The sequence below is a fragment of the Plectrocnemia conspersa genome, unplaced genomic scaffold (genome assembly GCF_051122295.1).
Source record: "Plectrocnemia conspersa isolate PC_06_02 unplaced genomic scaffold, ASM5112229v1 ptg000009l, whole genome shotgun sequence".
Classification (NCBI taxonomy): domain Eukaryota; kingdom Metazoa; phylum Arthropoda; class Insecta; order Trichoptera; family Polycentropodidae; genus Plectrocnemia; species Plectrocnemia conspersa.
Genome location: NW_028277173.1, coordinates 20,120,169 through 20,181,040, shown reverse-complemented (window position 1 = coordinate 20,181,040; position 60,872 = coordinate 20,120,169). Strand labels below are relative to the sequence as shown.

General features: G+C 25.1%; 4 protein-coding genes across 4 annotated transcripts; all 4 read right to left on the bottom strand.

Moving 5' to 3' along the window:
* Window positions 1-3,790: 3,790 nt before the first annotated feature.
* Window positions 3,791-4,950, bottom strand: Osi18 (DUF1676 domain-containing protein Osi18). Its single transcript, XM_088192294.1, has 3 exons — window positions 4,372-4,950; window positions 4,167-4,313; window positions 3,791-4,094 (listed from the first exon to the last, which is right to left on the bottom strand). Exons 1-3 carry the CDS (start codon window positions 4,796-4,798, stop codon window positions 3,910-3,912), a joined length of 759 nt encoding a protein of 252 aa, XP_088048420.1. The 5' UTR covers window positions 4,799-4,950; the 3' UTR covers window positions 3,791-3,909.
* Window positions 4,951-8,269: 3,319 nt separating this feature from the next.
* On the bottom strand, window positions 8,270-33,156 carry Osi17 (DUF1676 domain-containing protein Osi17). Its single transcript, XM_088191547.1, has 10 exons — window positions 33,020-33,156; window positions 25,759-26,614; window positions 24,455-24,682; window positions 22,752-23,014; window positions 22,517-22,677; window positions 18,339-18,518; window positions 17,289-17,364; window positions 15,225-15,323; window positions 11,530-11,732; window positions 8,270-9,326 (listed from the first exon to the last, which is right to left on the bottom strand). Exons 2-10 carry the CDS (start codon window positions 26,513-26,515, stop codon window positions 9,182-9,184), a joined length of 2,112 nt encoding a protein of 703 aa, XP_088047673.1. The 5' UTR covers window positions 26,516-26,614; window positions 33,020-33,156; the 3' UTR covers window positions 8,270-9,181.
* Window positions 33,157-49,952: 16,796 nt separating this feature from the next.
* LOC148232184 (uncharacterized) lies at window positions 49,953-51,179 on the bottom strand. The gene is made up of 2 exons (XM_088193503.1): window positions 50,491-51,179; window positions 49,953-50,417 (listed from the first exon to the last, which is right to left on the bottom strand). Exons 1-2 carry the CDS (start codon window positions 51,062-51,064, stop codon window positions 50,179-50,181), a joined length of 813 nt encoding a protein of 270 aa, XP_088049629.1. The 5' UTR covers window positions 51,065-51,179; the 3' UTR covers window positions 49,953-50,178.
* A 4,073-nt stretch (window positions 51,180-55,252) lies between these two features.
* On the bottom strand, window positions 55,253-56,997 carry LOC148232183 (uncharacterized). Its single transcript, XM_088193502.1, has 2 exons — window positions 56,362-56,997; window positions 55,253-56,015 (listed from the first exon to the last, which is right to left on the bottom strand). The coding sequence occupies exons 1-2, from the start codon at window positions 56,900-56,902 to the stop codon at window positions 55,744-55,746; spliced, it is 813 nt and encodes a 270-aa protein (XP_088049628.1). The 5' UTR covers window positions 56,903-56,997; the 3' UTR covers window positions 55,253-55,743.
* Between the last annotated feature and the right edge of the window lie 3,875 nt (window positions 56,998-60,872).

Here is a 60,872-nt window from a genome sequence, read left to right as displayed (position 1 = left end):
TGTGGGTATAAACAAATCTTCCTCATCCTAAAAATAGCAATATATATAAAATTATATATTCGTATTCATATATGTATATATAATTTAACTACTATTTTTTAAAACAAATATATTAAATGAAAAATATGTTTAATTGCTATAATTGTACAAAATTCATTATTGTTACTTTTTTTCATGTAATGTTAGGTTTTGAATTAAAACACGTATGTTAATTTTATTTTTTATAAAAATACTTTATTAAATTTATAAGAAACTTACCATTATTTTAATAAATTGTATTCTATAGCTATAAATAAAATTACTGTAATATATTTTATAACAAATATGAAAATAAATAATATTAATTTGTAAAATTTTATATAGAGATGCAAATAAACTTCATGTGAAATTTTTGTATAATATTTTTTTAAAAATGTATGTTTATTTATGTTTATGAAGGTATTATTAAATAAATAAATAAATATGTAAAGAGACCTAACGACAAAGTTATTTTAAAAACCTTGTTTTCCAAAGCAATCAAATTTATACTTGATACAAAAAAACACCAGCGTTTAATATTTTTAGTAGTGTTTATAAACTCTTGCATTTCATCTAAATATAATATTAAAAAAATTTAAAAATACATATAACGATAATATATATTTCAACGATTCAACTTATTATAAATATTAATAATAGGTACAGTAAAATTATTAATAGGTACAAAATAAAAATAAATGTTGCGTTACTGAAAAAATTAAACCAAGAAACCATACAAATATTATTTGCATAGATATTTATTAATTTGATTAGCGTTTGATAAGTTTATATTATATGCATCTAAAATTGAATAAATTAATTTGTAATGCTTTTTTTCATTATTTAATGTTTTTACATTATTGTTTAATATTTACATTTTAAAATTGAGGCTTTATATTGTGTCTTAATGAAACCTTATGTAAAGTTAGTTAGTATTTTTTTTTTTGTAAAACCTTAAAAATCCTTCAAGAATCATATTATAAAAAAATTTTCTTATCTATTATATATACAAAGGATATTCAAAAAGGGACGTTGGCTAAGTACTAAGTAGATTTAGCAATCCGTTTCTTCAGCGCCGAAATATAAATTACTGTTTTTTTTATAAAAATCACGTTATAAACAGGCTTAATATGACAAAATATGACGTTAAAAATAATATTTATGATTAAAGAAATATATAATATTCATGATTAGGCGAGAAGCCATTCGTTGTTACTGATAATCTCATTAAAAAAAATTCATATTCTTATGCGTTAAACGACATGAACTTCATAAAAAATGTCAAAAAACATCAAAGTAGAACAGTACCTACAATTTTTTTCCGAAATATTGGGTTTCTGGATAATATGCGCGCATTGGGTGTCAAATAAGAGAGCAGTTGTGAGGCATTTATGACGTTGGTATCAAAATCTTGTTTATATGATCATAAAATATATTTGTAGTATTCTAAAAAATATTTTTTTAGGTGTTTTAACTGTGTTATAATTCAATAAAAAAATAAAAAAATATTTTATGAATATTTTTTTTTAATAGGCATCATCTTTCATAAGCAATGCATTTCAATATTTAAAAAAAAAATAATATAGTAACTTTGTTAAAGACGTTATAACTCAATAGAAAAATTAGAAAAATCTGGATCCCTCATAAATAGCTCCCATATTTTTTAATAAATTATTTTCCACCTAATTTATTTTTTGCATAATATTAGTTATAACTTAGATTAGATCATATGTGTAATATTAATCAAAATGTGTTCCTTACCATGTTCTAGTAAAAGGTCTTATCTTATTTTAAAAAGTGGCAAGGTATGATTAGCTTATTCATTTTTCAATTGGGCCATTAGGTGACATGATATTTAAAATTCAATTCGTTATTCTAATGAAAGGAATTTGCAGTTCGAAACGAGCCCAGGACAGCGGATAGCGGAACTCGCAGCTCCTTTTACGGAACTTGTCCGTGTGCCCCTTTTCCTCCATGTTGGAGGATAGCTTTTCATTTCAGCGGCTGTATCCGCTTCGCCACTTTTCCTCGGCAGCCACTTCCGTTTGATGTGATGATCAGCTGGTCGATGAAATCTGTTCCTGCGATCACGTACGAGCTTAGTCGAAAGTTGAACGTTGTGCAATGTTTTTCATAAAAAATGTATGTGACTCAAATAATAATAAAAGGTTATTTATGAAGAGTTTATTGATTATATTATATACTACTAGTAATTGTGTAAAGCAGAAGTCATTATTTAGATTACGAATTTTTTTAAAAGTAACTACTGCTTTTTTTAATTCAAAAGTCAATAGCTGTACAGTTTTTTTTTTATATTAGTTAATTATTATCAGAGATTATTTTTTAATAAGTTCATTATTTTTATTATTTAAGAAGTAGTTCAGTTGACATTTTGATTATTATATAAAAGAAAACGGGTACCCTTGTTTTTTTTTACCATATATTTTAATTCATAATCAATGGTCAAGTCTAATTTAGCTCATTTACATTTTCAGTGTAAAATTACTTATTAATGGTACTTTGCCTTCACCATTATAATACATATACTTCAAAAATAATTATTATAATACTTATTATTATGAACATTTCATTATTATTGAAGACCTATATTTCCTAAACAAATCCTACACTTTTGTGAACGTTTAGGAACTCTACAAGTATACCTAATTTTATGTACGAAGTACAATAACAGTTTTTCTTCCTTCCTGTATTTTAAATAATGGAACTTTATTAGTTAACTAAGGCCATCAAATGTGTAGATAAATAAATGTATATTTGGCGATTAATAGAGTAATATAGGAAATTATTTATTAGGTGAAAAAATAATTTAAAAATTGTTATATGGTAAAAATGAGTAAAATTTAGTAGATTATTTATTTTAAATATTTATATTTCTTGTATATAAATGATAATCAATAAACGATAGATCAAGGTATCATGTTACTTGTATATACTAAAAAAAACTGTGGAACTATTTTTGTTATAATTATGAGAATGAATTAATTTTCATATAAAAATATAAAACTTAATACATAATAATATTATCAAATTATTTATTTAGTTATTAAAATTTAATAATATCTTCTTGCATATTATTGAACATTGAATACGTTTTTATTAAGAAGCATTTAAGTGATTTTGTAAAAAAGTATATACTATTTAAAAATCTATGAGAAATAATCAGAAACACATTTTTTCACAATCTAAAATTTTAGCAATACTTTTTTTACTAGTAGCTTATTTTCAAATAGTAAAATTAAATAAAGCTTAGATCAATATACAGAAAAAAATATAAGATACACACTACAAATTTTTACTTTTAAATTTTTTATCACGTTTCATATACATATGTATGTTTAAAATTAAAATATAGAGAGAGCTGCGTCTTCTGAATTAAATTATTTCAGATTCATTATAAATGTAATGCATAAAGCTAAGTCTTAGATTCTAAGACTTCACCTGAAGAAAGTGTTAAATGAGAATTCTTAAAAAAAGCTTTTACATTATACCATGAATATTAATTAATTAAAAAAAGGGACTTATGACATATAGAACAATTTTATAAAATATCATAATATGCAGTACTTTACGAGAATTTTTGTATTATTTAAAAATGTATTACATTGTAATTACAATTTACTTTAATTATATAATAAATGTAATGTAGTACAGTAATACAGTTCCATGTATTGATATACTAAGTATTCATTTTAAATACTGTGTATATCTATTTTGATACATTTATTATTAAATAAAATATAATAATAAATTATTTTGCAGTTCATAGTCTTTTATTTTCTACAAATAGTTTACAATAAATAATAATATTAACCAGTTCAATAAATATTTCAGTTACATAATCTTATTTCAAACGCTCTAATTTTATACAATTTATGAATAATAATTGTATGCCATTTCTTGAGGTCCGTCGAAAGATCTGTGGTGGTACGGTCCATGATGTTCACCCCATCCGGGTGGTGGCAGATGTTCAATATGAGCATCATGATGCTGTGGCACATGGATTACTTCGTAGTTGACAATCTTTGGTTTGGTAAACTTGAAGATCACTATAGCAGCTGTAAATGTAATAATAAATTTATTAGGTCTATATTATTACATAACAGTATTATTAATATAGGCATACTGACCAGACAGGACTATTGAAATCAAACCAAGGGTGAGAGCTTTCCATGTTTTCAAAGCAATCAATGCTAAAGCAATTGGTACTAAAACTGAAGCTTTGAATTTCAAGCCGAGCAAGAAGGGAATCATTACCTTCTTGACAATTCCACGTCCTGTAAAATAAAATATGATTAATGCTGTGTTTTAATTTATATTCAATGATAAGTGTACCTTCAACGGCAGTTTCTTCCGATAGAGGCACGTCGATCGATTCTGACAGTCCTTGAAGAAGGGATCTCGGAATGTATTCACCAGCAGATCCGGTGGATAGTTCTTCAGGTACTTTGATCTTTAAAGTATGAGTTGCCAAGAATCCGTCAATGTTATCAAACATTTGAAGCTTGTCATCTTTGCCATTTCTCGATGCACTAGGTTCGTAGTTTCCAGTTTTGACGACGCTCATATCGTCAGTGATTCTGATCTCGTCTTGGTCAGCCACCCTGTTTATCCATGATAGAGCTTTGGGCTTGATGCAAGATGTGGAATATTGACTCAAACATCCTTTGTATATGTCAAAGGCTAAATGAGCCGCAGAATCTTCGTAAGCACTGACCGATACTAAAGCCAAGGCGAAGGCGCAAAGGATAAACCTAGCCATTGTGAATTACTCTACTCCTTGATGCGTGCTAATGAATCAGTGATCGGTAGCCAAATGTACTGCGGTTAAGGTCAGGGCTTGGTTTTTATATGACCGTTTAACACACGTCACTCTCACATGCCACGATTGGACCTAGCGAATGTGGTGGAGGTGTTTTGGTTTAGTCAAAGTTGGAGTATATGCGAGTTGATGCGAGACGCACAAAGGGGAAAACTGGGTTAGCTCAAAGCGCGATCGGAATAATAGTTGGGCTGAGCGGATAAGGATCGTGTGTAGAGAAACCATTAGGTTATAACAAACATATTTTTAAAAAATTCACTTGAAATATATTTATCTAAATAAATAAATCAGGGCTTCTTAGACGCAGTAAAAAATAATTATAATCAATATTATGTTTATATGTATTTAACGTATACAGATATCCTTATTGTTACAAAAATTTACTCATCTAAGATAATGTAATTGAATACCAGTTTTTTTAATATTTAGTTCAAAGGATACAACGCCGTTACAATGGGCATAACAGCTGCTTGAAAATATGTAACCGTTACGATGTTTCGTGAACTATGTTTAACTTTCATTTAACGTTTTTATAACATTATTTTTAAATTTTATAACTATCCATTTAAAAAAAAATAGATATATAAAAACAGTTTTAAAATTATAGCCGTTTTAATTGAAATGGTGATATTAAGATTAAACTGCCATTTTTTATATATAATTGCTTTATAAATATTAAATAAAAATATGTTTAATATTAATTTATATATCGTGATCTCACAGTTTACTATGAGAATCTTAAAATAAAAAATAATACAAACCAGACCAGCTCCAAGTAGCCGACATTAAATATATCAATGTATAATGCCAGCGTATTAAGGAGCTGAATGGCGACAGCCATCGGCGAGTCGGCTAGTGTGGACGTTGTGGCTTTAACGGGTATCAGAAGAGAACGCGATCGTGATTATCGAAGACTTTCTGGAATCCACAACTGGTATTCCTCGAGAATAGTTGGATTATCAACAGCACCCTGTCCGGTGTAAAGTAACACCATTAATACTATTTTTTTTTAATTACAAGTCAATCAAATCAAAGCGATGAAAAAAATATGTAATACACCTTTTTATAATTATAATAAAACAATACATAATAACCTTCAAATACCAATAATTAAAGAACGCTGTCATTTTCATACGAGAAAATATTATAAAAATATCTCGCTAAATCACACTAACCCATTAATTTTGTTACATTAAACATTAAATTTAAATTACCACAAAATGCTAAAGCATATTTTTTAAGAGTCTAAAGACAACTTACTAATAATTCTAGATCTCCAATGAAATAAAATGTGCTCAAATTATCACTAAATTTATTGTTTTTTTCTTGATTTTTTTTGCTTAATTTGTAGGTTTTTTAATTTTTTCCTTTAAATTACAAACACAAACGTTTGGTTTTAAATTTTTATTTTTTATTAAATTTAGCTAAAAGCTATTTGTAAACATGAAAATATTGATCAAGTAACATGTATATTATAAATAATTAGTATTTCTGCAAAATTATTTATATTATTGAAATAAACAGCACCCTTTAGTAGTTATACATAAGAAATACGTAGCGCACAACTTGATCACTTATATTTTAGTTTCTTAAATAAAGATGCTTCGAATCATGAGCAGATAATATTAAAATATCAATACATAAATATACCTCAAAACTGTTTATGTACTTTCTCGATTAAGAGGATTAAGAAGGAGTATTTGATTACTTCAGTATTCGTAATTATAAATCTTAATTAAATAATGCTACGAACTCAAGTATCACAGAGAACACATATTAATGACTAAAAATATTTATCAACTCAGATGTAATAATAGTCAACTTGGATAAACCAAAGATTTATGTTATATGAAATTAAAAAGATCTCAAGTGCAATTACTGAGTGTAACATTTTATAAAAAAATAATAAAAAATATGAAATACAATATGACAAAAATTTCGAGTATGCAGCCATTTTGTAAAAATAATTAAGGTGTATATTTTTCAATTAAAACAATGAAAATTCCCGGGATTTTACGAATTTTTTTCAATCCCGACTTTCAGGATTGAAAAAATCCTCGAAAACAGCACTCATTAATTGGCACTTAGCCCGTTATTTTTTATTTTTTTTAACATAAATTGTAAAAGTATTATATATTATAGTTTTTTCTCAATAATTATATCCACAAACGTTTGATTCTATGATTTTTTTTTTTTTTAATATTGTATATTTAAAATAAATGTTTTATGAAAAATAATTGTACCAAATTACTTTATTTATAAACTTCCTATTAGAGCCCCTGTCAGAAACTTCATCTAAAATCACATATTCTCTTATAGTAATGAAATAAACGAGACTTATGCTAAACTTTCATCGAAAGAAGCTATGTATTTACCATCGAAAAGCAAGAAAAACAGTTCCTTTGACTGTCGCGTCGATCAGGACAGCTAAACGTTTATCTGAATTCCAAGAGTTTAACCCGATCTTCAAGCTGACTTAGAGACTATGTGACGCAGTATGATTAAAATGCACGGCTAATAATAAAACTGTATAATAATAAAATTATAATAAAATAAAATTATAATTAAGTATATTATATATAAATATAAAAAATGTTATAAAATCATTCAACTAATTATAATTTCTTATATGTATGTTTGTTTGTAATTTTATAAACTTTTGTACGTAATGATTCAGCAATTGTAAAAAAGTGTACTTACTATTTTATTTAAAGTTCTATTATGTTTTATATAAAACGATTTCACTAGTATCTTTAATATACGGGATTTAATTATTTTATATAAAAATATAAAACTACAAAGAAAATGGTAATCTAATTTTTTTCAATAACTAGATCATTACATACAAAAGTGTACAAAATTACAAACATACATATATGAAATTAAAATTAGTTATTATTATATGTAATTCCACATATAAAGATTACTGTTCTTATTTAGTTGTTATTTTTCTACGGTAACATTCTTCATATCAACTTCACTTTCTACTTCTTGTAGAGAATTTAAATTAGATCCTGGACGTGAACATTGTTAACTCGTGTTGGAATTGTCAATATGTGATGTTTAGGAAAGCTACGAGAGTAGTATATGTTTTTAAGCCAAATAAATTATTTTTAAAATTGTAATTAAAAAACATATTTACTTTATTATTGTCATCAATATATATTGAATCACTTTTTTATGTGTGTACAATATTAAACAATTATTTTTATATTATATATGACTTAGAGACATCTATGAAAGTAACAATAAAAAATTAATTCGAGGTGTAAAGATCAGCTAAATTATATTTGCATTAATACTAGTATTCCGTAATTAAAAAAATATCAGCATCTATCATTCATCTATACCATTTTATAGTATTTTGTAGAATATTTTTTTTTTGGAAATATTTTTTAAATTAAATATTAATTATGTACTTTAAATTTTATTTAAATAATATTATACAACAATATTTTTACAAAATATAAATACAAAATTAAAACAATTTTTTGACGAAAACACCGACATTTATAATTATAAATAAGAGTATTAGAAGTATACGGTAAACTGGCATTTGATTAAAAGTTGAACTATACAAAGATAAATATATTTATAATAGTGCGTGAAGAGAGCATATATTCAATAAAATAACAACTTTATACAAAATTAGATTTATTGACATGCTTAAAAATAAATAAAATATTTACAAGATCCCCATATCGCACACAAAAATAGCCCATTGAAAAATTAATATAAATAAATAATATTTAAATAAATACAATAATTTTAATTCAGTCTAACAATATCTATGTATAAGAATAATTAATCGATATGTGCAATAAATAAATAAATAAAGTAAACAATTAAAAAGTTAAACTTAACATCGTATCATTAGAACTAATCACAAACCCTCAGTGAATTTTACAAACTGACTATTTGACAACTAAATATTAGTAATAAATAAGTTAATAAATAATAAAAATGTAAATATAGTGCTTGGCACGCCACTATAAAATTATTATAATATAAAAATTTGGTATATTTAACTGAAAAATTAATATAATTATAAATATATATACAACAAGTAATACTAATTTTTAATTTTCTAAAAGATATGTTAATATAATGATGTTTTAAAAATATTTTACGTAAAAAGAGATTTGAAACTTGGATAGAGTTTAATTTGTGTCTCTTTATAGACACATTGCTATTAATTTAAACAAATTTTGATGAGATTTTGATTCAGTTAGCAATTAAAAAACAGAACGTTTTTTTAGCAGTCGCAAGTTGAAATGTTCATTTAATTTTAAATACTTAAGAGAGTCTAAAATAAATTATACATTAGGATTCGGTATTAATGGCACAATTTTGATAAATCTGCAGACAATCGCTCTTGTCTTGTCCGTCTCTTGCTGCTTGGACATATTTAAAGAATCTAATTGCTGCTGTACTTCCTGGTGGCGGTTTCTGCAATTCATCTGCATCTCTGAAAAAAAAATTTGAATTAGAAAGTTTTTTATTGAATAATCTTAAATATATATAAATAATGATTAATGGTGACAATGTCTTTATGATATGTATTGTGTTGTATAATATATATTATTTATGTGTGAACGCGTGGATGTGAATGAAGTGAGGTAAACAAACAGAGGCAGAGAAAACTAACGCCGTTAATGGAATTCACCCTACTGACCGATATTTTACCATTAATATATTGAAGCGCAGCTTAGCTAATGAAATTTTAGAGAAGAATTTACGTGTCATTTGTGGTACCTTAGATTTTATGTGTCATAAAGTTATTCTGGTCACAACGCGGCAGTAAAACATTGCGGTAAAGTACAATATTTGCTTAGAAGTAATATGGCAGCTAATTGTATGTTTAATTATACTTAGACATAGTAATATATTTTTATGAAGTGTTAATTAACATTTGGTTCTATTTAAAGACACATTTAAATTATATTAAAATGAAAAGAATTGTATAATACTAAGTTACTTTGTTTTAAGCGATAGTAATTTAATTGTGATATTTGTTAAAAATAAGCAATTGCTTAGTTATCTATTATAGTAGTAATAAAACCTAATAAAAAAAAAGTGTATTAAAAATCGGTTGAATATATATTATTAAAATATTTTTGTCAGAGATATAAAATTATATTTATTATACTTAAATGTAAAGTTAATTTTTTTATAACGTAAGCTAAAATTCTGAATTTTTAAAGTATTAAAGTTAATTATAAATATGAGTAATTAAAATCTAATCTTCAAAGTAAAGAAATGCTAAATATTGTGGTGAACAGACGACCTTCTTAAAAAATTTATCCTTCTTTGTCGTCCTTTTGTCTGGACTCCTTACTAATAAGTATCATTATAAGTAATAAATAAAAAAAAAATTTTAAGAACATTATATATAATCTTATATATTTTTTTTAATGACTGTTATTGTACAGTGATATATATTATATGTAATGTTGTATTATTTTAATATTGTACAAGGTGCAGATTTAGGTTAAAGAATCAGTTATGGATTTTCTAATCGTATAAACCCATTTGAACTATAAGCTTTTTAAGTATTGGAAACTTGTTATATATTACCGGCGTTTAATATTCGTTCAAATAGAAAATTAGTTTCAAAAATATTATTACCTTTAAAGTTACTAGGAAAGTAAGTAGAAAAACATATTTTCAGAGAGTATTTTTAAAAAAGTAATAATATTGATTATATATATTTTTCTTTTATAATATTTTTATACTAATATTTACATAATATAAAAAAAGACCTGCACTATATAATAGCTCTGAGCTATTATATAGTACAGTTTTATAACCATAATATTGTGACATAAAATAAAACATATATTATTTATATAATCAAGAATATTTAAAAATGTAGGTTACTTTATAAAAATAAAAATAGGGATAATATCAGTTAAATATTGAATAGTTGATAGTATTTACTGATTTAAATTTAAAAACAACTTCGATGTTAAAAAAAATAGAACTACAATAATAGTTAATATAATTTAAACACAAAAAATATGTATTAAATAAATATCAAAAAGTGAAATACTATTTTTCCTGATTATTATTTATTTTTATTCAAAAATTATTAGTAACTTTTATTAAATGCGTTAACTGTTAATATGTTAATAGATTGTGCCAGAGTATTTATTGCAAATTCGTAATTAATTTCACATTCCGTTATGTTATATAAACAAATATGTTTTTGTCAATCTACTGTATAACTAATGAAACAAATTATCATTCCACGTAAACAAATCAATTACATTTAGATAAAAATCAACATGAAATTCATGGTGATCATTTCTAAATAGGAATTTCCACTTGAATCAACATATTTGTAGCGAAAGAAATATCAATAAATCGCAATGAAATATCTAAAACGCACATCATGTTACATACCGTTAAAGTTTACTTTCTATTGTGTTTTTAAATTGCAATCAAAATTTACACATTTGTTTCTTTAACAATGTTAAAATAAATTCTAATTCTAATTAAAGTAATCCTCAAAAAAGTATTTCGTGTGCAAAAATTTGCAAACACATTAACCTTTTTCGCTTCACAGACAAAGCGAATGAAGAAATTGCACTTAATAAATCTTCAATTCTTTAACAGTCAATTGTTGTTTTTGTCCGATGGTCTAAATAGACAAATTAAATTTAGCTCACCTGCTCAATTCGTTGGACAGTAAATTACTATGTGGCGAATACATCGATGGATTCTTGTACATCGAGCATACTAATCTCTCACGGCATGGTTCATCTTGAACTCCAAGTCCGGCGAATATCTGATCGATCCTCTGAAGAATCGGCGTATAGAATGGATCGTATACTGGATTTACCTCCTGGTTTCCTATACCGGTTTTGCTTACCTAAAAAAAATTATCATTAGTATAAAATTAAAAAAGTTCTATTCAATATTTTTTGCACTGTACTGTTATTCACGTGTGTACTGTTAAGTTATGTTGTAACTTCTTCAAGATTATTTAACATTATTCTTATCAGCATTTGGTCAGTTATTTAACCGTTTATGCAACTTTCACACACAGATCGTGTGAAAACAATTTAAGAACAATGGGCACTCTGTTCTATGCTTTTGTGTAGGTGTAATATGAAGTTTGGAAGAGATTTCATTCATAATATTTTGAATAGTGTAATAAAGAAATTATTTTTCTTGTCTTTATAATAAATTTTCTCAACAAGAAGTTTTTTATAATAATCTCTCCAACAATTAAACAGTTTTAAAGTAAAATTTCAAGAAAAAGTAATGGGAATTTATTTTCAAAAAAAATTTGATATCGTAGGTAATTAAAGACATTTTTTAAAAGTAAATTTTACTACTTTTTAAGTAAAAAATTATGTTATAATATTATCAAGTAAATAAAAAAAACATTTAACACTATAATATCAAATTAAATAAAAAAAAAATTTTTTTTTAATATTATTTTAAATGTCTAGCAAAATATGTCTTTTTGTTATACAGTTTTTTTAAAGCGTGTATTTTATTATTAGGTTTATTTATTTGTTTAGTGCTGCTTATTTTGTTAAGTATGTAAAGAGGTGTATGTATTTAAACAATGTATTTGTATAACCACTGTTATACGACAGCGTTTTTACTTAAAAATTAAATCGTATTCATATATGCTTAGTCTTTTTTTTATATTTGTAGAAATTATTGTTGTATTGATATATAAAACTTAATAAATAATTATTTTTGTAACATTTTAACTTTAAAAAATATATTTTACTAAGACGACTTTTTTATTATATTAAAATTGTAGTGATATATACATTTTTTCAATTATTATTATTAAATTGATTGTCATTACAACTGAACCTAATAGATACATAATATTAAAAATAATATTTTGGTTTGATATTTAATGTTCTACATAAATTAATTACACAGAATTTTTTATAAATAAAAATTTATTTGTCCATATCAATATTTGACCTGAATACGCTTCTCTTATAACACATATTTTTTTATTAGATTTTCAGGCATTTATACACGCAATTGCGGCAACAAAAAAAACTTTGAACCAATTTGACATACACAATGCTTGGTAGTAGTAGCATTTACAGTTTGTGTAATTATTTTATTGAACGTGATGTTTCAATTGTACCCTTTAAACGATTACCATGTCGTTGTATATACACATTTTTATAACTATGCCGACAATAATATGGATTATGAGAGCATTTTGACATTAATAAGTTTACAACGAATATCGTGGCCTGTGTGTCCCCAGGGCCGCAATTACCGCGTTTAATGTATGCAAGTTGATCTCAATGAATGTGGGTAATTTCTCCTCGGCCAGCATCCAACGAATAATTTTAATGCACTGTTTACCGCAAGACGTAACACAGTAGTGTGCCTTTTTTATAATATTATACGTACGTTCAATTATACATAAATATTTTTTCATAATTTTTATTCAAGATCCATTGCCAATTATGACACGAATACCGAGAGAGAGAGTATAAGCACGATCGATCTCTTAATGGTAACATAATATATTATTGAAAAGTTACTGACGAATGGAAATCGTAAGCGATCTATGATAATATGCAAATTGAGTCGTTACGTTTACTTAAAGGTAACTCTTTCTTATGCACATTTTAATTTATAAGAAAAATATGTCTTCGAGGGAAATCATAGACGAAACTTTTGTTGAATTATACGTAAATGCAAATACATACATTACATTTAAATGGTTAATATGTAGGTTATGCTGATCTCATTATTCAAAGAATAAAAAATAGGAATGTTAAAAAAATGCGATTTCTATTTGCAATGAAAATATTTGAAAAATATGTGATTCATACAAACTCATAGAAATCTAGATAAAATAGAAAACCGTTATGATTCTCAATCTAAATAATTTCAAATGACATTAAATAACGACGGTTAATAACTCTGATAGCAAAATCAATATTAAGTTAAATAAAGATTACGCGTTACCTTTTTCTAAATGTAACAAAAACGGATAGCAGAAAAAAAGCATATACAGCAAAACTTATTTTTTATAGCTAAATGTTGATTTAAAACTTGAATATAAAATTATTAATGATAGTTTAACTACAATAGGTTTGAAAATCATAATTTTTATTTAAAATAATTTAAAATCTCATTTTGTGAATTGTTAAATTGTTTTGCAATATTTTAAAGAAAATTTTACTTTATTGCTTAATGTAAAATATAAATATACTTATATTAAATTAAACAAATAACTTTTATATCATTTAATTCCAAATATCACTATTCATGTTATTTTGCTCTATATGTTCTTATACGTAATTTAAGATCAAAATTATTAATATTATTTGCTACTTTAAAATAAAATCTAGTTTTCTCATATATAAAAATATAATAATTATTTTAAGGTTTTAAGAAAAATTTAGAATCTCATAAAAAAAAAGTTGCAATACAATAAAAAGCATTTTTTATTTTATTAAATGATAATAGCAACTTTAAAATATGCATAAAAGTTACTGTTCAAAAACATTCTAAAAATCAGTAAATAAGAGCTTAAACTCATATTGTTGCTATTATACCAGTGTTTTTATGTTTTTTATATAATTTCATAAGATTTTTTATTTTTTTTAAATTTATTAGCACCTATAAAAGTGTTATCAATACCAATTAGAAATATTGCTTTTTTAAAAAAACAATTAATAATAATCTGCAAAATGTCTAAAATTAAATATAATTTTGTTCACCATTATTTACCTTAGAAATAAATATTCTTTGTAAATTGATCATTAACCTCAATTACAGAGAAAGATATTTTTTCAATATCATTACCGTAAATTTTTAAAAACGGTTTATATTATAATATAAATATAATAATTTAATTGAAAATGTTATTTAAAAAAACAGGGTTTATATAAATATATTGTGCTTTTAGGAATTTAAGAAAAAGTTTTGATTTCTTTAAGGCACGTGTTACGGATTAAAGTGTTTTTACTTTTAAAAATCATCAATAATGACATATGTCACGAACCTAATAAATATTATATGTTTTATGAATATTAATTATTATACTAATTTGTGTTTTATTGTAATAAGTAATATTATGACGTTTTTTAAAACATATTTACGCTTTTTAAAAAATTGCACGAAACGTCATCTGTGAATGCATCCAAGTATTAAATTTACAGCTTTGAAAGTAAAATGAAATACACAGAGAGATCCAATTTCTAGAATTGTTATCATGCTGAATCGTTTCAAAACACGAACACGTCTTCTCAGTGTCGATGTTGACGAACTTTCACGATAATTTGCAAACAGCCATAAGAATTACATTTTACTTGAAATTGCAATAATATTTAAAATATGCAAATGACAATAAAAAACTCACTTGGTTCAGTTGCTGTTGAATTGCCGCTTTTTGTCCTTCTTGCTGCCGAAGTAACTGCTGAGCCAGTTTCAACTCTTGCTGTCTTTGGACTGCTTTTAGCTGAAATCGTACAATAAAAAAAATATAATAAGCATGATCATTAATTCCAACTCAGATTCGACCCTCGTGTGAGAGTTATTAATTATAAATTTGGCCCATTCGATATTTATAAATGATTTCAGTGCAAAAAACAGTGAATTTTCGATGGCAAACAGAGCACAGAGAGCACGCCATCGATCTCCCCTTCAACGTCTGAGTGTTAAAATGGTAATTTTATGCTCGTTCACGGTGAGAGAATCAACCGTTTTACTTTTTATTAAACTCACAACTTCGTCGAAATATTCTGTGCTTACAACTTTTCCGCACTTTAGTGCGTTGTCCGGCTCAAAGGTGGAAGCTAAATTTTAAGTGGGTTAGCCTAGAACATTTCCTTATAGTTTTGTAGTGACAGAACCGATGAGAGGTTAGCCGTGCTACTTTACGTATTTTCGAATAAATGACTTAAAACAATGTGCATAAACTATAAAATATTTTTTATTAGTTGAAGGAAGCGTACATATGTATTGTATGGGAAATGACATAAATAACCTACAAATATATATAAATATATATTCTATATATTTGTAGGTTAACGATTATATTATACGAAGTAGCGAATAATAGTAATAAAAATACGGAACGTAAACTTTTATAGCGTACATGTTAAACTGTTTTAAATACCCACTTTTTTATAAATGTATTTACGATTCACTAAATTTATGCTATCGAAGCAAAACTATGGTGAGAAATTTGCAAACACCGTAGTAATACAGCGTTAGTAGTATCGTGTTAATACTATTAATACTATTTCTGATTCTTGTCTTTTTATTACAGAAAAATATTTTTATCAACGTACATTTCATTTTATAAGATCGTAATATTTGAACAATTTTATGATAATTTTAACTTTATTATTATAACATACGCCTCAAAAAAGTTTGAGCCATTAAATTACATTTATCAGTTTTTTTATTTTTGTTGTTAGAAACTTAAGCATACATATATATTAAACTAAAATAAAAAGATATATGTAATTATTAAAAAACTGTAATAAATATATAATAAAACTGTAAGTAGAATAATTATTAAAAAGTAAAATATAATGATATACATTTCTAAGAATATCTAGTGTCGAAATGAATCAGAAAAGGGATAATTTTGAGATACAATAATCTTACTTGTTTTGAATCTCCGTTAAAAATTAAATTATGTTAGTAAAATGAGAGCATTAGGCTCATATAAAATGTGCCACTCTTATTTTTATTATCAATATTTCATTGAAAGAAAATATTATATATATATTATAATCATTTTTTTTTATTTCATATAATGCTATATTATAGTTTATTAACCTAATTTAGATTCGTTTTTATGCTGATAATTACTTCCTTTGTGTAGGTTCTTATATTGTTAATTCTTTAAATACTGTAAAAGCGGTGTATATTTTACTATTATAGTGAGTGCCATCACATGTCGGGCGAAGCCTACATTTAGAATCCGGTTTTGTATTCCCTCTGCCTACGATATATATATATAAAAAACAAAAGTATACGCGTGTATGGTATACCACAAAACCAGTGAGTCTTTTATTGAAATTTTCACAAAACAAGCAACGCGCGTCTTTAAAAAAATAAATCATTTAACGGTTCCGCGCGTTAAGTATAAGTGAAACTCAACCAAAGTACGCACCGCGGGTTTAGAATACAATGGTTTATTATTTTTTCAACGGAGATAAATTACAGATGCGGATGCGGGATGCAAATTTGCCTCTTCTTGTGTGCCTTATTATGCATGTACGTACATAAGCTTGAGATCGTTATCGAAAATACAATATTATAAAAAAACAATCACGTGGGTCATGACGTGTTATGATGTGAACAATCTTGAATTATGTGAAATAGGTTGCGTTTTTAATTTAATTGCAAAAAAATATTATGCTGTGACATGAGATCTATTGTCTCATCAAAATGCATTGATAATATTTACCATAGCTTCTTTCTCGTAAATGATGTCGTTCGGGTGCTTCTGATATGGCGGGCCTTGTGGTGCTGTCGGTTTTGCTCTAAAAAATAAATCTGATGTGAGTATTTTGCTACCAAATAAATTGTATACAATATAGTCATCTATTTTTGTGTTAAATAAAAATAATATTTATTTTATTGTATTTAAAAGTATTAATAAAAAACTGCATAATCACTATATTACAAAAAAAAACAATAAATTTAGATTAGTATATAATAGTATAATGTATGATGGTATTTTTAAAGTAGACCTTACTTATATTTACGTATTAAAAAAATATTACTTTAGTGTTTCTATATGAAACTGTAATTTAATAATCAGCAGTTTTGGTTAGAATGTTGTATTATATAATTTAGCACGCTTTGAATTATATATTTGCAGTTGACATGTATTTTACTTGTTAGTTCTACATCTTCAAGCCGTTTTCGAGTAATGCTAATATTTGCTCATTTGAAAGAGCATATGAAACTAAGTCAAGTAGATATTATAACTCATTTTTGACAAAAATGTAAGATTATTCGTTTGTGCTTGTATGTGTTTGAATTAAATAAATTATAAAATGTTTTCACTTCTAAAAATTAAATCAATCAAGTAGATTATTCCCGCATAATTATTATGATTATTTACGCATTTGCATTTAAAATATACTAATAATTTATATAAAATAATTTTTCTGAAATAATCTTAAATTGAAAAATTTTGACTGGTATTGTAAAATTTACCTCAATAATCTTATTATTGAGGTATTCTATAAAAAAACAGTCTAATTTTTGTTTCAAAAATATTTTTTTATCCTTGTAAAATAAAATTAAATAACCACTAATAAATAATTCATTCCGTAATATATAAAAAAGTTGGTCTTAATTTTAAGAATACTTATTTAACGTGTTGATTAAATTTCACTCTTAAATACACACGCTTAAATGAAAATCAAATAATCCAGTCGATCGCGTGAAAGCATCGACCCACTTTGGACTTAAAATTAAAATCTCTTCACAAAATATCATAAAATACCTTATGTCAACATTATTTGCGGTCGCTCTCACATATCTGTTGTCGTCGTATGCACTGTAAGCTTTGGTGTATGCTGTATTGGGAGATTGAGTTCCTAGACCCCACGAGTTTATGACGTTCGCATCTTCGACTTTTGGGTTAAAAGCCACAGAATTTCTATGAATATCGGCGCTCAAGTACCTGTCGAATAGAATTTATAATGGTTATTATTGCGACCTCGTTTAGGCATACCACACGCGTGTATTTTATACCAAAATATATTTTATGTTATAATATATTCGAGCTACATTTTCTATCGTAGATAGCCTGAATCAAGATCTATGGCTTTGATTTTTTTTAGTTACTGTTAAAAACATGTTTAAGATCGCATTGGGTGTGACTCTTATTGAAATAGTTTTGTCTATAAAATTGTACTATCATTGTGACATTTGAATGGCAATGAAATGCCATGGTTATCAATCTCCTTTTTTTAAACTCAAAAGACGTCATCACATGAAAAAAATTAATAAACGATGGCAAGTTATTTTACTGACAATGTTATTTTAGTTTAAGATATTTTCACGCTGAATTTAAATTTTTATAGGTTTTATTTGCAGTCAAAAAATTATAATTGGAACTTAAAATATATATATAAATAAAAAAATTGAAGCTTTGTAAAAATCGTGCATTTATAATTGTGTTTAGTATTTTTTTGTACTACAGTATTTAAATTACATTACTAAATAAAGTATTATAGATAAACAGATAAGGTATTTAATAATCGTATTTTTTAGTTTGTTATACGATTCCTAAGAATAATTTTTCCCCGACTGGGGTAGTATAATTAATTGCCGAAAATATTCCAAATCGTTACAAAACTGTTTGTAACTGTTTGCAACGCTTTGTCCTCAACTTGAATATTCATAAAGATGTAAAAGTGGATATTTTACGCGACCACTTCGATAAACTATACATTGATTAACATAAGAAATTTAAAATCAATCTAATTCAGTAATCATTATTTTTTTTTATAAAAACTATAAGCAAATAAACCATAAATAACATAAAATACGTTTAAAAAAATTGCTAGTTAATGATTAAAACGCGTTTTTTTTGTCCCTAAAAAAATAAAAAAGAGAATAATTAAATAAATTAAATAGTTACCCAGGTTAATTAATTATGCCAAGGAACTGAGAAATAATATATTAGACACTATATAAAAATATTTTTAAACATATAAAATAAAAAAGTGTTAAAGAAAGTATTCTTTAAACTAAAACTTATTTTACTTAAAAATATTAGTAAATTTAATATTACTACGAAAAAAAGTAAAATATAATAGACGTAGGATGATAAATAAATTAAAGTAATTTATTCCTAAAAAATATATAATAGTAATAAATATTTTGTAAAATACATATATTTCATGAAAATTTACCTTATTTTAAAAATGTACTTTTTTCACTTTATTATGATTTTTAATTACTACATAAAAGAGTTAAAATAAAAAAAATCATAATAAAATTCTTACATATTTTTAGAATTATTTAAGCACATTTAATAAAAAAAATATAATTATCATTACATCTAATCTGAAAAATATGTAACTTGTAAATAAATATGATTTATATATTATAATTCTTAAATCAGATATAAATCTAGACAAATATAATTAGCCTGTTACAAACCATATTCATTAGCTATTTTTTCGATTGCTTTATATTTTCTATTTATTAAAATTAAAAGTCCAGTAGAGTTTTATTATCCAATATCTATTAAATTATTTTTATTCAATTTATATGCATATTTATGATTAAAAATATATTTATTTATTGACTAAATATGTAATCTGATATTTATTCTAGACGTCCAATATATATATATTTATAAATGAGAATCATTTGATTTTTTTGATACTTTTTATGTACCGATTGTTCAAACATTACAGATTTAATCTGAAATACAGGTTATCATAATATTTTTTTTTACAAAAATATGTTAAACAATTCAACAATGTTTAAGAACAACATAAACCAAAAAAAATATTTACTAAGAATAATAGTTTTAATATTATCTCACTATCTAAGAATATTTACTTATGTTTGGTATATTACTTTGTCGTTGATGGTCTTGTGGATAGAATATAAAATGCCAGGACACGATTGTCATCCGCCTGAGATAAATTGCCGAGACAGTGTAATTACATATATGTAGGCTGATAACGGAATAACTGCTCCGATCTTACGTTCGCCATATGTTTGAATCTCGTCCGATCTCTTTTTTTCAAGTCATCGAGACGATGTCTTTAAGTTAACTCACAAGTTTGGTTAACATACAAAATTTTGTGTGTGACTAAATAAATCAATTTGCGATCGTCGGCCGATTTTATCTACGCTCGGCTTACTCCTAATGCCATTGTGACAACGTTCACGGTTAATGACTGAGGTTAGATTGTGATTGTACGTTTAACTAACAGTCGTATGTTATACAAGTGGTAACGTTAGGTGATGTAAATTATACAATGGTGTGTCGCTCGATACACTCGATTATTATTTGTTATGTGCACTGAATTATCAGATCTATAGCGCTACATGATAATGGAATTTTAATAAAAATATATTAAAATTAAATACAGCTTATGAATTTTTGTAGTACAATTTAAACAATAAGATTTTCTAATAAATACATACATTACAAAATGAAACACTACACTAATCAATTGATAAACGATAGGTGTTTATTTAAAATAGCATGTTTTATTATATGTAATTAGTATATTTTTATTATAATTTTCTAATGTTCTTTTTCAACAGTATACATTTTAAAAAATCATAAGTAAACTTAAGACGCATATATTGCTAGAGCACAAATATATTATATTTTTACCCTTGTTATAATGTGTTATAATCGTCCATAACAATAAAAAACCTAAATATTTTGTAAGAAAGTAGAAGAAATTATTTATAAGTTTATTTAGTGATTATAAACAGAATATTAGCTTCATATAAAGATTATAAAACTATGCTTAAATTTAATATTTTCGTTCTACCTTAATTCTTATATCAGAAAAAGGTTGTTACTAGTAAGTGAAATATTGTTTTACAGTATATGTTAATAAATTTAGCTATGATTCAATAAATATACTATGAGAGTTATAGGTAATATATTTAATAAATTAATATTTGTAGTTTTAGTATGCAAAATAGTAACGCCATAAACAATTTCACCTTAAAAACAAATTTAAATTTCTCATTGATAATTATTATAGCTATAAAATTACCTGTACTCTGATCATAAAACAGTTGTAAAAGAGACTTAAGAATAATTTAGTAAATAGTAGACTTAAGAATAACTTATTTATATTATATTATAATAAACTACAGTTATTGGGTATTATTTATTTATATTTTAACGCAAAAAAATGAGTTACTGACCCAAAGAATACAGATCTTAAAAATACATTTATCTATTTATAAAAACCTGCATTTCACAGACAGACACGTTTGTGTTCTATTGTTTGAACAATTTATTAGTTTTTATGTTATTATAAGATGTTCAATTTAAAATCAGTCACAAAATGGTTCATTTTTTTATAAACTAAGTAATTTTATCAAAATATATTACTTGAAAATTTAGTAAAATGGCAAATGGCATAATATTCAGTTTAATATAATTCGACACAAAAAACACTAGATATTATTAAAATTTTGTATTTTTTATGTATTTGATATCTTTCTATAATTTTTTTTTATTAGACTTCAGAAAAAAAAATTTTGACAGTAATACAAGTAGATTAATATATTTAAAAGTCCTAACAATATCATAGTAATACTTTAATTAGCAAAAAAAAATTTTTATGTTTTATGAATGAACTGTAAATTTTCTCATAAAAAAAGATTTACTTATAAATATGTATGTATTAACGTGTAGCTTATTTTTTTAAAAGAATCATCCGAGCATAAATGCTTAGCAAGAAAACACACGTCTCGTTGTTATGGCTCGTGTCTTTTGTTGCATAGAGTGTATTTGTGGTGGAAATACGATCATAATCGAGAAAAATGTTCAAAGTCATCTGGCGTGTCAAGAACATCGTCATTCATTGTCCACGCTAATGGACCATTAACTTTGCTATGGAAGACGATGATCTTCAATGGACACATGATGCACATACATATAGTTAAAAATAAAATTTGACTCACTCAGGTCCGAGTCCGGGTCCAGAAAATTCCCATGATGACGGCTCGTGTTGGTACTGAGCTGGTGGATAACCTCCGTGAACTTCCACACTACCTACGTGTCCTGGAGATGATGGTGGTCCGTGACTACTGGGATAACCTCCGTGACTATGGTGACCACCGAACTGTCAAACAATGTCTAATTAGAATAATATTTTTTTTTTAATAATATAATATCATTAAAATTGTAGGTACTCACGGATGGAGGATGGTGAATGTGCGAAATGTGATGGTGATGTTGGTGGAATTTGGTATGGTGGTAATTGTCGTGATACCAAGAGCACAATTTGAATATTTGACCGAGTGCTGGGAACACGAATAGCACTAATTTTAGGAATAGTTTCTTCGCGTTGTGCACGCCAAGTAGAAGCGGCAGTATGATGAACAATTTCAGTTTCACTAATTTGACGATCAATACTATGGCGATGATGGCCAAAAGAATTTTGTTTTTGATGTATTTCTCTGTAGAAAAAATAAAATAAAATGTCAGTAAGTTAAAGCGTATTTTTATGTATCATAATAATATATTGTAGAAAAAGTCTGACAATAAAATTAAAATTAAGTAATCCTACATTTTGATTAATAAAAACAATTAAATATTATTAATAAAATATATTATTTGTGGACTTATTAAATACAAGTATAGCATTAAAATCATAAGTAGACATTCAAAATGTTTCATAAAGAATCAAAAAATAATATAGCGATTGAATTACTAAGGAGAAAAAAATATAGTAAAATTAAAATTTGTATAGTTGTGAAAATCTAGCAAAAATCTTTTTTTAAAAACATGAGTTTATTGCTTGATTTTAAGACTATACAAAAATATTTAAGAGATGAACATTAATTTATTTTATAATGTACAATTTTAGCTAAATAGAATACAGCAGCATTGCATTAAAATTTTGAACTAAATTTTTCTTAATAATAAGTACATTTTAAAATAAATGGGTAGAAAATATAAAAAAATTAAAGCTAGTTTCTTAAAAGAAATAAACAATATGTTTTATTTTATTAACAGATGTAAGATTTTAAGCATACAATAAAATTATATAACACAAATTTTATATCTGCTTTTGTTATATTAATGGTCTATTTTTGACAAAAAATGGATATGGTTTATCCTAAATGTAAATATACTTAACGCTAAGAATAATTTATTTGTATGTAAATTTATGAACTATTGTTTCTTAGAAACTCAAAACATAATAAATCAGATTGAATAATGACAGTTTCAAAGTGTTTTCTTTCGTGTAACGTTTAAAATCTTAAATCTGGGTCAAATACACTATAGAAATAAATACAGACAAATGTAGTTCAAATGTGCATATAAATTATATTAAAATTTGACAATGCCATTTTAAATAATATAAAATCCGTGCACGTAATAAGAGTGGAATAAACTCGACTGGTTTAAAAAAACGTGCTATCACGCTTTGCTAGTAAAAAATAGCGTGCTTACGAGCATCAACTAAATGATAGTTATTTATGTTGAAATAGTTAAATCTTTATCGAGTGCTTAATAAATATCTTTAATTTTTACATGTATAAAAATTATATTTAAATATCAAATAAAAATATTTAATATTCTATGTAACGATTGGGTTTGATTAATTTCGCTCGTCGATGTCTCTTACAGTTAGATCTCAATGCGTGAAATCGCAACCTATGATTATCGCGTTTTTGGAACGAATTACGTTTAAAATCACATATTTTATAAATAAATGTAATTTATATTTTGCACGTACTCATATTACGAGTTTTATTAAAAGTCCTGTTAACCTAGTGACCGATATTTTGGAATTCGGATTGATTATATTCATATTTTCAATATGTAAATTTATACGGTGACTTCAATTCAAGTATTCTGACGCACATATGCGTCAAATAAACTATACTTACTAAACTTCTTGAAGAAGATCCTTCCTTCTCCGTTAGTGTTTTCAACCTCACTACGAGGAGCAAGGTCCATGTGAAGTAAGACTCCGGTGCCTTCGAAAGCTCTTGGAGAGACTTTAAGAACAGCACCGTTGAACATCATTTCGGGTAGTTGCAACTCCATATCATGAGACATTGCAAAACCTATGCTCTTATCGTACAATGCGCCGCTGATCTCTTCGATAGGCGATTCTAAGATAAAATTAAAATTAGTATACATTAAAATTTTACACTCAACTGTATTGTTATATATTCTTGTATTGTTAATATATATTATCAATGGTTGTTATATATTAAAATTGATAAATGATTAAGATCTATGTGTGATTGTACGTTAATATCCTGGATTAAATAAAACAGTCTCATAAAAATCACAGATTCAAGCCAAATGCATCATATTTATCAGGATTGAAAATTTTTTTAAAAATTTTATAAAAATTGAATAAAAGTTAAGCATAACCAAAAGATCAAATAATAAATTGTATTCTAGCTAGAACTAAAATTACGAGTGCGACTGTAAATAGAACTAGAGTCAGTTTAAAGCTTAGTATTATTAATCACGCTGTTTCAAGTATAGAAAAAAACAATATTATTTTTTCACTGCGTGGCCTAAAAGACAACGGTATATTATTAAAATATATAATCAGCATTTTAAAATCTCACGCTCTGCCTGCATATAAGTTTTGACATTTTATTGTATTAAAGTGTTAAAATCTGCTGCACGAATAAATTATTGCCATTTTTAATTAATATCTGTAATTAAAAAATAGTATTTTAGAATGCTTGGAAGTCTAGTATATATAAAGTAGTAGTTTTTTAATAAATTACAGCGTTTAAAAAAATTAGCGTTACTTTTTAAAATACGTTACTAACTAATTTACAACTATAAAATTAAATACAAAATACTTTATTTTTGGGAGAGAAAACTACTGAATCTTTTTTGCGTTTTTATGATATCTCAATTTATTTTAAATTTTTGATTGTTTATTTATACATTTTATAAATTCTAACAATACGTTAAATAATAAATAGCGTGTATTATTTTATTTTAAATTTAGTTTTTTTTAGTAAAATTATTATATATTTATATTTGTGAGACAATGAAAAATGGTTTGATAAAAATTATTTTAAATAAAATGGCTTTCGGATTTTTTAGAAATCTGGTCACCTTACTTTACAGTGGATAAATTTAACTGTAATTTAGTGAAAGTAATGGAAAGAGGTGTACGTTATGTTTTTTTTATATTTATAATATCGTTCAATTTTACCTGAATATCTGGCTTCTTCCACATCGTCGTTTTCAACTTCATTTTGGCTGACATCCTCTTCATCGAAGCTTTTCTTCAAGTTAGCCTTTTCACTGTATTTGTAGAAAGGCAGTCTGTTCTTCTTGAATCTCCATCCGTCAGTTACGTTGACATCTCCGTTGAATTTGAGATTGTCGTTCAGATACGTGTACACGTTCTTTTGGATGCAGCTTAATGATGGATTTGCTGTGCACTCGTTCAAGAACATATCCCACAATACGTATCCGGTTTTAATTGACCTGTTTGTGGGTTTTTGGTGTATCTCTTGGAAGGTCGCTTCACTGGACAGGTTGACCGTCGAAAATTCATTAAGAGGTATATATACTGGTTCGGGTTGAATCACTTCTGGTTTCACTAACACACTTTCTTTTTGCGGTACTTTTTCATCCACGGGACGCACGTATGCCACATTCGCATTTATGTCAGGATTAATAATGTCCGCGCTCACAAAACAAATAGGATTTAACATTAGAACCAACGCGATTAACGTAAAAGAAGTCCTTTGTAGTAACATTGTAAATATGGCCGAATTAATATTGCGAAACACGTTACTGCTATAGGTCCTCTTTTTTTCGCTTTTATTCTCACTATCACTGTTTTTTTGCTTGCATGTCGTTTCCGATTTTGCTTTGAGCTTTTCTACGCCAAATGGCAAATAGCTATTCTTCTTGTAGTTTACCGCTATTTTAATGATATTGTTCATATTGCTCGTCACCATGTTGACGCGTTATTCAGTGGTGGATGAGTATTAAGTGTCTCTTTTGTGCTTCTGTTCGGTCTTATAGCTATGTGATGTATGGTCACATATTTCTTAGGACTGAAAATAATAAACAAAAATTAGCAAACTTCACAAAAGACAAAACGATTATATAAGAATTAATCATTGTGATCACGCACCATAGCCAAAAAAAATACACGACTAAAATCAACTTAGTTTAAAAATTAAGCACGTTTCAAATACGTAAGGCGTGTTATTATAAAATTTATTAGTTATACTTTATGATGTTCAAGTATCGAGTTATACCAGTTCGATATTAAAAATGGCGATAAACCAGACTCGGGGAAGTAGGCGACGTTATATTGAATGAGAAGATCAGATCCTCAATATCTACATTTAACCAAACTAGGATATGGAAATTTAACTAAAATAACCGGTAATAATTATTTTTGCTTACGATCAATAGCAAACGGTTGTTAAGTACAAGTTATAATACCAACTACAATGAAATATATATTTTTTCTTAATTTATCTGACACTTGTGTATATATTAAATTTATTTATTTGACCACAAACCATTACATTAAAAGCAGCGAAACAAATTGAAGTTCAGTCAATCTAGCTAAGATTGTAGTTAAGTTACTAGTCAAGTATATTATGCATACTCTTACATTGTAGATAAAATTGATTTGTAAATAAATACAGTTATATTTAAAAAATAAAAACTTATATTTTAAAGAAACATAAAATAACTTTTCACTGATAAAATTAATGTTAATACAAAAAAAATTATCTTGTTTATTAAACATGGTTATTAAAATATAAATAAAACATTTAAAAAAAAATGTGCGCAATCAATCATTACTATAAATTTTTAAACTACAATTTTGTGCATATATAATATGACCAACAGGATAGAAGAGTGGTATTAGTCGCTAACTATTTACCTGAAAGACCTGGGTTCGTATATTATATGGATCTTTGTGTGTTTTTAATTTTTTATCGTATCTGGTAGATCATAATTAGGAATTATTTAATAAATATAATATTGATCAAACATCATAGATTAATTTACCTAGATTTTCCTAATCTTATGGATGAATTTCGTGATGATTTATTAAAATATAGCTAGTTCGTAAATCATAGATAATAAAAATCATTATTTTAAAAATCTATTATTTAAACCGTAAAATAATTTAAAAATATATAACATATACTATGTAAAGATATTTATTAATATGTTGATATATTTTAATACAGCCTTAATTCTACGTTATAAAATTAATATAATATATATTTTTATAACAATACAATTTAAAACTATTTGTAATATTTTGTCAAAGTGCAAAAAGTAATTTTTACTTAAATATATCGACGATTTATTCTACAAAACATGCATACAGTTTATAAACATATTATTCATTATTTCATTTATGTTAAATAGTTAACTTTTGTTGCAAAAATCTAATTTAAAACAGTAATTAAGGAAAACTTAACGAATATAATTATATTTAATAAGGAAATAATCCTACATAAATATTTTATTAATCTTAACTCTAATTATGAAATATTAATAGCATTAAGTTTAATTGCTTTGAACTTCATTTCACTTTTAAGTAAAAAAACTACTTAAATTGCATTTTTTATAACGTTTTGATTCATATTCTTTAAAAATCGCTTATTATAAAAATGTAAATATTCATCATTAAGCTAAAATTTGGCAACTATGCTCTTATTTGTATACTTATACATTTTATTTGCACACTTGCTTGAAAAACTGTACATAAATGAACCACTTATGATAATGAAAAATACAAAGTTGCAAAAAAGTCTGGAGATAAAATGCAAACAAATCCTATCATTAAATAATTTTAATAAAATAAAGCAAGTCATATAAATTGTTAATACATCTTGTGAAAAAATCTCAGATGGAGTTAATTAATATACAGCTAAAGACATTGATTTATTCTTTAAATATAAATAAAATACTTTTTTGAATAATGTTATATTTCTTTAATTATATATAATCAGACTTTCGTTGATATTTAAATCATGAAAGAAAAACAATATACAAAGGACTGGTTAAAAATAGGTGTAAACTACTTTTTTAATAAAGCACTTTTATCAAAGAAGTAATTTAAAATTAATGTTAATATCAGTTATCATATATAATTTAATTAATCACGAATTATATCATGATCTTATATAAACTTTTTTTTTTAAATCAAATATACATTTTAAAAAAGAACTGGCTAAGTGAAAAATTGTCATGGCTCTGCTGTTATATTTATTAGTGATGAGTGCTTAAATATAATTAGATACAAATATATTAACAATTATTAATATGTTGTAAGAACAAAACTATTTTTATAACTTAATAATAAAATAGATGGCATTTATATCTAATATAAAAATATAATTTAATTGTAAAGGGTCATGTTTTTTTTCTATATGGTAATTCATAACATAATATGTTATTAAAAAAATCTTTTGCTATGAAGTATATGAGGCAATAAATTCACAAGTTTACCGTTACGTGGTATTATGACTAGTGATAAATGACCTCATCTCACCGTTTGATATTGAAAGTATGTGTGAAAAGAAATTGTAAACGAATCCGGTAAATTATGGTCACTTTTTCCATACACGTTAAGAATGAATGGCTGCACTTGCATTAAGGGCAAGAGCAAATTCTCATCGACCGGTGGTCGAGCAAGTTGTCGGCACGTAGACGGAGCTTATTTGTGTTTTTAGGTTATGCAGCCAATACGTAACCATAAGAGTTCCTTATCAGAATATCCAAGGTCATAGTCGTTTGTAAAAACGCCGTAAAAAAGTACATCGAACTTGTCAAATAATATCCTGACACACATTTGAAAGCTCAACCGGTTTTCGTTTCTGGGCGTATACGCTTTAATTTATGCAACTAGTTTTTTGGCAAGTTATTTTGCACGATGGTTTTTATTAATTTATTATCGGACGTTCTTCATTTAATAAAAATACGAGCATTACCGGGTGAACGAGTTGGATGCTCTACTGGCGGGAGATCACGTACACTCAAGAAATTTCGGTTAAAACTAGTATCAAATGGCATAAATGCAAAGCAATTTTAATGATAATTACTCTTAAATTCTTGCGCTAGATATAATATTTTAAGTTAAATTTAATCAAGTTAAATGTGTAGTGATAGGTCACTTAAATATACAAAATTATTAATACAAAGTATTTTTTATTATTTATTGTATTGATATCAATGTAATAAATACATTAATGATGTACAAGAATTTGCTTATAAATAGTTACATTTTCAAGAAATGATGAAAACATGTTTCATTATGCTACAATAAGTTTACAATTAAATAAAACAATTTTCATGTTTTGGAGCAAAAATACATATATCTAATGTCAATGGCTTCAAGTTTGATTTCGTTAGTTTTATAATTGGCATTTTTATATGAAAGGGCCAAAACTATTTGGTTTGGTTTGAATCAATAAAATAATATTGAAATATAGTATAGATTTATCGGTTACTTTTATATTTCTTGTTATATTTATAAATATTTTTTATCAGTTTATTTCTATACACTTCATTTTATGATAGTTTAGTAAATTTTTATTTTTATTATAGGATCTTTATTGTATTAAATTTATAATAATTTATCAAGTCAGTAAAAATCTATGGATTGAAAAAAAATCTAAATAAAAATCCTGCAATTAACTTTATCAGCAATTTATATTTTTTGTATATTTAGTTAAGTAGTAAATCGAAATAAATCAAACTTCAATAAAGCATATTTTTTTATCAGCAACCTAAACGTATGTATTTTTAGATAATTTAACTATTCATATATTTTACGTTGATCTGTTGTTTCTCGATATGATTATTTAATTATCTAATATATAAAAAGTATTATTTCATAAAGTAATGATTATATTCTGACTAAAATTAAGTAAATATAATTTTAATTATAACTGACATTAGTTGGTATGTAGCTATAATTATAATGATAACTAGATAATAAAACATTTTGTATTCGCAATAATATGGTATTATACAATTATTTTTTTATTAGCTATATACTATTTAGAAATTGATAAAAACAATAATTCGCAAAAAAATAATATGTTTATTTATTACAGACTATATGTTAATTATATGTAAAACATTTTTTTTTATATTGTACTATATTTTTTGTCATTTATTAAAATGGCCGAAGAAAAAAAAGACTATTATACAGCTTATAATTTTATATAATTTTAGTAAGTGGTGATTATATAAAATTAATGAATTACATATAAAAATACAGGATAAGTAATAAAAACACAATTTAAAAAGAAATAATAATAAATTTAAATTAACGTAAAAAATATTATTTTTATATAGAATATTGATTATCTTAGTTATTTTATAATTCATATAAATAGCTTATATAAAAATCATATTTTATTAACATTTTTAACTTATTTCAAATTAATTACTCAAATTAGTTACTAATATATTCTGAGCTAGCTCAAAATCACAATAAATCAGTCGTGTAAGTCAATGACTGGCATTTGCTTTAATAATTATGTAAGGCTTAATTTTTTTGGGTTTATATTATATCTGTATGATAATTTTGATTAATTTTCCCAGATTATGTTTTACGGATGAATTAACCAACCACAACTAACCACCAAAGCATTGGATTGAATTTTTGCGTTTTTGTTTTGCCTTATATCTCATATCTGTTCCACAATGTGAAAACACAACAACAGTAATATTAATATTTTTAAGCTTTTGCCATAGTTGAAAAGGAGCTTGCATTTAGATAGATACACAATGATAAGATACAGAGAAAAATATTTTTGTATTTTATATTAAATTATGGCAGATACTTTTTTTAAATATAGAGTAACGACATAGTAAAGACAGATTTTATTATAAGCAATATCTTTTTCAAAACATCGAATTATTGAACATAGAAAACCATCATCTTATTTATTTTTGTACGATTATAATCTTATTAAATATTTTAACATACTGTTATTAAGTATTTCAATATTATCATATTCAAATCCCTTTATTTTGACTTTTATAATTGGAAAGGTTCTCAAATTAAATTTATGTGAGAATTTCTGTTTGTAAGATTTAATGAAATTTCAATCATAAATTTGAAGTACTTTTATATAGTACTTTTTATTACTTATTCACCTAATTCAGGCCCTAAATCCAATTCTCAAAAAGTACTTCATTATTGCCTTTACCTAAATATAAACCATTTTATTTAATATGTTACAGCTAATAAATCTGTTTATTCATACACAGATCATTTTTTTACTATTAAAACGCGCACTGATAATAATTACATCACGTGCATAAGAAAGCGTTAAATTGATGTCAACTTATAATAATAATGTTTCACACCTTATATTAATTATTATTTGAGATAAGTTAATTATTTTTTTATCTTATATTCAATATCATCATATTTGCGGTTGAAGAAAAATAAAGCTTCATATTTAACGACATTCGATTCGGGTCACAGATTTATTATCGATTTCTACGGAGTTAAAATTAAGAATCAATTACTGTAACGGGTTTATTGTTATATATTGTCTAATATAGATTTTGTGTATATCGTGCTTCAAATTCCCATTTGTGTTTAGATTTTCTTTTATTTACATTTTTATCGGGGTTGTCCGCTGAGACGCGTTTATTGTACAATACGAGTGATCCACTTTCGACTACTTGAATAACATTGAAAAAAACCGTTGGTCATTTTAAAATCACCGAATCATTATGGCAATGATAGGTGTAAACTTTTTGGTTAAATTTGTAATTAAAGAAAAAACCAGATCGCGTGACGGGACCAATGACTTATTCAAGTTATATTTTGATCTAATAAAAGTGTATTCTATAAACGTATTCAACAATAAGCTATTGTCACTTTAATTTTGATCTATATATAAAAGTAAAAACATCCCACATTATATATCTAAGTTTCAGATTCTTTATGGTTATATGGGTCATATTCTTAGACTTGTTTATTAGCATAGTATTGTGTTGACCTTTATTCAAACGTTCAACTGTAAACTTAACCTAAAAGGATACTTATTATATACATTACGCATGCATGTGTGAAATGTGAGAGTGATATATGAATATGTCAACAAATCGATTTATGGAAATACAATACAAATGGTGTCATTTTCACTATTAACACCAAATGCGTTCTCAGCGCTTTTTATTTGATACATCATCAATGAATGAAAATTGCTCGATACCCCAAAAAGAATCGTGTCAAATTTGATTTGTAGTGTTATTGTTAAAAAACTAGATGAAAAACCGTTGAAATGGAATGTGAAAAGTTAACCAATATAATAATCACGATCAGCTCTGTATCACGACTCTAAAATAACGATTATTGATAGTTTTTTTTAAAGGTTAAATTCGATCACAAATGTTAGTATCCATTTTGATTATTTGGGATGTAAAAGGTTAGAAATGTTTTGGTCGTAACCTACTTTATATGTTTTTTTGTTTCCTTTTTTGAACTTCACTATTTGTTATTATCGTCCACGTGACATACGTTTTGTTATCACAAATATCACTCTGGGGAGAAACACGCGCGCACTGATCACTTAACACTCGACGAATGAGAACAAGAACGTAAGAATCGCTTTTAAGTAACCACCCACTAGTCGGCCAGGGCATTTAAACTCCATCTGATCTTAAAGAATACTTCCATTTTTTTCAATCAACTAACATTAAATTTAATAAATTGTTTAATATGTCACATTTTATTGGTATACAGGGTGAATATATATATTAAATATATACTATTTGTGTAATGCAGTTATGGTTTTAATATTATGGGTTTCAAAGTTTTTAAAAAATATTTAATAAATTACCTGATTTTTATTGCATTGAAAAATCAAGGATTATATCAATAAATTTCAGTTTAATATTATATATATATATATAAAGCAAATTTATAGATCTTTTTACTAATTTAAATTTATTATTAGCGAAAAACTGTAATAAATTTGATTTTTTACAGCTTGTAACTTTTATTCTAAAAATTTAACAGAAATATTATTTTAACGTTTTCCTTAATCAAATACTTTAATACATTTTATATTTCAATAATTGATTGATGGTAGTTTTAACTGCCATTTTATTAATATATATTATACTATTTTAGTCTTAACATTTTATTATTTAAAATATGTGTTTATTTTAAGCTAATTTTAAATATTTAGTAGGTCTACCCTTATATTTAATTACAGCTGAAATCCTTTTTGGCATACTGTCAACTAAAGACTTGCAAGATGATGGAGGCAATTTTCTCCATTCCATTTGCAGTTAACTTTTGAAATTGCAATTGTGTTTGGCAACCTTTTATTTTAATTTTGCCATAAATGCTCTATAGTTTTTAGGTCTGGTGACTGTGCAAGCCATTCTAAAAGCATCAAATTTAAAAAAAATTTCAATAGGATTCCAACAGCCTTAAAAAAAATTTAAAAAAAAATTGCTTCAGCAATTTTTAATATTTTTTTTATAAACCAATATTAGTTCGGAATTACCTAAAAGTTAGATTCATCGAATGAAATGACTTTCACCCAATCTTCAGATGTCCAATCTCGGGGTTTTCAGGCTTACTCTAACATTCAAGATTTATTTATTTTTAAAAGCCACAGTTTGTGCGGGCTTTACAACCTCCGAGGTCCACATCGTATATCCTTTTTATCTTTTTTCACGAAGAAATGGATGGGAAATGTTTTTCGACGATTTTTAATGGACTCACGAACCAAGATTCGATCTTCCTGGAGAGTTGTCTTTCGTTTTATTACAGGTCTTGGCTTTGATTTGTAAGAACCATATTTTCTGAACCACTTCATATCATTTTCGCCAGCGTGTCGTGAAAATTTCCGATTGATTCAGTCTTTGGGAATGCGGTATATTTAAATTCGTTCTTTTAGCTGGCGTTTTTTAACATTTTTTAAATGTTTATATAATATTTAAAATAAATTATTAAATAAAAAATAGTATTATGATGTGGGATTCTACTTTAATGAATTCCTACTGTAAAATATTTTCAAGCACACCCTACCAGCCGATTTCAGCAAAAAACGCACCGTACCATACTTTTTTTGTTTGTGTCAAAGGATTTGACGCTTTTGGAATGGCATACACAGTCACCAGATCTAAATTTTATAGAAAATTTATATAAAATTAAAATAAAAAGATGCCCAACACAATTGCAAATCTAAAATTGCAGATGCAACGGAAAAATTGTCTCCGTCTACCTGCAAGACATTAAATGTCAGTTTATCAAAACGGTTTGCAGCTGTAATTAAAGCTAAGGGTAGGTCTAAAAAATAGTTTTTTATTTATATTTTTACTAATTTTAAAATATAACACATTTATTGCCGTGCTTTATTATTATGGCCAAGCCTGTATATGTATACAAAACTAAAAAAAATGTTTTAATTATATGCAGCACGTTAACTGTTTTTATTATAAATTGTAAAATAAGCAATTAAAAACTTGAAAAATCAGGGTGTGAATCCTATATAGCAAATCGAAATATTTTTTTAATAATTAGATTTCCAATGAAACATCATTGATTGAGTTTTCTTAGATCTTTTTAATCTCACGTAAAAATATCGTAGTAAAGTGTTAATTTTTTTTTAAACTGTAATATTAGTTTATATTAAATAAAATGGATATCACTTATTTACAGAATGATTTCAATTTCGTGAAGTTGTTGATTGTGTTTATTCTATTATAACGAATAAGCTAATGCATGTTATGTTCTAATTGTAAAATATGTAATTATCATTTAACAAAAAAAACGCAGTTATATTTAAAAAAAATTATGGTCTAATTCACATTAAATAATACAATTTTATAAATAAATAATTTAAGTAAATAATATAAGTTTACTATAAAAATTGTTTAACAGAAGTTTATTACATCTGGTGAAGAATGTTTGGGCAGTTCTAGAGACGCCCTATGTGGGTCACGGTATTTCTTACAGTCATCATTACGCTTCCTAGCATCAACGATATTATCACAATCATTAAATAGTTTGCATAAGTTGAAGATCAAAATTTAATTAAACGATATGGTATTTATATTTATGATATATATTTCAATTAGAGGGAAAATAAATTTATTTTAATTTTACTTTTTTTTAAATAATTCGTATTATAATAAAAAAAATAGTATACATAAACTTTTAAAAAGACATTTACGTACAGAAATGTAATAAATATTTTTTATGTATATTACAGGTATATTTTTATTTAGTAGTAATTTTACTTGGTCTTGTGATACACGTATGGGTTATATGGTACAAATATATTTTTTTCGTGGATACATGAAACAGAACAATGCATCATTCAAAATAAAATTTCCAACTACATTCTTGAATGTTTAATGCATGGAAGTGACTATGTTCACAAAGAGAAGTTAATTCTAAATAGATCTCTAAACTAAAATAAATCATATTTATTTACTTTTGTATATTATTTAAGAACAATATTTTAATAATCCTAATTTGGATTTATTAACAAGCTAGATTTAAAAATACTTTCATATATAACTTTTTTGTTGTTAAAGTTAATTACCTACTTATTCTTGAATGTTCGTCATACGTTTTAACGGTACACAATCGAACTTTGCTTTTACTCTCGAAAATTTTCGGGTCAAACCTTAGAAAATCCGTGTACGTATTATCAAAGATAATAAAATTCATCGTATACAGGTATCTGCTGCATTTCATAAAACTACTTGGCACTTCATATTTATTTTATGCAAAACAAGTCATTCATTTAAAAAAATTTTATACGGATGTACTTTGGGCATTTTTTTTCAAATGCGCTATTTACACATATTTATTAAATTGAACACGAATAACAAGAAATTGTAAAATGTATCCAATAATTGGATACCACGATAACGGCAACGGTATATTGTATAATTAATATATTTGATTAAATCACTGAATTGCTCATAAATATAATATCAATAAAAAAAGTACGAATACCGCTTATTATTTCTTTTAAATTTCAGCGATTGCGTTGAATATTTATCTGAATTTATATATTATGTATGTTATTGTGCCAGCGATTATTATTAAAAGATTACCTGTCAAAAAAAATGTTTTTAAACAAGAATAATATTATGTAATAAATCTACCAAGTCAAACTTATTTATTTATTTATGTATATGCAAATATGATTTTTAAGTTTTTAATAAATAAGCTTAACTAAGTATTGACTTTAGAGTTAATACAAATAATTTTGCAGATTTCAAAACTGATTAAATGTAGTAAGTACAATTTTATATGTACTATTTTTTTATTTCTCGCAATATTGTGTGAAAAAATATTAAATGAAAAAATTCATTGAAATTTATTCATATATATTATTTTTAAATTGTATTTTATTTTTTATATAATACATTTTCACTGTTTTATGTATAGTTGGTTGTACAAATATAAAAACACTTTTGTCGTGGGAAGTTTAATCCAGCATAGTCGTAGATGATCAAGGACAGTGTTATGTGCTCATAAGATGCACACAGAGACGATAATTCTCTCCAGACTCCAGAGATTGCAGCCTCTAGAGCTGCGCTACAGAGATAACGCGCCCAAAAGACCTGCACCCTAGAGGATTGACGCCACTAGAGCGCTCCCCAGTGACAGTTCTCAAAAGCCGTATCACCAGTGAGCCACGAATACTGCGGCCCGCAGTGGTAGCCCAAAAATATTTTTTAATATGTATGCAATCTTTTTTTTTTATATACATCAATTGTGTCTCAAACAGCTTTATGCTTCGTTATTAAAAGTATAGATTTTTATTTTTAAAAATAATAAACATTTTGTATGAAAACCGTTATAAAGAATGCTTGGTATTTTTTTATCGAAACTTTTATTTTTCGTGATTTATATATGATCTTTATTTAAATTTAAATTAACAATATACGTACACAAAACATAAAAATATGACAATGGGGACAATGTTTACGGAGCACATTACGGGTTGAGGGGTGTGACTCTCAGCAATGCACCATCTAAAGGCTGTTCTTGGAAAGGTGCGTTCTAGTGGCGAAGATCAAATCTTAGTAAGAAGATGTTGTCACAAACTTTTAGTTGAACCTAAAAAAATGGAGTTTCGCTTCGTGGAGATAACTGAAAAGGCTGCCGTTATGGGGCTTCTCTTGAGAAAATAAATAAAGCGGACCAGTAAAAGTCGAAAGGTCAGTGTCAAGTTTTTGATGGGGTTGACGGCCAAGGACAGAAGCTTGTCGAATGATGGTCTACCTGCTTAGAGGAAGTGCATTGTCTAGAAACTGCTACGGTCAACGATCAACTCCGGCGTGAAACTTTTGTTCTCCTTGGCCCACCTGTCAAAGAAGTTGGCTTCTTGGATGCACTCAGAAAGGTATGATACCCCAAAAATTTTTATTCTGGTATAAAAATATTCTCACGCTTTCTTATCTCTCTTGTAAAATTGTTCCGAGAAACGATGGAAAGCCGTTTAAATTAAGTTCCAATAAACTTTATCTTGTTTGGCGAACGGTCGTTACATATATATCGGATAGTTAAGATTTTAATATTTTTATATATGTACTTCTGAGGTCATTGTAAATAAATACTTAACCGATTTTAATATTAAATTATATATATTTACAAGTGCAACTATTATTTTAAATAACATAAGTGTAAACTAATACAGTTAGTTATCGTTACAAATATAATTAATTATACTACATATATAAATGTTTTTTTATAAAAAAATATTACAAACTTGAAAGCATGTAAAAATGTATATGAACCATCATTAGAGATATAAGTGTCTTATTAACGCTTATACTTATATATACAACAAATAATTGATAAAAAACAATGCATATACTTTAACTATCCAGTCATTCTTTACGGTTCATCAATTATTAGTTGTCATTGTTTTTTGCTAACAACGGTTTTACATAATAACGACCTGAGGCGTACAAATGTTCAAGTCAACTATACATAATATTAAATAACATTGAATGTCAGTTTTTAATCAGCATATTATTTTAAAATAAATTTAGTTACGAGTTAGTTTTAGTTATAGAATATAAAAAATAAAATAAAAAACTATGTATTGTAGCAACAAACCAACTACAGAAGTCGTAAGTTATAAATACATCATTATATAAAAAATTGTAGCGGTATTTACACTGTTTCTATTTTATAAATAAATTTCATTATTAAAATGAGCTCAAAATATACTGTACATCATACATATATATAAAGTATATTATATACGATCATAAACATATAATTTTTGGTATATGTATATTATTATAAGGAAAAAAATTATGTTTAAAAGTAGACTATAAAAATCATGATATCGCTGAAAAAATGTGTATATTATATGTAAATTTCGACACAAAGTACATTTAGAATTTTATATTTATCTGTTTAATAATTCACGAATTTAACTACATTATATAAATGTATATGTGTGTATGCATGTACATTTATTTATATTAACCCATAAATTTAATTATTATTTTCTACTTTTTACTACTTTTTTGTATTATGACTGTTGAAAATGTTTAGTTTGTAATTTAAGAAATATATTTTGGATTTTAATTTTTTAGTGAATCATAAATAAATAAAATAATTCTACCTGTAGAATATTAGTTAAAGTTCTACAGTAACGGATAACAAAAGTTTTTCGTAAAAGGTTTGAATCATTGCTAATTAAATTGTGATTAAATAAATATAATAACATATATTTATACACAAATGATATAATATTATATTATTATTAATATAGTGGGTTACAAATTTAACTCATATTTTCTATTATCCAATGAAAATATAATACACTTGATTTAAAAATATAAATATGGATATAAAACATATGTTTAATAAATAAATAAAATTGTGATAATACAGATTTTTTAATTATTGACATCTATTGCCTCTGAATGAAATGCTGCTATATTTTTATATTATTTTAATAATATTTTAGGGCAAAAACATTTTATGTTTTGTTTATTTTAAAAGCTTTAATAAAAATATAAAAAATATTTTCATGTATTAAAATATTACAAAACTTTTAAAATCTTTCGATAGGTGTTTTAATAATTTTAAAATATTTTTTTCTTATTAAATAACAATAAATAATTAGGAGTATTATTATTATTTTATGTAAACTTAAAAATATAAATCTATTTTATTAAAAAAATAAAAATATAAATATTAACATAATATCTAATTAAAAAGCTTATTTAAAACTGTACATAAATTATTTTTTTTCTATTTTAAGCTATTAATAACTTTTATAGAAAAAAAATTAATTGATGACTTAAAACACTAAAAAAGTTTTGGAGTCGATGAATAATTTTATATATGAACTAATTCAATGAATCTCTTAATATTTTTTCAGCACGGTAAAATAATAAGGTAGTAATATAGTTACATAATAAATTATAAAAAAGCTCAATTGTTATTCATATATATGTGAGTACATATTTGTAATAAAAAATAATAAATTATTTGTAATTATTTTTTATATTTATTTAAAATGAACGGATAATCGCTTACAATATATTTTTTTTAATATATTAACACCTAACAATCACTTGAAGGTAAATAAATCATGCAAATTAAGTATGAATAATTATTAGGAAAATAACGAGTTAAAATTCGCTTTTTGAATATATTTTTGGGTCATCTATGCCATAAAATATAACTGTTTCCGCGAATAATCAAAATCGATGATAATAAATTATAAGTTTTTTTTACCAAATATTTAGCCTTGATCCTTGTTCTTGTTTATAAAATTTAAATTATTATCGCTAATAAAAAAAATCTTATTAATTATCATAAAATAGACAATATACTTCACCCATATGAACCTTTTTATACAGTTCCAGCTTGGATCCAACAAATATTGTAGCGTGTTTAGGTCTAAACTCATTGTGGAACTTTTTGACTTCTAGTCTGATCGATGTGATTAGAGAGATAAATAACAGAAGATAAGAAACAGTTTATTTTGTGGTAATAAGAGTTTTGCTCTGTGAAGAAATTTTAATTGGTATTATATATTTTATTTATAGAAAGTGTATTCTATTGCATAAATTATGCCTATTCATTTTTAACAATAACATAATAAACTTCGACAACTTCATATATGTCCGGAGAAAGCATATTTTTTATATAGTGTGAATGGTATTTTGTGTAATAATACAAAGCAAATTATTTAATAAATTATTTTTATTACTTATCATAACAATAAATAAATAAATAAATACATTAATAAATAAATAAATAACATTACTTCACACGTTCAATAAATAATTTGTAGGGCATCGAGCATGGTGAATGCTTACATAATTAACAGAGGTAAGTGACTATCTAATTGTAAAATTGTTTAATTAAATTTGTAAAATTATTCTTCTTTGGACAGCCTTTCGGGGAGTTCGAAGTTTGCGGATCTGCCGTATCCTGCGAAGATCGGTGAGTGGTGATCGACGAAGTGGTGTTCAGGGATGATTGGAATTTCCTTGTCGAACTTTTTGACCTTGAGTGCAACAATGATGGAGGTGACGAGGGAGATGAAAGAGAGCAGGATAGCTGACTTGGCGATCAATAGAGCTTTTACTAAAAGGACACCTGCGACGAGTTCTGTAAATCAAAGCAAATTGGTAATAATATTTGTTAGATAGAGGATGCATATTAGTTAATATATAAATATTTACTCTTGACGATAGCAGCTCCGAGCAAAAGGTATGTTAGATGCCTCTTCTTCTTCCTCCTCATCCTGCGGCCTTCATCTTCGACGACTTCATATTCGTCCTGGAAGCTCCTGGCGGTTTCCTCGTCCATTAATTTCACGTTGAAGGTGTACGATTCAAGCACTGAGTTAACTTTTTGCACGAGCTGGGTTTCTACTTCCTTTTCAGTATCATCGTCCAAGCTCCTGGCTTCCCTTTGTATATTTACTTCACTGCTATCCTTGACACCTTCGCTGACCAAAGTGACTCCAGAGTAGAGGTTGAATTGGTTGGGTCCAGACATTTTTTCAACTAGCGATAATAGGTTCAGTTTCACACATAATGGATTGACTACACCCTCACACTCTTCAGATAAGGATCTTTTGGCGCTGATTGTGGCGGCGCTCAAAGATCCTTGAATCTGAAGTACAAGGAATAAGCAAATTGCGGCTTTCGATACGTTGCAAAACATCTTGAATTATTCACTGATAGAACTTTTTCTAAAGCACTGAAGACACCGAAGCTCGGGATGTGACTGGTTGTCAGACTGCGGAATCGATAATGTTGCTAACTTTTGAGACAAGAATCACTTTTATACTAAAAGGTCAGTGGACCAAAAATACATATGTATAGGAAGTTTAGGTGGTTTCTTTTTTTTATTTTCACACACGCATTGATATGTGTGTGTGGATGTTGTTTGTGTTGTTAATTTTACCGCTAAAGTTAGCTCATTTTAGGCTTGATATATTCCATTTTGTAGTATTTTATTAAATTAGTGTTATTAGTAATTTATTTTATGTCCCAGAATCAACGCGTGGGCAAGGCGTTGAAAGTAAAACTTTCAACAATGGAATTTTTGCATTACTGTGTAATTTTAAAAGTGTCATTTCGTATACTCGGTAAGATATTAAATTATTGTTTTACAACACAATTTAGAATTTACAATAAAAAATAATAAAGAAATAAAAAAACTACCCTTAAATAAATTTAATTTTTTAAATATATTATTTAATAAATAATACTTTATGTAATAAAGCTTAGCATTTAGCAATTATTAAAGCTTATAATAATTAATAATTAGCTAAAATAATTAGGTGCTTAATCCATATTATAGTTTTTACAAAGAAGGTTTAAAAATATAATTTATATGTAAGCTATACACTCATTTTAAATCTGGCATTAGTTATGTATGACATGGTATTAGTTTTTTCATAGCGTATTATTTTATATAATAATCTAATTTACGCGAAAAACCGTATTTTAAAAAAATTACTATAAAGTAATCGATGTTTAATTCCAAAAATATATTTTTAAATTAATATTATTAGTATTTTAATAATGCAAAATCGTTTTAGAAACGTTAAATTGGTAAATATATATTATACTATTCATTGTTATTCTTTCGTTGCTAAAAACCAGGCGTTAGTCCAATGCGTTACAATGGGATAAAAACAATCTGCAACTCAAGTAAGTAGTAAAGAACGGAAATTAAAGTTTGTTTACCAGTGGCTATTTTAATATCAAAGAATTAATATTACAGTAGTTATTACAGTGTCTTAATAATATATTAAATTATTAATCAAAATAATCATCTGTAAGGCTAGGAAAATCTAGGAAAACCTATCCTATGATTGTCATTCGGAGTTTAAATTATTTAATAATAAATTATTACAATTTCCTAAGCAGGATAAAAATCAGAAAATACTATGATCCATATGGGATCCAAAATCTGATTTTGTGTATTATTTAATGACTTATACCACTGGTCTACCGTGCTAAAAAATATACAAACATAGTAAAGATCATAATATTGTAAAGCTCTGTGATGTACTTCTGGCTGTATCGTTGAGTTTATTAAATGGAAAATCTATTTGCTTAATGAAATTACAGTAAAAAAATTTAATTACTTATAAAAATTCATAAAAAAACTTTAACTGATATTTTTTCCACGAGTGTTATACCTTCATATAATCTATAACCTTCATGAAATCTTACTAGCTTTTAACATTTTTATTTTGTTATTTAAGCCATTTTAATCCTAATTATGTTTACGTGCGGTAGAAGTAAAAATAATAAAAACACATACACTAGACAGGCTATCAAATAAAAAACTAGAGAAAACATGTTTAGTTTTTCTACAGAAATACCGATTTACAATAGTTCTTGTGATTTATACATCATAAATTACATTTATTTTACTTTAAAAGTCTATAATCTAACGATTAAAATAATATTTATATTTATTGTGTATAGAATATAATATAAAAAAAATGGCAATTAGAAAATATTTTTTAGTATTTTTTCAACCAGAATTGTCGAAAAAGAATGGATGGTAAAATAAATAAATATTTTATTAAAAAAAAAGAGTTTAATATCATAATTGCAGATATAAATTTTCAATTTTTAAATTAAAATAAATTTAAATAAATATTTTTTTTATATTTTTTGCTAAGTGTAGTTATATTTATTATATTTTAAAATAAGGAATTAAATTTTGATATTTTTGATGTTTTATTACATCATTGTTTGTAAAATTATATTTTATATTTTTTAGTCATACGTGTAAAAGATGTAAGAATTTAATAACGTGTAAAATATAAAAAGTTTATAGACTACCAAAATAAAAGCAAATTATTGAAAAGTAATTCAATATACCTTTTATTTAAAATAAAAAAATATGTTATACAGTTAACAAGAAATAAAAAAAATTTAACAATTTTGTCAAACACTATTTATTAATTTATTCATTGTTATTTTTATTCAACCAAAAACTGAGTAGAAGCAAAAAACATATTTTTAGTAAGTGAAAAACTGATTTATAAAAATTCAACATGTCAATATATTTCACTTGTAATATAATTATACACAAAATAAAATTAAAGATTTAAAAAAAATATATTACTAATATACACTTTAAGTTGATTTAAAGCTCAGTTTACTGATCAATAGTACACTTTAAGTTTATCTTAAGCTCAGTTTTAACTGATATTTTAAATAAAATTGCTATTACTAAACCGTTAAAATTTATTATTAAAATAACTAAAGTACTGATGTATAGAGTTGTCAGTAGTTTTTTCTTGCAGTCAATTACGATTGATTGAACCACCGGTTAATCAAGGCAGCCACTTATTTGGGACAAAAGGAGCAGAAATTAAATAAAAATATCTAAGAATAAAGTATATTGTTAAAGTATATTTGGGACACTATTTTTTTTAATTAGTGAAATCAACATTTTTGACAATTTAGAATATTACGATAAAAGTACATACTCTATGGATAAAGCGTCATTAAATATCATTAAATCAAATCATTGGCGGTAAACGATGACTATTATGGTTTAATACAATCAAAATCTTATATAAAAATACTGCATTATATTGTAGTTATATATGTATATACATTATTTTTTATTTTTAAATTTGTTTAGTTGAGGCTCCAGAGTGAATTAAAACTTTTGTTAGAGAATTTATATTTGTAAACAGTAAAATTCATTTTTTTAATTTACATATGTATGTTTATAACTAAAAAATATTTTTGTGTAGTAAAAATTATTGTTCTATTGAAAGAAAAATTTTGATTTTAAATTTTGCTTATTTGGGCCAGCTGAATATTTGGCCCAAAATATTTATGATAGATGTCCCCCAATTAGGTGAAATCAATTTTATATGTTTTTGTATAGTGTATTGATAAGTACTACGCGTATTATATTAATACTATAATTGGTTAGGATAATAGAATTATATACATTTAATCAGCATTTTTGCCCTTTTTAATGCTACATACAATAGCCATAAAAATATTTAAAAACGTTAAAAATATTATTAAAATATTTTTTTAAATAATTACTACTGATCATAATATCCCCTGCTTTGATTTTGTTTAGATAAAGTTAAATAAAATGACGAATTTTATATTAAAAAAATTACCGATATTATAAAAAAAATACCGTTAAGGTTAATATTTGTTATTTTTTCTTTATGGCAAAAAATGTTGTACAGTGTTATTTTTATCTGTCTTATAATATTTAATTTAAATAAATAAAACGTATTTGAATCGCATTGAAAAATACCAAAAAATACTTTTTATAATCTCTAATTTGATTAAATTGAAAGTAAATTATATTATATAAAAAATATATATTTATCATTATTTTATTTGCATATTCTGTTCGTTTGTAACTACGTGTTATAAATCATTATTTTATTTTTTTATAGTTAATTAGCAGTTTTTAAATTGAAACCTATATATTTATAATGTATAAAAGTTATTTTATTACACGTACATTATAAACATTCATTCAATGAAATGAGACTGAATTTATTAAATAATTAAAAAACTATATTTTTTTATATCCAATACGGTTCACCAAATTTGGCATTAATACAAACGACCCAAAAATAACAGAATGGCAACGAATGATTCAATAAAATATTTTCATAGGCACACTGTGCTACATTTTAAAACGTTAGAATAAAAGATAATTTTGTTCCAAATATTTATTCAAATCATCATACAAGGTATAAATATATAAAAAAAAATACACATATTTAAGAAAATAGTTAAATCAAGTGGAAAAACTTGTAAAGTTACCAGTTATGGATATTAATATATTAACAGTTTATATTATCTTATAGTAAGAAATAAATCGAACTTGTACTATCGTCGGACAGAGTGACCAACTGGTCTAATTGTGTAATGGCAAATAGTCAGTCCCATAAATTGTCATCGATTATGTTATTCCAGTCTTGCATGTAAGAAGAAAGTGTTTCTTGTTGCTGCTGTTGCTGATGTTTCTTCTTCTTCTTTTTGCTTTTAACTTCACTTTCGTTCGGATTTAAAATACTCATCAAATCCCTTTTGCGCCGTTGAAAGGTCGGCTCTGGATGGTAATGGTGTGGCGATCTCAGGAATTCTTTTCCTGATCTACTATTTTGCCATTCACCGTGAGAGTTGTACCCACCACCACTTCCGCCACTACTGCCTCCTTGGTCCTGGCCACCTTAGAAAAGTAAAAAATAAAATTTATATCGTTTTATACCTTAAAAAAATGCCTTATAAAAAAGCTTTAAATTATGGTAATTTTATTATTTTTATAAAGAAAAGTTTTATTAATTTTTAATACATACAAACTTTGTCATTATTTAAATAAAATAATTGTAATTCTATTGACAGAAATGTGTTGTATGGTACTTAAAGAGATAAATAATTTAAGGACACTAAAAAATAAAATTTTTGAAAGTTGCTCTAGCATATTATTTTACAATTATAAATATCTTAATAATATTATGTTTTTAGAAAAAATACAATTATATTACAATAGTAATTATAGTAGTACTACTAAAATGAAATAATTAACATTTTAATTTATTGAAGCTGTTTTTAAATGCCTGTTTTTCTTTTTATATTTTATATGTAGTTCTTAATATTTGAAAAATTGTTATCGATAAATTAATATGCAATTAAAATTAGCTACAATTCTCGACAATAATATAACAGCAATAAAATTGGCAATGTAATCGTTAATTAAAGTATACAAAAAAAAGATAATTAGAAAATTGGTGATTTTACATTTAACGACGTTAAAATTAAGAAAAATAATTTAAATTTTGGATAAAAACATTATCAGGATACAAAAGATCGATTTTCTTTAGGATAGAGCTAATTAATATAATCAAGGTAAAATATTTCACTGAGACCGCATTATAAGTAGTTATAAATGATTGTTTGTTAATCAAGTATACAAACAAAGAATAATGTTAAAGAAGATAAATTATATCGGTACAGGTGAAACAATTTTAAATATACTTGTAAAAAGAACAGAAAGTATACGTTAACTAACTGATGCCTATAAGAAAGGTGCATAAAATGATTTTAAAATTTAAAATAATTACTTCGTTTTTATGACTTAAAATTATTATAAAGTTTTTTTTCTGTGTATATATCTATTATTACGTAAGCAATTGTTTAATTTAATATGTTAGTTAATAATACAATTATTTATTGTTAATTTACCGTTGTTTTTCAACAGGTGCTATTTCAATAAGTAACACGTTTGAATGATCTGTTAAATAGTGGCATCTATTGTAAACTATCGTGTTATTTATTTTAATTACTAGATTTATTCATAATGTTTTTTTTACCAATAATAGTGATATTTAAAAATATACTCTTAGTTACTTAATAGTTAACTCGTAAGTAAAATCTCTTAAAATATATTTTATTTGAATTAAATAAATAAAAAAATATTACTACAAAATAAAAATAATAAAAAAATAGCTTACCACATAAATTTTTTTATTATGGTTTAAAAAAATATACTACCAATTTTTTTACAAACTTTCCATATAAATTAAATATTGTTTTTATATCTTAATACATTTATTTTATTGTAGTGAAGTGACATAATATAATAAAAAGAAAAGTTTGAACTATAAATTTGTATTTTTAAAGATATTCCTCTACAATATTTTTTAGGATGTAAAAATTTTTCCTTCTATTATTAGAAAGTAACGCTAAATTAAATTATTATGATTAAAAAGTATTCTAACCGCTAAATTATAAATGCGATCGCTACATTGGTCTCAATTTCAGTGCTATTTTTTGCAAGTTTTACTATCTCTAATTAAATTTTGTGTTTATTTTACATATTAGACTTAAATTGGCATATAATTGTGGTAATAACTTTATTAATAACTGTGGTAATAAATTTATTAATAATTTTTATAAAAACCTGCATTCATCCAACCTCCTCCGCCTCCTCCCATCATCCATCCCTAAAATACACAAATATTTTTTTAGAACATATAAGACTTATATATAAAATATTCTTTATAAAATATTACTGGTTCTGGACCACCGTGAGCGCCTCCCATTTGTCCTTTACCACCACCACCACCTCCTTGCATTAATTTCATTATAAGTAAAATCTAAACAACGACAATTTTAGATCATTAAGCATTTTTGATTATTTCATATTATATTTTAATTCATACACCTCAATAATAACCTTAGATATTAACAACGACAGCCCTCCTAAGAGTACTCCTTTTAATGACATCATACCCATCATTCCCATCATGGCTGGCATAACCTGAATACGAATATTCATATGTTTATAATATTTAAGAGTTTGTTGTTATATTAAATATTAAAAAAATGTTAAAATACCATCATCATTTTCATCTTCATAAGCATCATAGCCATCATCATCATCTTCTTTTTTCCGCTGTCACCACTATCGCCTTGATTTTTCTTTCTTCCTTCAACTATGTCCACCACTTTACCAATATTGATGTCCTCCTTAGAATCAGATCCATAACGGACTCTTAATATGTGGGTGTCAAAAAACTCGCCCACCTTCCTATTAATCTTGTCGGATAATTCATTCGATGTGCCTATTATATCGTCATCGACCGAGTCGTTTTTAGTCGGTTTGTCAACTTTAACTAAAACATCCATGTTCCACTTAAAAATAAATTAAATATATTCCATAGTAAAAAAAATCAACACGCACTGAACGACAAGTATTTTCCCAAAACTGGATAATCCTTCTGCTTCTCAAGCTCCATCAAATACTTCAAAGTCTTCTTCTGAACGCATGTATAAGAAAATGACATGATACATTCCGAGTAAACTCCGCGAAAGTGATCTTCAGGATTTTTAATTTCATCTTTCGATGTAACACTTTGATTTTCGGTAGTTATATTTTCAATTGCAAAAATATTATTGAAACAGTTTAATAAAAACGCGTATTTAAATAACCAAATTGGTTTTAGATTCATAGTTGATTTATTGTACGACAATTGTCGTTAATATTTGAACAAGTACTAGAAGCATCGTTGTAAAGTTATCATATTTTATAGTATTCACAATAATGGGTTTTGAGGCTTTGGTAAACCACTGTTCACGAGTATTCCAAATAAACTCTTTACTATTCTATAGCTGTGTTTTATAACTGTTATATATTATTGTAAATTAAATAACTGACTTAATTATAAACAATTTTTTACAGTAAGTCAAGCTTTTTTTTAATAATACTTATACCTTTAATATAAATTATATATTATTATAAGCACTGACTAATTACATTGCAAATAATAGTAAATTTCTACATAAAAAATAATAAATATTTAAATATTATAATTTTATTTATTTATGATTATTTTATTAAAAATTTAATATTTAAATGAATAAAGACTTATCGAATAAATCTATCTTTAAAGTATTATTATTTTAATTTTTACTTTTTATAAATTATTATTCAGTAATAAAGTTATATTATAGCTATCATTAGTATATATGTATTTCTCAATATTTTTCAATATTTAAAAAAGCGTCTTTCATATTTTCTTATAAAAATATTAGAAATTATATATTTGATTTGTCATCTTAACTTCAACATACTTTTAATTTTATTTTTAGAAGACAGATTATATTTATTGCTGTATTCTTATTGTATATTATTTTTATGTAAAACAATTTATAGTGTGTATTTATTAAGCCTTTAAATTCATATTTTTAACTTTCTGAAAGATTATTATTAAATTTACTTTCTCTTAAATTATGTTCTTAGGATATGTATGTTAATAGTGATTTATGGCAATTAATCAATAAAAGTCGCCCATAGATCTGTTGTTATTATTAAATATTTGTAACATGAATAAAAAAAATATATCAAATGTATGATTTTATTAGATTTTAAAAACGAAAATGAAAACATAAAAACATAAAATTATAATATATAAAGAAAACGAAAACGTAAAACATTATATTGAAAGTAATAAAAAATGTAAAATGAATGAAATATACAGTAAAATCACACAATCGTTTAATCACTTCTCATAATAAATAAATAAATAAATAAATAATTTATTTAAAATAATTTACATATAAATTAAATTTAAGGTTCGTATCTGGAGAGATGCTCTGGCAACTCCACGTTGACTGGTCCTTGATATTGGTTATGCTTTCCAGGTGAGTGTCCAGCGCGATTAGCGATCGAGTATGATGGGTCTTGGCTTGGTTCTTCTACCTTACTATATGCAAGGTACGAGGCAATACCGAGAGCGATCAGAGAAGTTAAGAGAGCCTTCTTTGCAAGAAGGAACACGAATTTAGTAAAGACGGCACCGATGAGGGCTATAAAAAAAATAATGAATTATATTTAAATATACATACTATATATAAAAATTAAATTAAACAATTAACATACTTTTGACGATTCCGATGATAGCAACAAAAGGTAAGAGTCCTCCCTTCTTCTTCTTCTTCTTGTTCTTCTTCTTCAATTTCTTCTTCCTGCCTTCGTCGTTCTCTTCGATATCTTCATCGTCATCGTCTTCATCATCATCATCGTCGTCATAGTCCAAGATGCCTCTGCCGGATCCGATATCATTCAACTTGAGTTGCAAAGTATGGGTGTCCAAAAAGGATTTGATCCTGTACGACAGATAGGTATCTACTCTCTCTTTGGGGTCATCCGGGAAAGCCCTGGAGATCTCTTGAAGTTTTTCCGTTACTTTTTTCGCGTCATCATTTCCTTGTTTGACCAAAGTTAATCCAGATACGATTTCGTACTCTTGAGGTTTCGACATTTGCTCAACGAACGAGATCAAGTTGATCTTCAAGCAAACAGGATCCAAAATTCCATCACAATTGGGCACTAATGATCTCGCCGATGACACTTCTTTTTCTACATTGGTTGGTATGGCCACACATAATGCAGCCTGTATTTGGAATAGTAGAAAAGCGAAAGCCACCGCCCTTTGAATGCTAACACAATGCATTTCGATGTTGGTGATTGTTATGCCACTCACTGATTAATTCACTGATTATCTATCACACACTGTTGATGTCCGAAAGGATGTTAGGTGGTGATGGCAGCGCAGCCAAATCACCAATGATGTCTACAATTTGGACGAGTAACACTTTTATACTGGCCGTGTTGACCTTTTGCATATATTAATTTCTATTTTCGAGGCTTATTTTTACTGATTTTGGTATTATTGAATGTATTGAAAATGAAATGTAAATATGATTTTAATAATATTTTAGCAAATATAGTTAATAATTAATTTTAAGCTTTTGATGAGAAAAAGATAATGTATTTTAATTTATGAAACAACTTTCAACGTGAAATCTCCCGTTTCCAAAATGATGAAAGTGAAATGAGCATTTTTAGCTACCACAAATAAAAAATCCGACAATTTTATTGTGGTCGTTGTTGAACGCATAATTAATTTTAATTTATAAAGTATCCCACTAATTGCAATCACTTACGTTTTATTAACTCGTTTAATTAAGGATTTATAAACAAATCTTTTTCATTATTAATTTTATTACAATTTCTAATATTTTTCAGCTTAATGAAAAAACAAGTTATATTTAGATTAGAAAACTGTTGAATTGAAACTACTGACAAGTATATTTTTTATTTTATTATATTAATAATAAGCTTATAAAATACTAAGACTAAATTATAATGATTTTTGCTTATTTTAATACGTTTTTTCAGTTATGAAATCATATAAATAATTATTAATACAACAATAATTTAATTAAAATAATATATAAGAATATTCGTTTATAAAAGATTAAACTTAAATCTAAAACTATGTTTATTACATTATTAAACTATAATAATATAAAATTAAAATTATATTTATTATTATAATATATTTTAAGTTTAATATTTAAACAATAATTCTACTTAACCTAGTTTTATTTATTTATATATATTTTGTAATACAAAATATTATTATCTAAAATTAAAAAAAAAACGTTAAGTATAATACTAAAATAGAAAATTATTATTAAATCACAAAAATAATTTTAGAAATATTTATCAACAGTATATATTTTGTAAATATAATATAATAGAATAAAAAAATATTTTAAGTATATTCTAATAAACATCTCATTAACTTTATTGAATATATTTTTACATTACATTTACCAAATTTTAATAAATATATCTTCACATAAAATAACTAACTAATATAATAGCCGTTGATTTTTATGTTAAAATTATTTAACTAACACAATAGTGAAACCTTTGTGTAGTTATATAATGATTTTATTTTTTTTTTAATTCCTAATTAATGTTAAATTTTTGGTCAATTATTAGTTTAGTGTATTATATTTCTATACGCATTTAATAATAAATATTAGACCATATATTCAAAAGTCAACAATTTAAATAAAGTATAAAAATAATTTACCAACACTTTTATAGTACCATGTAATTTATTTTACACTAGTTTACTTTTGGGAAAATTAAAATTTTATTTTTTTATTTTCTTTAAATATTAATTCATATTCAGATAACTTAAAAATGTTAGTTTGTTATAATGTTAAATTTAGGTTAAATTTTTTTTTTGCTTTTTTATATTGTATAAGATTATTATATTTCTCTTAAAATCAACAATCTTACTGAAATATTCGTTGATTCTGCATAATAAAAGGTTTAAATATTTTCATAAAAATATTTAGCAATATTTTATTTTTTTCTTTAATTTTTAGATCCGTGAAATTTTATTTTAATTCAAATTAATTTTATTTTAACTTACTTAAAAAGCTAATTTTTTTCATTGTTTATTAAAAAAAATAATAATTTGTAAATAGAAAGTTAATTATTTAAGTATTTTTATCAGGTTTTGATTTGGTATTTCAAGTATTTTATATTGTAAAATATTGTTTTTCTTTAAAACAATGAACTTACTCAAATAACTGTTGATTTTGAAAAGTAACCGATTAAAATAATAATATAAAAGTATGTAACTTATTTATTGCAAAATATCATAATTTTTCTTTAATTATAATAGCAGTACAATTTTGGGTAAATGAAAATTTAATTTTAATTATATATATATTTTTACTAAGCTCTTTTTCATTAGGTATTTTTTTATATACAAAATAAATTTTTATTTTGATAAGTGAAATACTTAAGTTTGCATGTCACAGTATTAGATCTTAATTAAGAGTTTTGTTTTATTAATATATTTTATTATGTAAATTTTTTCCTTTGTATTAAAATAATGAAATAGTAATAATTTATTTTGGTTAAGAACCGATTGGAATGTTTGTATAAAAGCATTTGAACATAATTTATTTGTAACATATTTATAGTTAAATATCATAAATATTTATTTTATTATAACATTGGTGTGATTATGTGTAACTTACATTTTTAATATTATGTTAATGATATATTTTTTCCAAGCACATTTATTTTAAAGTTTTTCTTCTATAACATATTTATTTGTGTTAAAGTATAACAATTTAAATTATATACTATGGTATTTGATGTAAAGTTAGTGTCTTTATATAATATTATGCAACAATGAGCTAAAATATTTAAATAAAAATATTTACCCATAGCGTTTAACAATAAATGTTACTATTATTAAGTTTATTTTTACACAAGGGCAATTTTGAACTAATTTATTCTATTTAAATAAAATTTATTATGTAGAAGGCGTAAAAAAAAAATATTTTTTATTTAAAATTATTGATATGATTTTTAAACATATTTATATTTTTAAAGATTATTATATTCATTTTTGTAGCAATGATTCTACTTAAAATAATATATGGGATTTTGATATACATATAAGCGATGATGATATTTAATTGTTTTATAAATAAAATATTTATTTAAGTTTTACACCACAATAATACATTTTTATTTAATGTCAAGTATTACACATAGTAATGCTCAAAGTTAAATTTTATTTAAATATAATATTTTTATACTTAGCTGTTAAAAAAATGTTTTTTTTTCTACATAAAGATTTTAATATGATTATTACATATAATATTATTGTGTTTACTTAGAAAACAAGCAGCAAACTCAAATATTAAATGTTAGTTTTAGTATATGAATAATAAAAATAATTTAATAAAAATAATTAAACATAAAAATATTTTACCAAACATAATTATATATTTTGAGATTTTTTTTGTTTTGCCTAATAGAAATGATACATTTTTCTAGAAAATATTTGTTTATATTTAGATAAATATAATATTGCAACCCTGATCCAGTATTCATTTTTTTTTAGATATATATATATATATATATATATATATTATAATAAAGAAGCATATATTAGTTATCTTAAAACAACGAATTATTAAATAAGGTTGTAATTTTATTATGTAAATATTAAATATTTTAATTTACTTTTATCATGTTAATAGTTATAATTATGTATACCGATAACCATTAAAATAATTACAATTCAGATTTTATTTGAGTATACTAGTTTTTACTTTAACACGTTATAAACAACTGTTGTAAATAAAAGTAAGTAAATTATTTATTAATTATATAATAATAACAATAATTTAGTATATATAACAGTCCAAAACTTTAATTATAAAAGTTATCTGAATCTGATATTCATTATTAAATAATCATAAACGTTATTAAATTATTAGTGAAATAGAATAACGTTTTATTTTCAATATACGTGAGACAATAAATATAAATCGTAAAAGAAAAAATCCTCATATAAAAAATAAAATGAGGTAAACGTAGACATTTGTCCTCACATAACCAATGAAAGTAAAATTTGTGAAACTTTTTTTAATGTGCAAAAAACGAACCGCTTTTTAACTTTTGGAAATTACAATATAAATATTAAAACATTTTTTTTCTATGCAAATTCTCTTTCTCTAAGAATTATTTCACCTCCTCGCCACACGAAATATATGCAAACAGTTACGGATGATAATTTTACCTACTTTTTTAATAACAGTTAAATTAGCGATTTTAGTATAATTACTATGAGTTTAACAGGCTTAATTGTATGATATGACACGGTTATTGCGCATAGAATTCATTTTAACAGAGGACAATTGTTACGAGCTATAAAATATATATTAAAGTATGTTAATTATTGAGATCGTTGTACGATCATGCTATTTTGATGTAGTGTATTTTTCACGGTTGCGTAAATAAAAGTAAATTGTTCCTTAAACACATTTTTATTAGTTAAAAACAATAAATAAATAAATTATTAAATATTAAAATGATTCACTCCTATATTTAGTATTTGGTGAGTGAGTAGAAAGTAACAAGAACAAGTAAAAATAAAATAAAATTATATAAAATAAAAGTAAAAACAAAAATAAAATAAAATCACAGATAAAATAATAAAAACTAAAGCAAAACAAAACAGTTCAAAAGTAACACAAAATAATATTTACAAAAAACGAAAGAAAACAACAGAGTGAAACAAAAATAAAATCCGAAGCGAAGTCGAGACAGTAGCGAGATGAAGTTCATCAGTAGACTTGGTAACATTTGACCGAAGATTGAATTAACAATATACACAATAAGATTCAGTTAAATATAAATACTGAATTGGCAATAAATTACTTAATGTAAACAATATAAATAGCCTCTTCTTTTTGTTGATTTTTCCGACAGGATGAAGATTTCTTTGTGTGTATTGCCTAATTAATTTTTGAGATTCTTTGGCAATTCAATGTTTAATGATCTTCCGTATCCAGAATGTCCGTAGCCGTGAGCGTCTTCGTGGCTTGAAGAATGAGACTGAGAATGAGAGTATACTGGCTTGGTCACTATCTCATATGTTGTGGACTTGTGACCTCCTGACGTCAGAGATTTGATGCCAATGATTGCAGAGAGCATCAAAGACATCAAAGCAGTCATCAGAGCTTTACCGGCCAACATGGCTAATGCGCCCATACCCAAAGCTCCGAGTGTACCTGAGAAAAGATAATCATTTATATTATACATATACAGACAAATTTAATAACCCGTGACCTTGCTTACTATCGCAAGAGTATAACCAAGATGGTAGAGAAGCGTGAAATTGTTGTCATGACTGTAACTTATAACTGCATACTATAATTACATTCGCGTTTTTAATTGCGTCTTGTACTAATGTATAATTAACATAATTTATATATAATACTAATACTTTCGAATGAATGTGAGAAAAATACGGAAATGAAAGTTGTATATGTTTATAATAATGAATATTACTGATATTTTTCTATCTATAAATGGGCGATTTTTTTATAACAACGTGACTGTAAATAAAATCATTACCTTTCATCATCAATGCAGCTGCTAATAGTCCTCCAAGACCTCCTTTCTTGCCACCTCCGCCAAATCCTCCTTTACGCCCTTCGCCTAAAGGTTCAGCTGAACCATCGTCGACGAGTTTCAACCTCAATGCATGAGTGTCAAGATACGAATTTAACTTGTACATTAAAAACGAGTCTAATCTCTTCTCTGGTTCGTTAGGGAAACTTCTAGCTAAATCGGCTACTATTTCAGCGGTTTTAGTCTTATTTGAATCAGACTCTTTCACTACTGAGAGTCCTGGCATCAAAGAGAATTCTTTTTTGTCCGACATTTTTTCTATGAAAGATACGATATCCAGCTTCAAGCAAGTAGGGTTGTATGATCCTTCGCAGTCCCTTGCCAAAGATCTCTTCGTGAAAGCTTCAGGGCTTTCCTTCTGAACGTATGTCGGATGCGAGTCCAGATCGTTTTGGTAGGCCGGTTCATTTGTAGCAGCTGCTGATATCCTTTGTACAAGGACTACGGCGACGAAGAACAGAAGTACTCTTTTCTTATTGGTCATCTTCTCGGCACTCGACAAACACTGAACAATAATTGCGTGGAAAGTGAACTGGATACCACCGCAGCTGATCGTGCTACGACGGTGGTACAATGAATGATGGTTTGTAAATCAGAGCACAGCTCTTTATATACACAGAAATTTCAAGTGTTAAGTACTGCAACAAGACGATTAAAAGCGTTCGGCACGAATGTTGGAAGAAAATAATGGTAAAAAATCAACAATGGTATAGTGAGTGGACGACGGATGCTGGAGGCTCTGTTTGGTCGTTTTGATCGGTTTGTAAGTGAAACACATGAATCGGCAACCGTTTAATGCGATCAATCGATTAGGTGACCTTAAAACTGGAATTGCGGCCTTAAACCATTTCAGTACGATTTTTTTAAAGTCATTTTTGAATTGCGTATCATAAATTGATAAATTACAAATTTGTAATACTAGGACTTTTTCAATAAAATATTATATAGCTTTGGCTTGCACTTATTAACATATTAATATTTATATGTATTAACTGGTATTTTTAAGAACGACTTAAATGATAATTTTAAGTAGCATTTTCGAATATTACAATATAAATTCCACTGTATGTGAATATTCATTGATGTTCGATTGCCAATTTAAAATGTATATATTATCTGGTTAAACTCATTTGTATTTTATGTTAAAATTGTTATATTTTCTATAATTTTATTATAATTATAATAAATTAAATATATATAAATGTTGTATATACTCAAAAATAATATATCTATTTTTATATTATTATTAGTATTTTAAATATTAATATAGTAACATTTATAGTTATTCTCTAAATCAGGCATTCTAAACCGTTTTAAAGCTATGCTTTATAATGTTTGTAATATTTTTCCTCAAAATAAAAAAAAACAATACTTTTAACCACATAATGAGAAATGCAAATATATTATCATAAAATTCTTATAAATAAAAATATCTGGATGGTTCAAACGCTTTACTTTAAATTAGTACAACTGTTTTTTAAATCATCTAATATTATGGTTTGATTTAATTTTTAACCCACGCAATTTACAGCTAAAAATAATATATACTGTTTATTAGTTTTAACAGTAACGAAAACCCTTTTAGAGAAAAGGTTTCATATTTCTAAAATTCGTATCATTGCCTGTTTTTCCACTTTTTTGCAAAACTGTTTTAATTTTTTTTTGAAATGTAGTGCAAAAATCTTAAATTGCTATTACATATTCCATATTGTATTGTAAAATATACTTTTTTACATTATGGTTATGTATATATGTAAAAAAAATGTATAATTAAAAAACTCTTGTATTCATTAAGCAGTACTTTTTTGATCCATTTGTTATTAATAATAATAGATAATAAAATCTTTACTAAAAAGCTTTGTAACAATAAAATCTTTAAAAACACTACATATTTAATATTATATACTTTATTACATACTACATTTTTTAATTAATTAGAGTTTACATAAAAACCTGAGATTTTTATAATATGCACTTTAGGTTAACGCTATCTTAATTTTATTTATCATTTATAACAATATAATTTTATCATTTAAAAGTGTTTAGGAAAAAAATTCTAATTAAAAAAAGGAATAACTAAGAGCAAAATTTTTATTGGTATAAAATATGAAAATAAAAATAATAATAAATTAAAATTGTAGAATACATTTATATCAAAATTATTTCTTAAGTAACCCTTGTAAAAAAGGTAATTGATGTAAATTTTGCGAGATAATTAAAATAAAGATATGATGCATATGCAAATGTAAAATAGTATAAGGCAACTATTGATTTAACTATATGATTTAAAGAAATAATTACAGCAGGCGATAATAACACTAATAATTTAATATATACAATTATTATAAATATCCCTGGGCTAAATAAATTTAATATGTACTATGTATTATAAAGTATTTATAAAATTAATTATAAAAGTTATTAGCAATTAATTTTATGATAATTAAAAAAATTAAAGCAGATTTATGTATCTAAAAAGTTTCATAAAAAACTAATGTGATATATATCCTTAATTTTTTCTGAAACTTTTAGATATATGAAGCTGCTTTTATATTATTTTTTTTTTTAACTTAGTATATATTAAATTTATTCAGCCCTAGGATAATTAAAATATTTGTATTTTTAAAATTAATAGTGTTATTATTACCTGCTGTAATTATTTGTTTAAAATTTTTTTTGAGGGCTAAAAACCAAATGCATAATTTTTATACAATTATTTTTATTTAGTATTAGTTATGGAATTTATAAAAATATACTATAAGTCTCTAGTATTATTTATTAAAAAGGTTGATTACGAATGAGTTCCTTTCGCGTGTGGATGCAGCTTTGCAAAAAGGTACAAAAAGACATCTCAGTAATAACCGAGCGGTTCGATAAAAATGCGGCAAAAACAATTGTGCTGTGTTACACTTAGTACCGAAGAAATGCTATCGCCAAATAGAAAAAGACGAAAAAATAGACCGGAATTGGGCCAAAGTTAACGGTTGGGCATTCGAGAGCATTTTTAGGGTGATATAAACATTGACATTGATTTTGACAGTGAGAGTATGCGACTCATTAGAATATGACATAAAAAATGTATTTTTTCCTCTTACCGAACCGCAAAGTTATTATCAAAACGTAGAAAACGCTTTAATGAGTAATAATTGGCTTCTATATCATTTGTATTGGTAATTACCCACATTTTTGTGTGCAACTTTGATTGACAGTGACCACGAAAATTTAACCAAATGGTAAACACATGTTTAATTAATTTTTATTTATATTTAAGAACATACAATCGAAAGCAACTTATTTTAATACATTTTTCAACTATAAACAAATATAATAAGCTCTTTATTTCATTTTTTTGCTGTGTTATTAGCTTACCTTTATATCCAAAATATAAAATATTTATCATAAAAGATTATTGAGTACTAAAACAATTTTATTTAATTACGATTTATTTTATTTATTTAACTAACTGATATTAAAAATATATGGCTATACTGTAAAATATATAATCGTAGTGGCATATATTTTTTATGTGATTTAATTAAGCGATTTCGCTTTTAATAGAGCATTTATGTTTTTACCGCTGAGATGTGTATTAGATAATTTTTAATGGATCTGAAAAAAATAATAAAATATTCATATATCTGAAAAAATCTAAATACTAGTATTCATATTACGCGAAGCGTAGTAAAGATTATGTATGATCTTTTTTTTGCTATATATTACTTTTACACACATATACTTGTACTTGTGTCAATAATCAATTTGTGTACATACATATTGTTTAATATGATTAATTTACGATCATACTGGTTTATAATCAATATCCAACAAGAAAATTTAATAATATTTTAGAAGGACTTATGATTAGAACTACTTCGTATTAGTTTAGAATAATTCAATACGACTTTTCTACTTTTACGTCCGCTTAACACGAGAAAGATATGTGAACGAGCCCAATACAATTTAATTCATAAGATTTGAAAGTAATGCAGAAAATCTCTGTGACTACAATAATAAAAATATGTAAGTTATCGAAATTGCTTTGCTTATTAATTTGATTTGTGTTAAATGTAAAGTGCATTTAAATTTAATAAATATATACAATTTTATTAGGGTTTACAATTTTCAATATGTTTATTTGTGTATTCATAATTTTTAGATTATGTGTATAAAATACATGATTGTAACTTTAAATGATTTTTTTTAGTATTTATTTAGAACTAAATTAATTCTTCTGAAAATTTGCAGTAAAAGGGTAGGGAATTTTATTTTTTACTTTATTACTATAGCTTAAAGTTGTGATCTATAATAATTACACTAGACATACACAAATAAAGTATTCAAAATTGTATATAAATTAAATACACAAATGTGTTTTGCATTCTTGCAGAAAAATTTGCGACAGATTTGGTTATACATACTAATTAATTCTTAAAGGTAATATCTCTTCTGGTATC

Coding starts and splice junctions, on each gene's coding strand:
- Osi18 (XM_088192294.1), bottom strand. CDS start 4,798: ATGGCTAGGTTTATCCTTTGCGCCTTCGCCTTGGCTTTAGTATCGGTC. Junction 4,314..4,371: donor GGAAGAAACTGCCGTTGAAG/GTACACTTATCA, acceptor TTTATTTTACAG/GACGTGGAATTGTCAAGAAG. Junction 4,095..4,166: donor GATTTCAATAGTCCTGTCTG/GTCAGTATGCCT, acceptor TTACATTTACAG/CTGCTATAGTGATCTTCAAG.
- Osi17 (XM_088191547.1), bottom strand. CDS start 26,515: ATGGTGACGAGCAATATGAACAATATCATTAAAATAGCGGTAAACTAC. Junction 24,683..25,758: donor GGAAGAAGCCAGATATTCAG/GTAAAATTGAAC, acceptor ATTTTATCTTAG/AATCGCCTATCGAAGAGATC. Junction 23,015..24,454: donor GATCTTCTTCAAGAAGTTTA/GTAAGTATAGTT, acceptor TTTTTTCTACAG/AGAAATACATCAAAAACAAA.
- LOC148232184 (XM_088193503.1), bottom strand. CDS start 51,064: ATGCATTGTGTTAGCATTCAAAGGGCGGTGGCTTTCGCTTTTCTACTA. Junction 50,418..50,490: donor TATCATCGGAATCGTCAAAA/GTATGTTAATTG, acceptor TTTTTTTTATAG/CCCTCATCGGTGCCGTCTTT.
- LOC148232183 (XM_088193502.1), bottom strand. CDS start 56,902: ATGACCAATAAGAAAAGAGTACTTCTGTTCTTCGTCGCCGTAGTCCTT. Junction 56,016..56,361: donor AGCTGCATTGATGATGAAAG/GTAATGATTTTA, acceptor ATCTTTTCTCAG/GTACACTCGGAGCTTTGGGT.